This window comes from Chenopodium album, chromosome 24 (assembly GCF_948465745.1).
Source record: "Chenopodium album chromosome 24, dcCheAlbu1.1, whole genome shotgun sequence".
Classification (NCBI taxonomy): Eukaryota; Viridiplantae; Streptophyta; class Magnoliopsida; order Caryophyllales; family Amaranthaceae; genus Chenopodium; species Chenopodium album.
Window position 1 is genome coordinate 7,285,588 of NC_137857.1, and position 61,517 is coordinate 7,347,104.

Here is a 61,517-nt window from a genome sequence, read left to right on the forward strand (position 1 = left end):
AAGTTAAGTAACCATGAAAGTGCTAATTTTAGGCAAAACACGAAAATTAGATTCTTAAATACAAATATATAATACCATGACTATGAATTGCTTGTTTGAATTTCTAGGCGGCGTAGGTGCCACTACTACCGTCCGAAACTTGTACGTCACGCACTTTTTCACCAATTTGGTCCATGTTTTTTCTATTTTTGTATAGGGTTTTACTAAGTTCAAGTCAAAACCATTTTTGCTACATAGATTATTATTATAGATTTCTTTGGTACGGTCAAAATAAATTACTTTCTAATTCTAACGTTTTTCAATTAGGTAAAATAAAAATAATTAGTAAAATCTAGTACTCCGTATTATAATTATATTTAATTGTGATTAACAAATAATGTTTAACTTATGTAGAAGATGCTAACAAACCCTATAACTCAAAATTTTTAGGGTTTTTTTGTTTTATCTAAGTTTAGATAAAAAAAAAAGTTCAGATTTTATTTAGACAAATTAAGTTAAGAAAATTCAAAGAAAATTAGTTCAAACAAAATAAAATAAGTTCATATGAAATAAGTTAAGTTCAAATAAAATAAATTCAGACAAATCAGATAAAGTGATAAACTATACATAACCTTAACGTAATCCCTATATATTTGGCTTTATTTTTATTTTATTTTTAATTTATTATTTTTATTTTTTTTTAAGAACGACTTTAATTATTTAGTTAGATGAACTAAAACTAAATGTTTCATTTTTTTCAAAAAAAAAAAAAAAAAAAAGGTTTCATTGTGATCCTACCGCCACATAGTAGTATTCATTTCCACTTGCAGGGTTTTCACAATATATTTTTTTTTATCATAATATTCAATTCAATTCAACTCAAAATAAACAAGTCCTTTTTGTACTTCCTCTATTATACTTTTACATACGGTTGTCATAAACCAAATTTTGAAGGCCCTTATTTTTAGGGGTCTTTGTATTCACTTACCCGATTGAAATATCCCTGTTTATGAAAAAGCATGATTTAATATTTTTGAAGGAAGACAAGCACACCAATTCAACTAACGTATCAATAAGCTAAGGGTTGCTACAAAGAAGCTACTCTAAAATTTGTCGCAACTTTGGTATTCATATTAAATTATTGAAAAACATCAAATTGCTAATGCAAGCTAATAAACTATAATTTAATCGTAACTAAGTACACTAATCATATAGATTTTCTTGCTTAAATTGCATAATCAATTTCCTTGTAATCTTCGTTCATCATCTCTAACATTAAAATAATAAAATGATCAAAACTCAATCTTTTATTTGTTTGGATACCAAGAAGTCTTTCCCAAGAGGAAGAAATACTAAAGAGAGTGTTGAATTAACATAATAAGGTTGGTCAATTCACCAAATCATCAAAAACACAAGAACTTCAACTTAATCATGACACCAATTTTCTTAAACGCGTGAATTTTGTACTTTTGTAGTAGTAGCTCATCTTAATAATGTTATAATTGCATATTTATTAAATGAAAATCTTATTATAATACACTAATTTCGTCCTTTTATAGCTTTTAACAAATATTTTCGTCCACTTTGTAGTGAACCTTTTGACTTCACCAAGGGCTAAAGACATGCATAAACGTATGTAGCTGCTCTGATCGATCTGTTACCAACGGATAATAATGTTTAATGTTGATTTTGTGCAAGTCAAAGTGCCTAAATTTCAAAGTTAATTACTTTCAAACAAATTAAATTAATATCAAACAAAATGATACTCCCTCCGTCCCTAAATTACACTCCTACTTCTCTCTATTGTGTGAGGAATAAATGCTAGAAATAGGAATGTAATTTAGGGACGGAGGAAATATGAATTATCAAACAAAATAAATTTTTTATCATTAATAAATATTATGTTTTATGATGACATGCAGTACACTCATAAATAAACTGTTTTAAGTTGAAAATAAGTTATGGTTATACTTCGTATAATTGTAGTATTGTTGGAAATATGGACCTTAGTACATTGGATTGATTGTATTAAAACAATATCATTCATACAGAGTATTTGTATTTTGTATCATTTAGCCTTATATATATATATATATATATATATATATATATATATATATATATATATATATATATATATATATATATAAGTGAGTAAAAATGGTTTTAATCAGTCAAACAAACTTTTGCCGACTTTCTTTTAATAACCCCACTTTTAAATTATTATTGAATAATTCTAATTTTAGGGGTATTTCTTTTTATCAAGCTAAGGTGTAAACTTTCGACAAGAAAATGATAAACTTAAAAATAGGGTATTATAAACTTTTTATGAATTTTATACTACGGAGTATTATATTAAATTAGATGTTGATAATCAAAAATTTGATTTGTCTTATAAGAAAAATAGTTTAAAACCTCTAAAACACGCATTACTCCCTAAAAAGTATCCATATTTCCCTTCAAATCTAATAAGTGGTCTTGTACAATTCAACTGATTCTAGCACAAATGAATGTATGTAATTCAAAATTGTTTCATACTCTTATATAAATTAATTAAACTTGTCTTACTTTTGAATTAATTTCTTATACAATGAAATAAACTATTTTAATTGACATAAACTAAAAGTAAAATTTGTGGGAAACTACTATAATAACTTACAAAGCGCCATTTTTGCAAATAACTACCTTAAAGTTATAAGTTGGAAAAAAAAAAAAAAAACTCTTATTTTATATGAACTTTTTCGGTTAATAACACTGCCAAGATTCCGTCCAAATTTTAGCTTGCGGGGGCCCATATATATTGATTTTATACCTAATCTATACTTAGTACTTATAAACATAAACCACAAATTTTTCATTAAAGGTAACTAGGACTGAATGGACAATGGTTGTTGAGAACTTGTTATATACACCCGAGTATACCATACACCCATGAGTATTCTGTTCTTGTTTTGATGATTGTTTTTTTATTTAATCATCAAATGAAGAGCAAACACTAATTTTGGGTACTTGGGTGTACGGTACACTTGGGTGTATATAACAAATTCTAATAGTTGTTAGTTGGCCCCATTAGCTCAAATTTGAACGATTTTCATGTTAAGGTAGTTTTATCAATAAAAAAAATATTCATATGAGATAGTTATTTTTGTGTATAACAAAATCTTACAAGGTAGTTACTTGCAAAAGGAGTGTTTATTTTATAAGGTAGTTTTCCACATTTTTAACAAAGCTAAATCACAGAGTATTAAATACGTAGTATTATTTTTTCAAATGGTTTGAAAATGACCTAATTAACGCTTAGCTATTCGATATATATTTTAGTATATTATTTGTTAAAAAAAAAACAACCACAAAAGTTTTTGAGGGGAATTGTTTTTAAATAGTAAAAATTCGTAATATAATACAAAATATAAATTAATAAGGCCCTATTCACTTCATCTTATAAAAATATTATTCAGTTAAATAGTTTTAGTTCAGTAAAAAAAATTAATTTCATTTCAATAAAAATAAGTTCATTTTAGTAAAAATATTTTCAATTCATTAAAAAAAATTTGTTAAAGAAGAAATACGAGGCCTCGTTTAATTCACCTAATTTTGTTAAATTAAAATTATTGTTATTATTTATTAAAATTATTTACGCTGAACTGAAATTATTTATGTTGAGCTAAAATTATTTTTGAATTTCTTTTTTGTATTTCTATTGTAAAATTACTGATTTTTATTCAACTGAAATTATTTTACTGAATAAAACTTATTTATTATTGAATTGAAATTATTTTTACTAAACTATAATAATTTTAATGAATATTAATATTTTAAAATAAAAATAATTTCAATTCAATGTGTAAAAATAATTTAAGTTCAGCAACAATAATTTCCGTTCAATACTAATATCAGTTCATAAAAAACAAGATGAATTAAACAAGACCTAAATAAATAAAAACACTCATGAATTAGTAAATTTGATAATTTCAATTTAATTACTATCAAGGAGACATAATAATATTTGCTCAAAAAAAAGGAGGCATAATAATTCATTTAGTTTACAATTTGTAATATATCTAGTTTATACTTTCTTAAATGCGTTTTCATGTATGATGAATACTTCCTCCCTTTTTGGACTACCTTTCTAGTTTTCTTCCACAATAATCAACAAAAACACTTAATTTACGAGTGTTGGTTGTATGTTATGGAGCATCTATGCATGTTTAGAAGACTTTCAATTGTGATGAGCGCTACTAGAAAAGTTTTTGCCTACAAAATACTCATCAATTAGCTTAGTTATATTCTTTTCCAAAAATGAGCATGCATGTATTAATTTATTTGCAATTAGAAAAAAAATTAATTTGCAATTTTATTGATTTTGATTATTTCTAGGGTTTTGAAATTCAGTCGGACCACAAATAATTCCTCTTGGTGGTCCAGTGCAAATATAAAGCGAGGAATAAAAGTGATGAATTTTATTTTGTTCATAAAATTGGAGACCAAGAGAAAACATAAAAGTCCAAAGATTTAGTTGTAACTATCAATTAATACATTTGCATGCATGCATGGAGAAATTTCTACGTCTTAAAATAGAATAGATTATTCTTTGGAATTTAATTAATATTAGTTAGGATTGTGTAATATTTTTGACCTATTTTTCTAGGTTTCTTTGTGGTTGGTGCTTTCTCTAGCACGCAATTTGATTGTGGAAAAGTAAAATTTAGGTACTATTTGATGTTGAAATTTGTCTCTTACTCAAAGAAAGTACCCAAAATAGTTAGGACTACTATTGATGTTGGACAATTAATAATCAATAATGCATGGTTTAGTCATTATAGGGTAGAATATGACAGCATAAAAACTTGGAATGTAAACACAATTCATGCTCAAGTACAGATCACTAGCATGAAATATAATTTCTCAATGATTAAAAATATTGAAGCAAAAATTCAAAAGACGAGATAGGAAAACATAAATATACATATGCACATGTACACACGTCTATATATATCTATCATCTTCACTCGGCTATAAGGGTTGGACGGGTTTAATTAACATGTTACGTAAAATGTTATTTAAACTAGCAACAATAACTTTGTGAAGATAAAATGACTAAATCTACGTACATATAGATCTTCTTGAACTGAAATTTCATTACCTTAATTGCGTTTTGATGTGAATGAAAGATAATATACGGGTATTAATTAATTTATGTCAAAATCCGCCCAAATAATATAATAATACTTTGAGGAAACAAACCAATATAAAAATTGATTACCTAATTTTATTTATATGCATGTCAAAAATAAAAATGATTTCACCGATATGATATTACTTTTATTGATATGTATATTATGATTACATTGCTTTCTACTAATTGATTTTGCTTGTTAAATTTGAATTTGCTGATTATGGAGTAGTGCTAATTAATTTTCACATATAATAATTAGTTTATATTTATATTAATCTTACATTGCTTTTCCTTTCAAATATAATTTGTTCGTTTTTATGAAAATGTTGTTTAATTTATTGTGGGAGTAGGCTTGAAAATTTGTCTAATTTCTATGCTTACATATGTTACTACAATAATGGAAGGAAGTTTCAAAGAAAAAGATTATTTACTCGACTATAAGTATTGTCAAGATTATATAATAAGTGGACAAAAGGCGATAATATGATGAATTATGTATTGACATTTTGAATTAAATCGTAAGTACAGTGTTATTTACTTTGACGAGTCAATTAATTTTATTTTATTTTTCCCTTAAAAATAGGCCCCGAGCGTATCGATGGGAGTTGTTATTCCATTTAAATAATCGCATATAATAAAATGTAAAATAATTCTAGCTTTAATATCAAGAAAAAAATAATGTAGACAGAAGACATGTAATGCTAGGAAGATTAAAAGGTCCATGGAATTCACTGAAATTTTAGACAAAGAATAATTAGGTGACAGTCAAGCATGCATGATTTGGAATGTGAAGCCACACCAACATTGCCCTAGTAAAGAATTTCTTACAACTACATCCTATCGTGTTATTTCATTTTCGTTCTAAAGTAATATATTCAGCAAGCATTGAAAGTTACGGTTTATCTAATATGTTCCCTGGACACATATTATGTAACAAAACAATATGAAGTATTTAACTAGTGAGTACGTAGTTCAGGCGCTGTCCCGGAATACTATATTTATAGATATGCAAGTGCTAATTTTTAAGTGCATTTAATAGCGTGTATGTAATATATGTATATTCAATACATTTATAGGAGTATAATATTATTTAGTGTGTAACATTAAAACATAATCGCCTATTTTCCTAGATGATTAAACACTAACATTTCTTGAAAGAGGTCAAGGGTTCGAACCTTCTCATCCGTATATATATATTTTTTTAATATAGTTGAGACAACATTAAATATTGTTGATAGTAATTGAGTGGATGACGTGGCATAATAGGGAATTGAGTGAGTATATTTTTTCTTTTAATATAGTTGAGGCAACATTAAATATTGTTGGTAGCGATTGAGTGGATGACGTGACATAATAGGGAGTTGAGTGGGTGAGTGACGTGGCATAGTGAGGGTGTTTACGTGTTGTAGAGACGTTTTTAGGAACGTCTTTTATATATATATTAGTATAGATTTTCAGTGGCTTTACTACCAAATTAAATGAAAACCAATACAAAGAAGTATATTCCTTTTATTGTATACTATTAACTTGCACAATAGAAATTAAACATCGGACTTGGATAACAACTTTACTACAAAAAGGCTAAAGAACTGGATAGAATTTGTGCTTTTAGATTTTGTAACTTGAGCAAGAAATTTCCTTAGTCCAGGCCGCCAGCCATGGGTTGCTCTTATTATGTGACGCTATAATGCAACTATGCAAGTGATAAATTTTCGTTAAATCCTTAGCATAACTTTGGTTGGATATTCCTTTTGTTTTTCTAATGCAATGCATTTGATGGCATTTAAATTATAAATTATTTGATGCCAAGCAAGACTTTAGAATTTTTGAACTTTAAAGTAACTCATGTTATATGGGATTGCTTCCATTATATGTTTATCAGAATAGTGAAAAAAAGAGCATATTTGACAAGTACAAGGTCGGAGATGACAGATCTATCTTCGAGATTGGGCTTATTCATTAAGTTATGAGATTATTATTTTCTTAGTTTTTCTAATTTTTGACTAAACCCTATTCTCTCCACCTTATAAAAATAATATTAAGTAAAAATAATTTCAGTTCAGTAAAAATAAGTTCAGTTCAGCAAAAACAATTTAAATTCAGTAAAACTAAATTCAGTAAAGTAAATATAATTTAAGTTCAGTAAAAATCAGTAAGTTCAAAAAAAATTAATTTTAGTTCAGCAAAATTAATTTCATTTCAGTAAAAATAATTTCAGTTCAGCAAAAATAATTTCAGTTCAGCAAAAATAAGGTGAAGAGAACGGGGCCTAATTCAAGAGTATGTATTTTGAGAAATTTTACTCTCGATGTTTACCAAACTTGTGCAATGGAAATTCCAGAAGGACAAGACTCTTAGTCTTTTGGCGCAGCTTTGCTCTCCCTTTGCTGCTATCAACAACAACTATGACTATAATGCATATACTTATTACTACTATGTTTATATTTTCCTGCTCTTAGTTTCAGTTTTATGTTTGGGGACAAACTTTGATAGTTCAGAATGGTCTGTTATACCTTCTGCCTATCTTCCTTCAGGTCTGCTGTTAGTTTTCAGCAAGAACCTAGCTTTTGTACTGATGATTTTAATCATCAACTCTATCCTAACTTAATATAAGATGCTGCCCCTTTTGTGTTAAAAAATAGATCGATGGTTGCAATCATTAATGACCCGAGCATGAAATTGTTCGAGCAAAACTTGTTTAGTAAATAAGCCTTAAATGTTTGCTCATTTGCTTTGCTAATGAATAAGCTTTGATCGAATTTAATCATGAATTTTTCACTAACTTATTGATTTATTTGCACAATTGAACCCTTATCACTATTATATTGACCAAAATTGCTCTGATCCAATTATTTGGCGACCCAATATGAACCCAAACTCACTTTGTAACTTATCTAAATTATTTTCAATCTACCCAATTTTAACCCAAACTAGATATGATCCACTTCGATTTCAACCTGACTCGATATAAATCTAAGCTAGTTATAACCCAACTACACCCGTTTCCAACCCAAGTCGATTCAGTCGAAGCCGAATATCTCTCGTCTAGATCATATTTACGCCCATAATTGATTTGAATCTGTACAAAAGTAACAAAGCCAAATCGATGATCTAATTTCTAGAACTATTAGCCACTAAATGATCAATTTTCAACCAGCAAACATTCAACCTAACTCGAAAACAAACCTTTAACCCAAATTTACACCACTGAATAAGGCCCTGTTCACTTCACCATAAAAAAAATAATATGCAGTAAAATTAATTTCAGTTCAGTAAAATAAGTTCAGTTTAGTAAAAATAAGTTAAGTCCAGTAAAATTAATTTCAGTTCAGTTAAATTCAGTAATTATAAAGAAGAAATATAATAAGAAATCAGTGAAAATAATTTCAGTCCAGTTAAATTAATATCAGTTCAGCAAAAATAAATTAAGTTCAATAAAAATAATTTCAATTCAGCAAAAATAAGGTGAAGTGAGCGGGGCCTAAGTGAACAATTAATATGATATGAATTGGCACATAAAAATTTCCCACACACAAGTTTGACCATTAATAAATGGAGATACTTGTATATATTGAGTAGTAGATATCATAAATAAAAATTATATTATGAAAAAAATATCATTGCTAATTTAACGACATTTTACAACTATAACATTTGTGTTGTATAGATTAGTAAAAAAAATATATATAGTTAAAATTATTATGAAACGGATGAATTATTTTGTTATCCCGAGACAAAAAATAACTTTCTCACACTTGTAATCCAGAAAGAGCATTTTGTATGTTGATAGTATTATTCATATTAAGCTAAGTATGAACTAAACCCTTTGTAATGTGAGTGCCATTCTTTTCACGAATTCCAGGTGTTTTAAGTTGTTATAGTTTGAATGGTCGTAGGACGAGTGTCTAGCAAAATTGAAAACCTTCAACTTTTATCTACCTATTAGTCTGTTTTTGAAGGTGTAAGTCAAACTTTCAGACCTAAAATATGTAATTTTGAAAACTATTGGACATGTTTGTTGTAAGTCAACCCACACCACACTACTAATATCAGCAACATTTACACCATTACTTTTGACTTTTGACGGCACTAGTAACATACACTTGTTAGGCTTTTAACATAACGTAACAAAATATAAAATGAAATTACGTTAAATTATAATACACTTATTAATTCATACTTACATATATAAATCAGATATATCACTCTCATGAAAATCAAATTTGTGGTGCCTTGCAATTGTATAGATGACCGATGTGGAGTAAGCTCGAGTATATAGTGCCTTTATGTCAATTTATTCTCTTTTTAACATGTTGGTGTTGATTCAACGAGTTGAGTGATACAAGTTTATGTCAATATTTAAAACATAATTCAAAGTTGATGTCGATGAGTGTAATTTTGCCGCCTGTATGTATTTATGTGGTTGTTTGATTGGTTTACCTGTAAAAAGCTACAACTTTTCAAGAAATTGTAATTCCTATTTCTATGTAATCATACATCTATTAAACAATCAAGGATTTGATAAAATTACAGATTGATTAAAAAAAATCATGGGAGGGCAGCTCATAATTTCTAATGCTATTCAGTGCGTGCAACTTTCATGGGAGGGCAGCTCATAAAAGTAAGGCATGTTTATTTCATCTTATATTAACTTATCTAATTAATCTTATTTTTAGGGGAGGGGGGATTTATAAATGTTTGACAATTAACTTATTTACAGGGTAGAAAATTGACACACAATTTCAAATCATTTCAAATACATAACGACAAAATAAGTTTAGACGTATTTAGGCCCTGTTTGATTCACCTTAATTTTGCTGAACTGAAATTATTTTTACTGAATTGAACTTATTTTTACTGAACTGAAATTATTTTTACTGAAATTAAATTATTTTTACTGAACTGAAAGTATTTTTACTGATTTTCTATTATAATTCTTCTTTAAGAAAACTGAATTTTACTGAACTGAACTTATTTTTACTGAACTGAAATTAATTTTACTGAACTGAAATTATTTTTACTTAATACTACCTCCGCTTCTTATTACTCGCAACAAATTCCTTTTTTGGAAGGTTCACATTACTCGCAACAACTTACTTTCTTTCCTTTTATGGTAGGTTTTTTCTTATAAATTTACAATTTTACCCTTACTTATTTTATAACTCACAACATTACTACTCCTAATCTAATTTTGTTTAATTTAACTCTACTTACTTAACTTAACCATTCCCACCAAATTTAACCCCATTCTTTTAAATTAACCCACAACCCAACTACCTTCAATGAATCAGCATTCAATTGAGGTTGAAGGTGGTTGAAGGCATTGAATGGGGGTTCTTGAATTTTTCAGAAAAATCCCCCCCCATGAAACCTAATTGTTCATATTCTCTCTCTCTCTCTCTCTCTCTTTCTCTCTCTTATCAGTCGTCCTCCTTCTCTCTCTTCACTCTCTGGTTTTACTCCTTCTCTCTCTTCAGTCCCTCGTCCTTGCTTCATTAATCCTCTTTTTTCACCTTCAAAAATGGCGTCCTCGTTTGATGAGACCCCAGATCTACGCTGCTACGAGTCCCTTTCTTCCAACAGCAAAGGTTCATCCCCTGCTCTAACTGTCACTCGTTACATTCCTTGGAGAGGATCTGGGGTGTTGAAGCCTGTACGCCGTGCTTCTATAATTGCTAAACGAAGGATTCGAGGAGCAAAGCTTGTTGAGTACATTTCTAGTGATGACGAGGAGGAGACACCTAAGCCTTCTGTATCAAAAGCCCCTTCTCCTAGTGTTCCGGTGATAGATCTGGTTGATTCACCCCCTAAAAGGAGCCGTCCGGTGGTTGCGGCACTTCCTACCCCTACTGATGTGGCTCCTGATGCTCGATCTGAGACTGGAGAGTCTAGATCCGTGGAGCTCACTGTTGAGGAGGTCCTTAGGCCACCTCCATCCCATTCTATGATGGGTGGGTCTGGGGGTGGGCCTAGTTCCGGGGTCAAGAGGGTCAGATCTGGGCTTCCAGAAGGGCAGGAGCCAAATGATGTGTACATGGCCTACCTCCAGATCTACTATCCTGAGTACTACATCCCCCCAAACTAATGGGGCAGCGTAAATTCTGAAACCCTAATTTTTGTGTATTTTGTTTATATCATGATGTTGTTGAGATTGAGTCCCATGATGTTGCTATGCTTGTGTTGATATCAGTATGTTTGCGTTTATGTAATTATGATTGAGATGTTATGATGATTTGGACTGAGTCCCTGGGTTTGTGTTGCATGTATGACTTGTTTCCTTGTGTTGAATTACATCAGTGGGATGCATTATGTTGCTATGCTGTTTGGTTGCTTGGTTGCTGTGAGAATTGGCATTATGAATGACTTGTTACCTTGCCTTTTAGTTGCTGTATTTGTTTGATTCTGTTGCTGAGTATATTACCCTGTTATTGTGCTCTGGTTTCCTGCCTTTGTTTAATTAGTTATTGCACTGTCTTTGTGGGTTGATTTTGCTGTCCCTTACATTGAGTATTTGAGTCCCACAAAAAAAGGCCCTCTAATGCAATGAGTCCCCCTACATACAGTGCAATACAATTTTTTTAATCCATATGATGAAGGAACTCAACTGAGAGCTAGTTGATACATGTGGAAGCTCTAGTGACTTCTCTTTGAGGTTGCTGTTGAGGTACCCAGTATCTACTATGCTTTGATGACAAAAAATCCTATCTGATGGACATTAAAGAAAAGTAATCTTGTTTTTCATCATTACAAATGGTCTTTGTTACTTATAAAAGTTTACTTTGATCAAGTTTTCCTTAGTACAAGACTGCCATTGAATATGGACTTGCTATTTACCAAAATACACATAACCATAACTTAAACTAAAACAAAAAAAAAAAATAAAGTTTAGGGATGAATGGTTATGTGTGGCAGTCTTTGTGTCCCAACAGCTTGAGTATTGAGTCCCCTGTTGCTTAGTCTGCATCCACTTCCATGTTAGCCTCTTGTTGATGGTTGCTTGTGTTGGGGTTTGGTGAGTCCGACTCACCGCGGAAACAACCCCGACCCAAGGAACCACTCGCAATTAATAAAACCATAAAGCATAAATAAATAATCACAAGAAAGGAAGAACGAATCATACCCTTGAAGCTAGTTTCGCCCTTACAAAACGGACTCTTACTTGAAAGCCTCGAGCACCGCAAGCGCCGTGCCTCCAACGGTATCCACCCACAAAGGACGAACACGACTTTAAGGTCCGCTACCTTGGAGTTAGCAAGGTCCGACCAAAACCTGAGTGTTAATAGAGTTTAAGAGTTTTCCCAAAAATATGGAATGCTCTTTCTAACTCCCACTCAAGCACTTTACTCCAAATCCCAAGGTTGGTATTTATAGAGGAAAGTATGAGTGGGAATTTCTATCCCATCAATGTGGGATCATGAAATTCCACAAATTAATTTAAAGCTAAATTAAATTAAAATTGCAAACAAATAATAAATCTACAAGTGGCATTACCATGTGAGAGGGGTTGGTGAGGACCACATGGAGAGTAGGGGACCATACTTGCTCCCCACTCAATACTCTCCTTGTGCCACATGTCCTCACCCACTTGCTTCCATATTCCCATGCTTCCCCTAATGAACGACCCTATAGCCCGAGCCTAGCCACGAGCCCAGCCCGCACCCAGCCCCGCACCAACCTGTGGGCTGCTGCTGTGCGCGCAAGCCACGCACTTGGTGCGAGCTTGCTGCTGCTATGGTGCGGCTGCTCGTGTTGCTGTGCTAGCGAGCCTAGCCGCGGCAGCTAGCTGCTGCACGCACCACGTGCTACGGCTGCTAGCTGCTGCTGGTCGTGGCTGCTAGCATGGTGCGCTAGCACGCACCAGCCAGCCATGCTAGGCTCGGCTTGGTGCTTGCTAGCCACCTATGCCAAGACACTTTTGCCCCTAACATTCGGATGCTCGGGGCACTCCGATGCTAGGGGTATTTTGGGAATATGGTCGATTTATTATTATTTTTGCGCGTCTCGTCTTTTATTATTTTTGACTCGACTTCCGACGATCGGTTTCGACGCTCCAAGCTCGAATTACCGACGTCTAAATATTTAACACTCGGGCGACGAATTAATTTCTTCCGAATTAATTCGTCGAGTCGGTTCGTATATTTTGCTTGGGTGTGACCCGAAGGGTTCAGTCAAGATTAAGCTGTAATATTAATTATATTAATATTAATGATCGGAAGCGGCCTCCACCCAGGCATTCCGATCACTTGACCTTGCTGAATATATTAACTTTCTAATAATTCTGAACCCGTTATCAGAATAATACACTTGTTCGAAGGACACCATTCCTTTCAATCTCCCACTTGTCCTTCCGGACAAGTGTATATTTAGTGTATAGCCCCTTTCCCATGTCTCTTCATGTCTCTTCATGAACTACAGAGTAAGATTACTCGTCATCTCTGTTACGTCCAGAAGTGTTTCTCGAAATCTGAGTTTGACTGTCAATAAGCAGATGATTTCTAAAATCCATCTGAGCACGGCCATGCATTTTCACAGTCTCGCTCTTCGAGAGGCCTTGTAAACAACAAGACATGTTCCCTATTGTTAGTAGGGGGACATTTCCAGTCTTGTAATGTAGCTTCTCTTACTAAGAGGACTCACTCGCCTGATATCTGTCTTTATAATCCCCAGTTACGGCAGACGTTTGGCGGATACCAAAGCGGACCAGTACTCAAACAAGAGATCTCCCACTACTCATGGTCAAAGGAAAAGAGTTCCGATAGTAATAATGAGAAAATACTTATGACAATTTTTAAATCACTTAAAGTATCCTCATATGTCGATCCAGTATGGTTCTAAACCAATACTTGTGCAAATGATTTATATCCTCATAGCACAAGAAACGGTGCTATAAATCATACTACACACTAATCTCTGATGGTCATCAATCGTCCACAAAATATGACCTTGATTAGGGATAATTTTCGATTAAAATATTTAATGTTCACTTAATAGGTGTTTCTTTATCCAAGCCATTGACTTGATACCCTATTTTGAATATTTATCAAAATCGAATGGACTCATTATTTAATTCTAAACCACAATTAAATAGAGACGGAGTGATTTAAATTGCATGAAAATTTTAATTACTCCAAAACTGAATGGTTCATCATGATGCTTTACATCAACATTGTCCAAAATTTGATTAAAACACTATAATATGGAATTCAAAGCCAGTTCACGACATGCTTGATTCCCATTGCCTCAATGTGTTTGTTGTGCTTCACTTGAGACAAAAGTTTAGTAAGTGGATCGGCTACATTGTCATCCGTTCCAACTTTGCAAATTCTGATTTCACCCTCTGACTTCCATTCTCAAATCATATGAAATTGCCTCTGGACATGTTTGACCTTCTGATGTTCTCGTGGCTCTCTAGCCTGAGCAATAGCTCCATTGTTGTCACAATAGAGGTCTATTGGACCCTTGATGGAGGGTACAACACCAAGTTCATCAATGAACTTGCGAATCCAAACTGCCTCCTTGGCTGCCTCAGATGCTGCCAAGTACTCGGCTTCAGTTGTAGAATCAGCGGTTGTGCTTTGCTTTGCACTCTCCCAACTAAACGCTCCTCCATTGAGACAGAATATGTATCCTGATTGTGACTTGAAGTCGTCTCTGTCTGTCTGTCTGGAAGCTTGCGTCGGTATATCCCTCAACAACCAATTCATCTTTACCACCATAGACCAGGAATTTATCCTTGTTCCTTTTCAGGTACTTCAGAATATTCTTGGCCGCAGTCCAATGCGCCTCTCCTGGGTCTGATTGGTATCGGCTCGTAGCACTCAAGGCATACGATACATTCGGCCTAGTACATATCATGGCATACATGATCGATCCAATAAGCGAAGCATATGGAATACGACTCATCCTTTCTCGCTCATCAGGTGTCTTTGGACACTGCTTCTTGCTTAAGGTTATGCCATGTGACATGGGTAGGTGCCCTCTCTTGGCTCCTTCCATTTGGAATCGAGCTAGTACCTTATCGATGTAAGTACTCTGACTCATTCCTATCATCCTTTTTGATCTATCCCTATAGATCTTAATGCCTAATATGTACTGAGCCTCTCCCAAGTCTTTCATTGAAAAACATTTCCCGAGCCAAGCCTTTACAGACTCTAGCAATGGAATGTTATTTCCAATGAGCAAAATGTCATCGACATATAAGACTAGGAAGGCGATGTCACTCCCACTGACCTTCTTGTAGACACAAGACTCATCTGGATTCTTGATAAAACCAAACTTACTGATGGCTTCATCAAATCGCAGATTCCAACTTCTGTTTGCTTGCTTTAATCCATAAATGGACTTCTTAAGCTTGCATACCTTCTTAGGATTGTTCTGGTCGACAAAACCTTCAGGCTGTGTCATATACACAGTTTCTTCCAAAATCCCATTGAGGAAGGCGGTTTTGACGTCCATCTGCCATATTTCATAATTGTAATATGCAGCAATCGCTAGAAGAATTCGAACGCACTTAAGCATAGCAACTGGAGAAAAGGTTTCATCATAAACAACGCCGTGAATTTGCCTGTAACCTTTTGCTACCAGCCTTGCTTTGTAAATAAATACATTTCCATCTTTGTCGGTTTTCATCTTCAAAATCCATTTACATCCGATAGGTGTGTAACCTACGGGTAAATCAACCACGTCCCATACTTGATTTTCAAACATGGAGTCCATTTCGGATTTCATGGCCTCTTGCCATTTTGCAGAGTTAGGGCTCGTCATAGCTTGCTTGTAGGTTGCCGGCTCATCTCCATCCACTACTAGGATGTCCTGATCTTCGGTTAATACAACACCGAGATATCTGTCAGGTTGAGATCTTGGCCGAGTTGACCTACGTAGGGTAATGGACTGAGCATTTGCATTGTCGGTTTGACTTTGCATATTTTGACTTTGACCAATGTCAACAGCTGCTTTGTAAGCACTTTGATTGTCAACTTGTCCTTGTTGCTCGTCCTCTCGAACTTCGTCGAGTTCGATTTTCCTCCCACTTGGCATTTTGGAGAGATACTCCTTCTCCAAAAAGACACCATCACGAGCAACAAACACTTTGTTCTCGGATTTGTTGTAGAAGTAATACCCTTTGGTTTCTTTTGGATAACCCACAAAGTAAACCTTGTCAGATTTCGGATGAAGTTTGTCAGAAATGAGTTTCTTGACATATGCTTCGCATCCCCAAATCTTGAGAAAAGACAACCTTGGCGGTTTATTTGTCCATAATTCATATGGAGTCTTTTCCACTGCTTTTGACGGAGCACGATTCAGTGTGAGTGCCGCAGTTAAAAGTGCATGTCCCCAGAAAGAGATTGGAAGTTCACTAAGACCCATAGTCGATCGGACCATGTCTAATAGGGTTCAATTCCTCCTTTCAGATACTACATTCCATTGAGGAGTTCCCGGAGGTGTCAACTCTGAAAGTATTCCATGATCTTTCATATGGTCATCAAACTCTTGGCTCAAATATTCGCCACCTCGATCCGATCGAAGCGCTTTGATTTTCTTGCCGAGTTGGTTTTCAACTTCGTTCTGAAATTCTTTGAATTTATCAAACGATTCAGATTTGTGCGACATTAGATAGACATAACCATATCTACTATAGTCGTCCATGAAGGTTATGAAATACCGATAACCACTCCTTGTGGGTGTACTCATTGGCCCACATACATCGGTGTGTATTAGTCCCAACAAGTCACCGGCCCTTTCTCCTAACTTGGAGAATGGTTGCTTTATCATCTTGCCTAATAAACATCTTTCGTAATTCTCAAAGGATTCTAAATCAAATGAGTCAAGAATACCTTCTTGTAGAAGTTTCTTGATGCGTTTGATGTTAATGTGGCCAAGGCGACAATGCCACAAGTAAGTTTGACTAGACGGTGTAGTCTTAGCTTTCTTTGCATTGGTATCAAACATTTTGTCTAAAAACACGTGAAAGTGTCATTCCATAAATATGTTCAAGACATTAAAAACAAAAGGTCTTGGTTTGATGAAAACGACGTCCAACGTCGGAAATACATCAAAAGTATGGTACATAAAACTAAATAAGTTCTACTTCTTTGGACAAAACATGAGATTACAAGTTTTTCTTGGATAGATCACTTCCATCCTACTTGTGAACTCGATTCCACTTGAAAAAGCACCGCTCACTTGGTTCCTGAAAAAGGAGTGTGTTGTGAGTCAATTTTCCGGTATCTAATACCCTTTTAAAATTGCTTATATTCAAGTGTATAAGATGATACCTGAGGTTGAGGTTACTTTTCCTTTCGCCTCATCATCCATATACATGCCGCATTCTCTTTTGTAGTGTCCGGTATTACCACAATAGAAGCAGCGCATCTTCCTCTTGTCTTTGAACTCCTTCTTCCTTGGTCTAAGGGAAAAGTTAGCCTTCTTGCAAGAATAGGTCTTTTGGAGCTCTTGGATGACTTCCCTTAAGGACAGTGTATCCCTATTGGCGGCGAGACGCATTTTAAGCCCTACATACCCCGAGTGAAGAAAGCTAAGAAGCATGTGAGCCGCTTGCTCGTCTTCCACTGGTTTGCCAATTAGCTCCAGATGGTTGAATAACCTTGTCATGTTAATTACATGAGCTTAAAGTGGCATTCAGGGCCTAAGTCTCGCATTGTAGACTTTTCCCCACACCTCTTGTCTTTCTTTCGAGAGACAACCTTCTTGCGGTGGCTTGATCCTCATTTTGGAGAGTGACCTAGTCACATCCTCCACATGACCATCATAATTGCCCCTAGCACTTTTGGTGACCCTCAAATTGACTACATCCTCAAGAGCTTTGAGCATCATGTCCGGAAAATAGCCGGAGAAAACCTCCTTCCATTGATCCGGGATGGAGTTTGCCATGAGTTTCGAAACTCTCTTGCAATCCATACTCCATTCTTCATGAGCTTCATCACTCATGATCCCTTTCGAGTAGAAACTCGTGATCGGAGTGTCCAAGATATGCTCTAGGTAGCAATATCTGAGTGTCTTTCGGAGTTCATCTTCCCATTCCTTGAAGTTCACAAAATTGAGCAAAAATGGTAACTTTTCGGGAAGTTCCGGGTACATAAGGTCGTTGTCATTAGTTGAAGACATGATTCTACAATTGAAAGAATTTTAATGAAAAACCATTCAAAATTACTTAAATAAGATTGAATTTTATTCATGCAAATTTTCAATACTTATTTAACGTCTTATTTACACGTAAAATTGTCCCTATTTTGTGAAAATAAGGCGATTACAAGATCTGAAGAAACAAAGAGTGGTTAAGCATGCTTTGGCTTGTCTTAAACACTCAATCTTCTAGGGTAAGCATTGCCTTGCTAATGGCTCTAAGCCACTCTTGGTTAGACAATCGTCGCATCTAATGCATCTTTGACGATGTATCTCTTTTGCCACGGTATGTGAGGACTCCTCACTCATACCGATGAGTTAAACCAAAACCAACGTGCACACCCGGTGTGCCTTACGCGCCTTGGAGAAGTAATGGCACCTCGCTTTGGCGTAGCCTACCATCATCCTCGTCCGGTCAATAAGTGTCGTTTTGGAAAGGCAAGTTTGACTCAATATTATTAGGGACCTAGGATTTCTATGTTGGTTGATTTAAGTGAACTTAACTAATCATCGCAACATCAAGAAAACCTAAACATGCATCTAACGAATAATTCACATATATATATATAAGCATAAAATATAAAGTGAAATTATAGATGCATATTGGCAACTAGCATGACCCCTTGAATTCTTCATATCTTCAAAAGGTCTTCATTTGCAATTCAAGGCTTTGTCTTCCAAGATACGCCGTCTTCAAGACTTAACCAAACTATGCAAATATTAGTGTCTACGACTAGAAATAATCTAAATATAAAAGTACAAAAATACTTAACGGTGCGTAGACCGTATTTAGATTTACAAAAATACATAACGGCACGTAGTCCGTATTTTCAATCCTAGTCGGGTCCCACTAGTTGCCATTTCATAAAACCTGTGAGAGAGAATATACATTCCATTCATCCATTCACTATTTGTGAATGGCCCATGCAATTTACAAAATCAAACAAGTAAAATGCATTTAAACAACGCGCGCACTAGTAACTAATCTAGGTGGTTAATCCGATTAACACGCCTAATTAAAACTAGTCAAAGTTGTTTAACCGATTATGTAATTGGCGTCATTAATAATTGAAGCTCCCACTAAATTCCGCATTTCCCTTAATTAATCTAATTAATTAAGTCGGTAGCACCCAAACTTGTCAAAATGAAATTTTGCCAATGCCGCTCAAAACCGAGGCCTAGCCTCCCAAAATTTTAATTAAAATAAACAAAATTAATTAAAATAAATAAAACGGCAAAATAAGCAACATTAAGCCTATTACGGCTAGTCACTTCACCGCACCAAGCATACGCACACACCCAAAAATCCGCACACACGGCCCACGGCACGCGGCCACATGCTGCTGCCACGGCACGCCCGCGCGTGGCTGCTGCAGCCCGTGTGCTGCTGCCGCGTGTGTGGCCGCACGCAAGGCGGGGCAGCCACATGCGGGCTGCTGTGCAGCCCGCCTCGCTAAGGTGGTTCTTTGCCTCGTTTTGCGTGCCATGGCCTCGGGATTTCATCCCTTTTCGTGAGACAAAATTAATTAATTCTAAATTAATTTTAGAACTAATTTAATGAGCAAAATAAAAATTTTAAACAAGTCTAACTTAATAAAATTTTCAAAGTGCAAATAACCAAAATAATTCCAAGAACCATTCTTAATTAAATTGGTTTAGCTTGGTGCAAAATAAATTGAGGCAGTTTCTCACTTTTAATTTAATCAATTTAAATTAAACTTGAGAATTTGACAAAGTAAGGGGAAGTTGGAAAAATATGAACTTTAATGTTCAAATGAAAATTCCAACATCTAAATTTTGTGAATCCTTGAAAATTATATCTTCCAACATGAAGATAACCAAATTTCTATCACAAAAATTGAAACTTTATGTTTCCAATCAACTCAAAATGATTAAAACAACAAAGTTTAACATAAAATAACATGGAATTTAGTGGTTTTTAAAGTTTCAATCACTTATCACAAATAAAGATTGAATCTTTAACACTTAGGAAGCCTCAAAAATAAAATTTTCACACTAAAAAGCAATTAGTTTGCAATTATGTGAAAATAAATCAACCTTTAAGCAACAAATACTACCAAGTAAGTGTGCTTTAAGGGGACTTAAAAATGCAGAAAATAATGCAAATAATCAACCACATAATCAACCAGTTATGCCATTAATTTCAAGGTTAGAAAAGACTTAAAATTTTTCGTCAAAAACGAAAAATCCCTCGAAAAAGGCATTTCTGGTCAGAATTTGGCTAAAATCACTTTCCCCCTGGATTGAAACCTTTCCAGAACACGTTTTCCACCCAAAATTCACTAGTCTTGGGCAAAAATCTGGGTTCTAGGCCAAACTCGACATTAAAAACGGGATTAAAATAAATAAAACCGAGCTACTAATCTATTTAGCAACTTAAACCAGAAAAATAAGCCAAAAAAACCTTGAAAAACATGATTATAAAAATAAACGAGCGGGGCTCCGATACCGTTGTTGGGGTTTGGTGAGTCCGACTCACCGCGGAAACAACCCCGACCCAAGGAACCACTCGCAATTAATAAAACCATAAAGCATAAATAAATAATCACAAGAAAGGAAGAACGAATCATACCCTTGAAGCTAGCTTCGCCCTTACAAAACGGGCTCTTACTTGAAAGCCTCGAGCACCGCAAGCGCCGTGCCTCCAACGGTATCCACCCACAAAGGACGAACACGACTTTAAGGTCCGCTACCTTGGAGTTAGCAAGGTCCGACCAAAACCCGAGTGTTAATAGAGTTTAAGAGTTTTCCCAAAAATATGGAATGCTCTTTCTAACTCCCACTCAAGCACTTTACTCCAAATCCCAAGGTTGGTATTTATAGAGGAAAGTATGAGTGGGAATTTCTATCCCATCAATGTGGGATCATGAAATTCCACAAATTAATTTAAAGCTAAATTAAATTAAAATTGCAAACAAATAATAAATCTACAAGTGGCATTACCATGTGAGAGGGGTTGGTGAGGACCACATGGAAAGTAGGGGACCATACTTGCTCCCCACTCAATACTCTCCTTGTGCCACATGTCCTCACCCACTTGCTCCCATATTCCCATGCTTCCCCTAATGAACGGCCCTATGGCCCGAGCCCAGCCCGCACCCAGCCCCGCACCAAGCTGCGGGCTGCTGCTATGCGCGCAAGCCACACACTTGGTGCGGGCTTGCTGCTGCTATGGTGCGGCTGCTCGTGTTGCTGTGCTAGCGAGCCTAGCCGCGGCAGCTAGCTGCTGCACGCACCACGTGCTACGGCTGCTAGCTGCTGCTGGCCGTGGCTGCTAGCATGGTGCGCTAGCACGCACCAGCCAACCATGCTAGGCTCGGCTTGGTGCTTGCTATCCACCTATGCCAGGACACTTTTGCCCCTAGCATTCGGATGCTCGGGGCACTCCGATGCTAGGGGTATTTTGGGAATATGGTCGATTTATTATTATTTTTGCGCGTCTTGTCTTTTATTATTTTTGACTCGACTTCCGACGATCGGTTTCGACGCTCCAAGCTCGAATTACCGACGTCTAAATATTTAACACTCGGGCGACGAATTAATTTCTTCCGAATTAATTCGTCGAGTCGGTTCATATATTTTGCTTGGGTGTGACCCGAAGGGTTCAGTCAAGATAAGCTGTAATATTAATTATATTAATATTACTGATCGGAAGCGGCCTCCACCCAGGCATTCCGATCACTTGACCTTGCTGAATATATTAGCTTTCTAATAATTCTGAACCCGCTATCAGAATAATACACTAGTTCGAAGGACACCATTCCTTTCAGCTTGTTGTTTGAACTTCAATTGTATTCAAGTAGTTCACTACACTGTTTAGAAGATCCCTGTCCACCTCTAACAAGTCTGTTAGTAGACCAAGACTGTCCAAATGCCTTTTTTTCATATGAGGAGGGACAAAGTTGTTCCCACCCATCTTCTCCAGAATTTTAAGCATGCAACTTTGTAGTGTTATCCAAGTATACTTGTTGACAGTGGGGTCAAATGAATTCCATGCCTCTTCCACCTTTGCAATTAGCTCATCTAGGTTCTTAGGGAATGATTGATATTGAATGGATTGAATCACCCTAAATAAACCTAGGTCTAAAACATTTAAATCTGGACTCTGAGCTGGTTGATACACAAATTGGATGTTAAACCCATATGGTTGACATGCTGCTTGAAACTCAGGATCATTAGGCACTTGATGGGGTCTTGCATTGTTCCATTGAATTGTAACATTCTTAGGTAGCTGTGGAGGCCACTTTTCATATAGTGCTGGCAGTACATGATTGAGTAACATTTCCCTTATAGCATCTCTGTTCACAGATTGTTTTCTTTGTTCTAACATCAATCACATTTCCTTCAAGCAAGTGTTTTTTTAATTACCTGGAACCACCTGGTTGTAGTAGATCTGTGAATATTGTGTTTTTTTGCTAAGTTGGACAAAAATCCCTTTGTCAAAGAGTCCCCTTCCATGTTCAGCATAATTTCATCAACTAGATGCCTTTTTTCAACCACAGTCATTTCTCTGCTTGCTCGTGTAACAACTGGTGCTTCTTGTTGATGTGGATCATGTTCTTCACCATCCTCTTCCTGTGCATCATCATCATCTGCATCATATGCATTGTCTTCACTAGAGCTGTTGCCTTGTTGCTGTTGAAAATCTACTCCTGAGTAGAAGTAGTCATGGAGTCCCTCATTGTAGTACTCTGTTTGCTGCTGTTCTTTGCATAAAGATGATGCATGTGAAAGAAATCATCATCAAAGAAATCATCCCTGAGTCCTTTTTTTTCAGATTAGGTGAAGGTGATTATATGGCGGTTGTGGCTTTTTTTTTGCGGTCTTCAATGGAGCCTGATTTCTGTACATATGATGCTGCTGATGGAACTAACACAGCTTTTGGAAATTAGGATTATTTAGATTATGTAGGAAGATGTAATTTGTAGGGCTGCCTGTATTTTGCTAACAAATTGTTGGTCTTTTGACAATACTTTGATACTGAAATTCCCCCCCCCCCCCCAACCCACTTATCCCATTCTAAAACAGTTTGCTAAAAAAAAGGGGTAAGTTGGATGGGAGACCTCTTTATAGTGAGGTTTTTTTGTTTGAAATCAATGCAAAATTTGAATTTGGGGAAAAGTTGAATTTTCGGGGAAAGGTGAAGGAGGGAAAAAAAAAGGAGCCAAAAATTTGGAGCCTTGTGGAAAAATTCAGAAAAATAGAGTGGGAAATCCCCACTCAAAAAGATTCCCTCCCTCACTTTCTCTCTCCTTCACATGGACCACTTTCCTTTCCCTCCCTTTTAACTCCCCTAATACTTTACCCCTCCCCTTAATTAATCCCCCTTCAATCTTTTGCCTCGGCCTCCGCAATCTTGTACGTTGCGAGTAATAAGAAGCGGAGGTAGTATTATTTTCTTAAGGTGAAAAGAACAGAGCCTTAGCTTAGATAGTTCAAATAAATTAATATAAATTCATACAAAATTATGTTAGTTCAGATAAATTCATACAAAATTATACTTGTATAAATAAAGATAACATAACTTCAAACAAATCAAATATTTCCTCCATTTCTTTTTAGTTGCATCACTTTTCTAAAACGAAAGTTTCAAATTAGTTGGATCACTTTTCTTTTTACTCCCTCTGCTCCCTTTTATTTTATATGTTTCTATTTAAGGTGTTTTCTTTTATTCTTTACATTTAATATCTCTCTAATTTTGGACAAAAAATTATCCTTCCTTTACAATCTAAATACTCAATTCACCTTAATTTGCATATGCAATTTTTGTAAAATTTTAATGGTTTTTCTATATTCATTATTACTTTCTCTGTCATCTCTCCTCCACCTTCTTTACCACACATGTACAATATTCTTTGTTTAAATTGAATTGTACTTTCAATCATTGAATTATTCTAATATACTCATTGGCGGATCCAGAAAAACTATTCAACGGGGTCAAAATATATTTGATAAATTTTAATGGAGTCATTTAATTAAAAAATAAGCAATTTTTATAGAAAAAAATTAATTATATAAGAAATTTTATTTTTCATGTTCAAGTGGGGTGAAGGGACCCCAATTTGTTACACTTGCATAGTTGCATCCGCCACTGAATATATTTCTACTTTACACAATTTTTTAATAACCGTGCATAATTCTATATGTCTAAAACAAATTAAAAGGGAATAGAGGGATTAGTTGATAAAGTCTCTCTATCTCTCATATGGGTCCATTTTTAAATTTCTCTGTCTTTTTCATATTCAAATTTGCAATTTGATGTAAATAAAAAAAACAAAGGAAGTAAATCAATAGTCTAACTATTATTAACCACATCTCATATGTTTTCCAATATCACTTTTAAAGTTAGTTAGAAAAACCCCACAAACAACCGTCACATACCAAAAATGTAACATCAAAATTTGGAGAATGATTGTCATTGACATTTGGTAATCTTTCATATGAGATGTGCTTTTCATATGATTGATAACTCGAGTACTAGCTTTCTTCTTCTGTCAGACCGGTGGCTCGTGGCCGGCTAGTAGGCCCTCTAGTTAGGAGGCCACACTTTGTACGAAAGAGCTCCTTGTAAATCAAATATTCCCTCCGTCCAAAATTATCAGTTGCTTATACTTGCTTCGCTTTTTTACTCCGTATGTTATACGGAGTAATAATTTTTTGCACCTTACTCCTTACATCCTTCACTTTGACCATCTTTGATTTTTATTACATAAAAATAAAAATACGTCTACTGTAGTAATTATTGGGGTGTCAACTCAAGACTACATGAAAATACTCCGTAGTAATGAAGAGTTGCGTTCCTTGTTGATGTCCATAGTCCACCAATCTTCTTTAGGACAATATGAGTTCTTTTAAAATGGTGCCAAAAAACAATTCATGCAAGTTAGACCTAAAACGGACAATATCATACTGATGTGAAGTAAAGGTGAGTGCGCAACCTTACAGTGGTATGAATCAAAGCCAAAGCTTCGAGAGTTGGACCTGTGAGCTTATCTATGCTATTACAAGTTGATAGAGAGGGAATAAAGACAACACAATTGTATATCATGATAATGTGAAGTAAAGTTGAATGTTAAGCGTGCACTCCAAGTCCTCAAGTTGGATAACCAAACCCGAAAAATGGCATTAAAGCCAAAGGTTCGAGAGCTGGACCTGTGAGCTGGTCTAGTTGATAGACAGGGAATAAAGATAACACAATTGTATATCATACTAACGTGAAGTAAAGGTGAGTATTGAGTGTGCAACTCAACAAGTTGCCTGAAATGAACAGACCCAACAAATGACATTAAAGCCAAAGGTTCGGAAGCTGGACCTGTGAGCTGGTGTATGCTCTTACAAGTTGATAGATAGGGAATAACAGTGTTTCGGAATATATCATGTCATATCCCAATTTCACAACTAAATACGATGGTCTGCCACATTGAACTCAGTAAACTTCAGAATGTGTGTTAGTGTGTGTATATTGATGCCGGGAACAGGGATAATAACTCATACTATCTGCCTTTAAAATAAACACTAAGTATATTTCCACAATAAACGCACATCCACGACTTTATAAGGAATTAAATGATAAAATCTGAAAGTACAGCTTATTGTTGGTATTCTCACAAATTACAGCTTCTCAGAAACCATTTTTTCTTATATATATAACAGATTTTATTCAGCAGAATTATCCTGTCAAACCCCTCATCAACATATATGTCAATATGTGATAAGATAGTAAAAATGAATCACATGGTGGCCTCAGTCAGAACTGGTGAGAAGTGAGATTAGGGACTCATACTTGGGAAACTTTGCAACAAGATCACTTCGCTTTGCTGACTCTGAGTCTTCATACTGGAATGCAGGTGCACAAGTGACCCCCAATAGAGTGTAATACTTGTCGCCATCTCTGGGTGTGACTTCAATATGTGAACCATCTGCAGATATGGTAATATCTTTGGTTGGAAATGAACCAAACCACATGAGAGGAGGCACTGTGTGCTGTGGTTTCTCATCCTCAAGAAGGTTAGGCCCAACACGAGTAAACTTGACCTGTCCATTCATTTCATCCAATTCCATCACCTGAAAACAGAGAATGCTCAGTTAGAGCACAAAGGATGCAATGAAAGAATTCAGAAATTTGTGCTTTGAATATATTTATCTGAGCAGGTGATACAGAAATAAATATGGAGACGGATACAAACAGATCACCAGAAGCAAGTTATACTCCCTTTTAATATAACTAACCAAGGGTTGCATATTACTGACTGATATTAGATTCTTCATGTATTATGTCCCAGCTGCTGTAGCGATGGTGGTTAAGGAAAGGGAACAAACCAACTAAGGATATCACTGAGAGATGCCTAACAAAAGTAAACCAGGTAACTTTTATGGGGAGTCATATGGGAGTTTCTAAAGTCCAGATGAATCAGCCAACCGGCATAAAGGTAGAAATTCATTCTATCATCCTTTATTTAGCAACAAAGCTTTACATTGCAGATTGGCTGCATATGAAAAAATCTAACAGAAAGGTTGTTGGTAGCCTGAGGACTTAGCACAGACTACAGATAGATAGCCTGGTGTTTCTATTAATAGTAAGAGGACTATGAAACAACATCAGCTTAACTTATAATCTTAATTTCAATTAATTTCTTGTAGAGTTTTAAATGGCTGGAAACCTTATCCAGTTTGTTGACATACTTGTCATGTTGTCAACATAATAACGTGGCAAAAACTCAAAATACTAAAAAGCCACAGTCAACTTACCAGAAAGTACAATAACTAATACGAGTAATTTGTTAAGATTTACGAACCATCTTCTATATCCATTAAGATGTCAGGCTATGCATTTGTAATTAGCTAATGCCTCTCTAATCTACAATATACAACTTAACGAAGAAACTGGGAAGCAGACATAACCAGAATGTGAGAAGCTATACAGATTATACTAGGGAAAGGTCATGAAAAGATGCATCCAAAGCATTTTTTTCATAGTTCAGCAACAAAGAAACAAAATGCTTTGAAGGGATAATCAGTGACACAACAGCAAATTCTGACAATTGTGTAGTACAGATGCACAGAAACATGTGCAGCAGAGTGTCAGGAAATTAACAGATAAAAGACAAAACTACTTCATCACACAAATTTATCTAAGACAATTTCACTGGTGAGGAAGACTCCCACCCATCCTCACCATAAGTTTTGACGAAGGTGTTAGGCTAGCACACTTTATACGTTACTCCTGCATGCAATCACAAGCAAATTGGTTTTCTTGTTACATGTTTTAGCAACAATTAAAACTTCATCAAATTGATACTTCTTTGATTCTCACCAATCCTTTTCCTTTTGTAAAGTACGTAAGTACCCCTTGGTGAGGATATCTATTTTAAGTAGTCCTCATTGTGAACATTACAGTTTACAGTTTTCTTGACTCTGTCAATAATTATAGGATACTGTAGTGACTTGCTCATTCTACAACTGCTCATCTTTTAAGAGCCTCTTTTCCTCAAATGATTTTGTCTTTGAAAAATTGAAATATAGGGTGGCAATTTATTGATTTTATCTTTTGGAAATCAGATAAAGTCTTCCACTCATGAGGAGGCAAAAGATTATTGTTCGACTTCGAAACAAGGTGTAGCACATTCCCACTTCTCGTTAATCTGGTTCACCTACCAAGGTGTTGATATCTAAAACTACCCTCTAGTGTTCCATAACACATGAACCACTTCCCACTCTCTCTATGTGGATTTGTCATAGCTAGGGAAGTTCTCTACATTCCATTTATTTTGTTTAGCCTACTGACCCCCTTATCATAGCCTCATAGGAGTAAGGTGGAAAGGATTGATTTCCAACCTTCAGATTATCTTTATCCCAAGATCAATTTGCTCTTGACTACCACTACAGCATATTTCCGATCTTGTGACTTGGTAGGCCTTTTAAGATTGTTATAGTTCCAAACAATTTTATGACCCCGAGAGACGCCCCTGACATCCACTTCAGTTTTAGAAAAATTTCAACTATTTCTAACCTGAAAAGGATAGAGGACGAGGTGTCTCTCATGGACCTCAAGAGACCCTGAGAAATCATTTAGGTGGTTCGAACCATCCACTTTGACTCTTAAATATCATTTCATCTAATTACACACACGCCTTTCGTCATCAACTCAAAAGCAACCATGGGCAATTGTGTGATTGACTAGTGGGCGTATATAGTTTCACATAAACCTAATGCATCTCCCATCAACACTTGAATTTCCAACACCAGGCCTCAAAATCTCACCCCCCCCCCCTCCCCCAACAAAAATAAATAAATAAAATAAAACAAAATAAAAAAAAAAAAAGTCCAGTTTTGTGTATTAGCCTTCAATTGTAGCTTACAGAGAATATTTTTGAGCACAACAAGGTTAGACATCAAGGTTAAGGCTCCCAAAGCACCCCTCATAATGATTTCATGCCATGCTTTGCCTTGCCTATTCAAAATTGCCCTAAGGCGAGGCAAGACACTACCCTCTATTTCCATAATAAGCTTTTAAGAATGAGGTGTACTCGCGCCCATATCTCATGCCTAGGTCTTGTGGTGGCACACCTTGGCTGGCAGCGCCCATGCCTTGTTGGCATGACTGGACATGAACAACAGCATCCCTTTTTTCGTTGGAAAAACCAACACAAATACAGATCTCAAATTGACTTTTTAAAATATCTACCAATCATGAGGATAGTTTAAACTGAGAACCCCAATTACTCCCACAGGAGACGATGCAATATAAGTATTTTTTGTTAATTGGTGATGTTTTCAGCCTAGCTCTTGTTCGGGTTTTTAGCTTGGAGCTCAAAAAACTACAGTTATGATCGCAAGAATAATACCTTTATATATACATGGTAGTCCAACCCATAGACATACATGATAGGTACAACTAACAAAGTCTTCCTTACACCAAGATGTCATTTAGTTAAAAGCCAAGTACTCGTACCCCAATTAGACAATCATCCAAGGTCATAGCCAGTACACACTTAAGCAACTAACATTAACTCCTTTCCTCGTGACATTGTCAAAAGTCCATAAGGGGTATATCCGTATATACAAAGATCAACAATTCTCCATCTATAGGATTCACACGATGACAAAGTAGGGATTTATTTACTCGTGTCCTCACTGATAGTAGATCACATGTGGTATGAAACATGTGCTATGGTAGAGAAGAAACACTTTTGGCAAAGAGCTTATTTCAACCACAAAAACACAGCATACAAGTTTAGGTTTAAAGTCAGTTACACCCATGCACCTAACCTAAGTATCTATATGCTTACTCATTAGAGTCCTATGATCAACAAAATCAAGCAGCATATAGCATAAAAAGATCCCAAGTTACAGATTAAACCTTACTGTGATCGGCTCACCAATGTAATGGTGAAAGGTTTCAGCACAAGGAATACGATGAATTTTCGCCACACTCCCAGAAGGCAGCAGGAAGTAAATGGCAGTGCTAACGGCTCGATCCACCTTGTCTGAACATCAACAAAACTCCTAGAAAATCATAAACCAATATTTTGGCACCCATGACTTCACTTATCACCAAACAACAATCAAAATACAAGAACCTAGCACCCCATTTCATAATTTAAGCCATACATCATAGTGTTAGGTACTTTTATGCAATTAACCCAATATGCAATTGAAATCAATTGGCATTTAAAACATCCAAACATTACATTACTTTTTCCATCCCACTTTAATAGACCACATGATTACAATTGTCCTCCATAATTTACACTCCATATGATAAATGAACCAAATAATACAATTTCAAAGCTACTTAAGTATTGGGGTTTGGGAAATGAAACAAAAAACTTAAACTTGAATAATTCAGCAAATTAAATGCATATCAAAAATCAACAACTGTTTAACCAAAAAGGGGTGAAATTATAATATAAAATACAAAGAAAAAGATAGAAATTATACAAGGGTTAGAACTTACATTGAGGAGGAAGGAGAGATTTAGAGAGAGAAACAGAGTGATCTCTGAATGTCTCAAAGTAAAACCCACCATCTGGGTGTGGTGTTAAATTCAATTTCTCCACAATTTCTGATGTCTTCAACATCTTCTTCAAACAAGTTCAAATATACGATTTGCAAGAATGGGTTTATGTGTAGAAGATTGTAGAGACTAGGGAGTGATAAGTTGATGATACAAGGAGTAGATAAGTTATCCTTATATTATGAACTTATTTGAAAAATTAAAGCTGTCGGTCTTCCAAAAACATTGTGTTTTATTCAACTTATTTTGACGGTTAAAACTATCAATAATTATTGTGTTTTAGAACAGAAATGTGTGATTGAATTTATTGATACATAATTATAGAGCGGAATTTAACAAAAAAACACCGTTGATAATTAGTAATGAAGTTCTGATTATCTTGCCATTAGGATAATTTCGCATTTTGTACTTGAGGTCTAAAATGTACTGTAGTTGTTTTATTTTGGGTAACTCACTCTAAATAATCCGATGTTATATGTTACCCAATACAAAGTACTCCTAATAAAATAAATACAGTAGTTAGGGAGTATCAAAAAACTGTAGATAAATTTGCTCTTTAAACAAAATATTTATGCTGTAAAAATCCAATTAGTATTATATACACCTGGAGACCTGGAGTACAATAGATCATGGTACTCCTTACAAATATGTTTGAGTTATTTTGCGAACCACTTTGTGTTATTTTGCTTAAATAATGTGTTATTTTGTTACAACAATATGTTATTTACTTATTTACTTCAACCTCCATTCATGCTATTTTTAATTTGCAAAATAACAAGTACTTATTTAAAAATAACATGGGTATAAATTGAAATAATAATAAGTTTTACATCAAAATAACATTAGCACCTTTGAGTTTAAAGAGAATCGAACACTTCAGGAGGTACTAAATTTCTTGACATGAATACATTTGAACCCTTAAATGGCTTCAAATCAATTAATTTCTAAGAAACCTAGAAAATTGGAAGAAGAAAAGAGGAGATAGAAAGTGTCTTTGATTTAGAATTAGAGTAGTGAGAGGAAGAGAGAGAGTGAGAGGTTGATTTCGGGAAACCAGAAAATTGGATGAAGAATGGAAGAGAAAGTGTGTGATTTTGAGTTGGAGTAGCTGAGAGAGGAAGAGAGAGTATGGGAGGAAGATGACTGAGAAAAAAGGCAAAATAACATACATTTATTTAAAAATAACATATATATATATAAACTGAAATAATAAGAAGTTAATATCAAAATAACATGAATTTATAAAATCTGGAGTACCATGTGCACGGTACTCCAAGAGTAAGATAGAAATTGCGGTAAAAATCACTCATAAATCATAATGCAAAATATGGAAAAAAATGTTTGGTTGATCATTAGGATCAACAATTCTCACCGGACATGACTCGATCATGAACAACAAGTTATTTTCCAAGAAAAAAAAAATCAAAGAATAAGGTATAGTATTACTGTATTACATTTACATGGTAAGCCGTAAGCATAGCACAAGTTCGATTCAATTGATAACACTGTACAAATATTTGTGTGTCTAAACTATTTACAACTTTCAACGCACTATGTACTGTTAAACTCGGAAGTTTTCTATGGTCATTCAGAAATTCCTATAGCCTGTGTATTCGATCATGGAATGGTGAAACGGGTAGCTACCTTACGGCACTCATCTTTTGTAAAGCTCAGCAACCCAAGGCGCAAGTTCCATGTTATCTGGTGTCCTTGGATTGACAGAATAGTAATCTGACCAGTAAAATTGCTTTCTCTCAGTGAATCTTCCATCAGAATACAAGTTAAATGGTAACCAACCATGACCCCCGTTCATGTTTCTTTTCTGCTCTCTAGGATAAGCCAATGGTGCCTGCACATACCTGCATAACAGGAAATTCAAGGACTAACTGATGCTAATAAGCTAACAGCGTAAAAATGGCTTTACTTTTGTATTATGCAAGCCATGCAACATGAGAGTTACTCGATAGCCAAAGACCAAGTTAAGATGAGGACCATACCTGATCCCATCAAGAGTAGCATCCCAGCCAAAATGGGTGTGGCCAAACACATGACATGCAGCTTTGCTCCCCTCAGCACCGTGTATAGATCTGATTCGAGCCTCAAGAAAGCTGGAACCGATGATTTTAGGAAGGTTTGGATAGAAAAGCATTCTTTTCTCTGGACATAGGTCTAGCCTGTGAGAATTTAAAACATAAGAAAAATTGCCAGCATAAAATGGCACTCCATATCATAAACATTCTCACCCTTCCAAGAGAAAAATCAAGTAAAATCCTTGGAGGATGTAGATAGGAATATGTAACAGATATGCCTGATATTGTACAAATGCTTAATAGTCAAATGCCGAATAAAAATGAGAAACTCTATCTTAAAACTAACCTAGGAACAAAGTGAGAAAACGTTATTACTTTTTCACATTTTCTCTGGATCTCTTTTATTGCATAGGCATGTTTCTCATTCATTGCATCAAAATGGCGAGCAAGAGAATCATCCCTATCAGAGAGCTCAGCAGACCATCTGCACGCATGAAAATCTTTACAAACCTAGAAAAGATGTCCGCAAAACAAGTAGCATGATTAGACTTTTCACACAAGCCCAAATCTGGAAATTTAATTTGTGAATGAAATTTACATCACCAACCAAGAGGAGGAGAAAGAAAGTACTGATGCATATAAAAATATTTATCAATGCACAAAGACAACCAAAGGGAAACATGTGTCAAAACCACAACAATAAAGGCCAATCTCTTTCTAATATATGCAGCTAGATGAAGTTCTTCCAATATGGGGTACGTAAAAATGATTTCCCAATAAAATAGGAGCAAATGAGCACTGAGGATACTACTAGCTCAACAGCTGGTTGGTCTCATTAGGATGGTATATCATCATACAGGAATGCACAAGACTAATCCTAGCTAGCCTTAAAAATAGAGAACTAAACTTGCATCAAAATCCAACAGTAACCTACATTGTACATTAGCAAAACTATGAATATCAGAGCAAACATATTCAGCAATGTTCACAAGGTTAAGAATGATTTACCATCTTCAAGGAAGGAACTCTCAATCCAGTTATATCCTGCTCTGTATCGAAACTCTAAAATGCATAAAGCTCTAATCAGAAAGCAGTAAAATATTATTAAGCAATTCAATTCAACCATAACAATATGGAAAAAGGTTAATCCAAGAAACACAAACCAGAAAGTGATCCAAAAGAAATAGCTTCAACTTACCTCATGATGCCACGAGAAGAGGGGTATGATTCCCAAGTTGCCTATGATCGAAGGCCTTGATTCCACTCCAAGTTCACCACATGCGCGAAGCAGTGCATCAAGCTTGTCAAGAGAATCATGCTGGACGAATATTACTAGCATAAGCAATTATAGTTTTGGAAATACTTTATACTGCCCAAATCAATAAGCTAGACATGCAGGGTCACAAGAAGTCCGGAACTATATAAACCCAAGATACCCTGCAGCTGCTAATAAAACAATTTTTACTATGCTTTATCAGGTACAATGCAAATAATATTGAAGAAGAACAGAAAATTTCAAGCCATACAAGCAGGGTCATTATGGCTCATAAGGTACAAGGGTTAAACATAGCAGTGGGTGCTTCGAGAAAAAAAAAAAAAAAAAAAAAGTTGCCGTGACACAACTGAAGAATAGTGTTCTGAATTTTATGCTTGTGGAAGATCAAATTCATAGAAAATCATAAGATTTTTAATGAGTTAATCAGGGTTGTTTGGGCAAAACAACTGTAGGACAGCATAATACAGCATAATCTGATTATCTAAGAGACACAAGGTGCACCGCACATCAATCTCGGAATCTCCTATACTTACTAATCCTCCTCTTTCTTAATTCAGCGTCATGGGCACCAATACCAAAGGTCGGCTATATAAATCTCCTGGTCATTCCACCCATACAATTCCCTTTTCAAATTTATAAGAACCTAGATTATACGGTTCATTGTGCCCCTTCCCCTCCTTCTGAAGTTCATTACTTAGAAAAAAAAAATCATAAATAATTGGCTGTTCAACTCAACATTACAAGCATTCAAACAGATCACCAACACTTTGTGAAGCTCCCCGCAGTTCATCAAGAACCTGCTCATATTTAACCTTTACATATCATTCCAACTCAAATATGTTTATCAGCATGTTTAAAGTGAAATCACCACCTTCACCGCTTCACATGCTGCATATATCGTTCACCACATAATAAATTTTACAATATAAACAAAGGCTTATAACTAAACCAAGCCTATCATTTTCAGAAAATGCACGCATTCCTTCTTGATTTTAATATTCTCCCAACAGTACCTTGTACCTACCAGACTACTATATTTTTAGCATTTCCCCAATCGTTATCGCTTCCATTCTTTCTTTCAACATTTCCTTAATAAAAACCTTTTCAATTCAATGTACATTATGCACCAATTTGCTATTTGATAAGATTGGAGACCAATGAACATCAGTATTACCCAAATGCCTCTAAAGGGGACTTTTCCCCCGGGTTGGAAATTGTTTTTTCTTTTTTTTTTTTTTTTTTTGGTTGCAATACAAACAAATCTACATTCTATAGACCCTTAAGGCTAAATGCAACGACTGAGTTCTATCTTACAATTAAAAAAGTGAGAGTATGCATTTTGACGAGTCATGTTCATTAAGTTCATTTCAAAATCCAAAACTATAGTGACCTTTTACTCGATCAGAAATGGTCAACTCATTAGGTAAGAGTATATCTCCCTCTAAACAAAGTCTCCAAATTCCAAACAAGGGGGTTTCTTCATAACTTGACTCTATTCACAATTATCATAGATGTTTATAGGTTTTGTGGCTGCTTAAACAATATCGATATGCAAATGCAAGTAAACATGATCAAGAGTATAGCATATAGTAGTATTTCCCAATATTAAAAACCAGGGTAATATGAGTTTAAATTTTTTTTATATACTAAAAAAAAAAAAAAAAAAAAGGTGTGGGAGAGCACTAAGCCACTTATTACATAACTAATAGTAATCCCTGAAGCATGAAAGAAAGAAACATAAACATGCATGTCAGGAGTCTTTTTTTTAAGTCTCCAATGGTATTGATATGGAAAAACAGGAAAGAAAAATGAAAAGTAACAAGAAAAGTAAACAAGAATTCTGATTCTTACAAAGTCTTTTTTATCTTTGCGACACCAAAGATCATGATTTCCAGGCACATAGAAAACATGCTTGAATTTATTTACCAATATAGACATAGTCAAGGTGAACCTATCGTATGTCTCAGCCACATCCCCCGCAACAAGAAGAACATCATCCTGGTGGCTTGAGGAAGATATGCACTTTACCCACGCCATGTTCTCTGCATAATCAGTATGCAAATCTGAGACCACAAAGACCCGAATATCCTCCATTTCTCTGTGCATTGAAGCACATATCCTAGAATTTCTAGTATCGACCCTATTAATTCTGCACCTGGAATTTTTCCATGTAAGCTCTCTTGATGAACAGCTTGCAAACTGACTAGAATGCAACACGCCTTTCAAAGACAATGAAGATCCTCCTACCATTTGGCAACTCCAAAGTGTCGACATATCCAACTTCTAAGCTCCTAGGAAAAGAAAAACAACACAAATATAAATATCTGAAATCTTATACATTATGTTTATTCAACACAAACAAAAGGTTTCCCAACTGTAAGTCTCTAATCAATGAAACTCGGGGTGCATCAAAACAGCATATGATAAGCAATGACAAGACGCGAGTATAATGGTACTTGGAATTTTCTTATATCATGCTACATTTCTAACACCATTCAGGGAGTGAAAGACTAATCAAAATTAAAACTGAGAATGACATTTACTTATAACTAAGCATTGGACCAATGAAAATTGGATTTAAGGAAGTTCACTCGGAAAAATTCAATGTTATCTTCACCTAACATAACGTATTAACCTTGAATTTATCTATCTTTATTACTCCTTTATCCTATCAAATATTATTGGCGTAAATGCCTAATTCATGATCAAATCCCTAATAAATACCAAAGTAATCTACCACCCTATACTTCCTCTTTTAACAAGTCAACCTTCTATTTCAGGCATCCCAAGTCCCAAAATAAGCCAGTCTTCATGTTCAACAAGTTATATTATGGATTCCACCATATTATTCTTAAGAAATGAATTCGTATGAAAGTCTTATGCTCATATGCTGATGCTGCCTATGAAGGGTATCATTACTTCTAACAAAATGAAAAATGCAAAAAAAAACAAGAATTAAGCATAACAAAAGGGATCAAGAATTGATGAACAAACAAGGCAGAAATTCAAATTAATTAAATGGGTATCTTGTAACAAGAATTAAGCATCAAAAAACATAACAAAATTGCACAAACAATACAGAAATGAAACATGGTAAATACTATGAAGGTATAAAAGATTGACCATGAAATTACATTAGAAGAACCAAGAAAGAAAGAATGTAAGAGATGAGAAAATACCCAGAAAGGTAAAGGGATTGAGCGAATTGTGGCGGTGCAAACTTCAATGGCGTCGGCAAAGTGCTAATTTGTGGAATACAGGTGATGATTGAAGTTGAACCCCAAATGAAAGTTTAGAGCGTTGATAACATAAGATTTCTCAAAGGTTATTGTTAGTTAATGACTAATGAGAGGTAAGGAGTTAAGCACATTTTAGGTATGTGTAATTTGAATTTGGACGCCTAGTCTTTGACGGGTATGAGATGGAAATTAGTTAGAATCATCGTTATTTTGAAAACTATTAACAAACAAATTTTAAACTAAGGGCTTGTTTGGCATCATTTTTGGTTTTCAGTTTCCTTTTTTTTTGAAAACTAAAAACCAAAAACAGGAAACAAGAAAAAGGTGTTTTTACTTTTTTGTTGTCAGTTTTCAAAATTATCATGATTTTAATAAGTCTAAATATTTTTTGATCCATTATGTTACATATGTAATATACTTTTAAAAAACAAAAAACCAAAAAACAGAAAACCACAACGATGCCAAACGTATTTATGGTTTTATGTTTATTAACTTTAGTTTTCAAAAACAAAAAATGAAGACAAACAATCCCTTTTAAAAGGCTTGTTTTTGTTAAAAATGATTTTCTTTTAATTCTGCTTCCTTTTTTTTTTTTTTTGTGAAGAACAGCCGGGAATATTAATAAAGGAGATCAATTTCCTTAATTTCTTTTTGTAAATAAGGACTACATAATATGTCACATTTTCATTGTACTTTTTAGTTTTCTATTTTATCTACTCTATCGTTTCCCTCACTTTTACTTTCATTTTCCTTTTTCTCCATAAGTTATCCTATCATCAAACAAACAAAAGAAAACCCTTTTCTTAATCACGTTTTCCATTGAAAATTGTTTTTCTTTAGAATGATTTCCCTACCTTATAAAAAGTACAAAATTATTCTTATGAATAGTGTAATGCCAATTATACCTTTCAAAATGTGTCAAAATGTGTATTTACATACATACCCTCATTAACATGTACAAGTTATTTTAATGAATAGCGTTTAGACAATTATATCCCTAAAATATTTATGGTTACTTTTATGCTTTCAGTAATGTTAGTTGTCTTGGACATTTATACTACCTAAACATAGTTGGTTACATATTTTCTCTTATTGTTAATTTAACTAAATTTATGATTTAAAGGCCAAACCGAAAGAGTTTTTAAATATGGCTAGTTATGACGCGCACATCGTGTGCGTTAGCTGCCCTAGTTATATGAAAAATGTCTTCTATCAAAACAAATGGAACCTAAGTATTTGTATCTGTAAGTGTAGAAGGTATATAGGGAACTTAGAGGGAAATTAATGAGTCCCATGAAATTAAAAAGTACAGAGTATATTGTATGTAGTGTACTCCGTAATATGATACTTCTTCCGTCCCATAATACAAAGCCTATTTCTAACATTTATTTATTCGCATAATAAAGAGAAAGTAACTTTTAATTTTGGGACGGATGGAGTAATAAACTTATGAGAGTAGTAGCTTAGTTGTAGAGAGTCCAAGTGGCAGGTGAAAAAGAAGTGTACGTGGCACACTCCCCGAACTTCTCCCGCATCCTCCTAACTTTGGGAATTCCTCGTCGTCGTCGACACTCCAAACCCACCTTCTTCTTCTTCCTCCTACCACTCTCTGTAAATCACCACCGCAACCATGTATCGCACGGCGGCGAATCGCCTTCTCTCCCACTCTCTCCGATCACTTACTACCACATTCAAACCCACCAACATTCATCCTTCTTCTTCAATTTTTACTTCTTCTTGTTTTTCTACTTCCTCTTCTAATCCCTCCTTTTCTTCCTCTAACCCTAACCCTAACCCTAATCTTAATCCTCCTAATTTTAACTCTACTCAATCAGAAACCCCTAATTTTACCTACCAAACGACGTCGTCTTCGTCATCGGAAGAAGAAGCTAGGTCTACTAGACGCCCTGTTGTGGAGTACGAAGAGGAGCAAGCTCGTGTTCTTCAAGCTTCTCTCCGTCACGTGGTATGCACGTGCCCTTAACCCCCTTTTGATTTAGCTTTTTCGCATTTTAGGGATCATCACATATTTTGGGTTTAAGTAATTGCATTAATTTGATTCATGGGTTTTTGAAAAAATTGAAAACTAACAGTAGTTCGAATGTATATAAAAGAAAAAAGGGGGATTTTTTTTTAAAATGCAGTGAATCAGTGATAATGATTATTAATTTTATCATGATAATAATAATGCAGTTTCCATTTTTTGATTTTTTGGGGAAGAAAAATGTGGGTCTTAGTGTTCCTGTAATGTACTGGTATTACATTTTGATAGGATTTAAGCTGGAATTATATATAGTATAGTTGAAATGTTGAATTTTGTATTGGTTTTAGAGTGGAGTTGATGACTGATATATTAGCTAGTGGAATGTTGAGGGGTTAATGTTATGATTGTGTATACCAGGAGAGTTTGGGATGGACTGAGACGGCGATGTTGGCAGGCGCAAGGGAAGTTGGCCTTTCTCCCTCCATTGTTGGATCTTTTCCTAGGAAAGAAGCTGCACTTGTTGAGGTATCGCTTTTAATTTGATCTAATTTTAGCTGGTTGTAAATGTTCTTGTGCATCTGATGAAAATTGGAAACATAACAAATGGTCTCTCTTTTGTAGAACATAAGAATTGCTTCATGCTTGTCTTATGTTCTACAAAAGAGAGACCATGCATGAAGCTAGAGTACATGATTTTGGAATAACATAGGCATTTGGTTTATATACATGTTGTTGCTTGCCTTATGCTTAGGATAAAGAAAATGATTTGGCATGTATGAAGCTAAAGCGCTCCACATTGCAAAGAATGATGATGCCTAAAAACAATGTTGGAATGCTTTGCCTTTATTGTTGCTTGCCTGACAGGTTGAGCTACCACCTTGTCGCAAGATCCAACCAATTTTCAAAGATTGGATAGGATTCCTGGGGTGTTGAGAGTTTCATTGCTAAAATGTATCAATCAGGTTTTTTTTTTTCCAACTTGTTGGGGGTAGTGGAAAGGATGCAAAGCTCTTACCAGTGTTACTTCCTTTTAGTATGACAAAGATTTTCTTGTATCGGTGGCTCAATACTAGTGAAACCTAATGAAAATTCCGTGTTTTCACTTAGCTATGTAGTTTATGTGCTTTTGTTTATCATATATCATACATGCCTTTAAACAGAAAAAATTTCCTCCCCTTTGCCTTTGCAGTATTTCATGGATGAGTGTTTGGAAAGACTTATTGATATAATTGAGTCTGACACGGAGCTGAAAAACTTGATTCCCAGTCAACGCATATCAAAACTTGTGAGGATTCGTCTGGAAATGCAGGCTCCATATATATCAAAATGGGCCCAGGCTCTTAGTATTCAGGTATATTTTTTTTCCTATCACTTGCTGACTTGAATGTGCCATTTTTTTGTTATCAATTTTTATTCCAAGTCAATGAATTAGGATAGGCTTGCTATACCTAAGAGTAATGAATGACACTTACAATCTGAACCACAATAAAGGGGGGAGAAAAGGCAAGGCTCTTATTATCTATTGTGATCCGACCAAAAACAGGGAAAAGGTTCTATTAAAATTGTCTGGTAGGAATATAACAAATATTACTTGGGCCCAAACACCCATGACTCATTTCTAAAGAACGCATGTTACCTAATATTCCAATGTGAAAACATGGCCGAAGTTAGCTTTTATAATTGGCGGGCTGTAATATTTTGTACGTGCTTCAAGTCAATTACTTCGTATTATTTTAGGTATTTGCAACTTTCTTGAGTTTGTGATAGTTGACATAAGTTGTGTCTTGATTGATAGGCGCTGCCAACAAATGTCCCTACAAGCTTTAAGCAACGTGCTGCTTTGATTGATGAGATTTGGCATGCTGCTGGTGATGATGCCTCTGATTTTGATTGGTATGTGAAGCGTACTGTGCTTGGTGGAATATACTCCACAACTGAGGTTTACATGTTGACCGATAAAACTCCAGGTTTGTTTAACTCTTCTGTGTGTGTAATTTGTTATGTCTGGATGGTCTTCATAATTTTCTGTAACTTTATTTTTTAGTTTTAAAGACTATCTCTATGCTAATGACTTGCTTTTGATATTCCTTGGAAGGTTTGACATATCTTTATTTATAGTAGTTGCATAACTTTCAATTTGCTGTTTAGTAGAGCAGTACCTTGGAATCCATTGCATGGCCTTATCTCTTTGTAGGATTAGATCTTCAGGAGAGTAATTTCTTAAATGTTACGCTTGGCATTACAAGAGAAATCTTACAGGACTAGAGTAACTGGTAGTGAGGACAATTATTAGCCACCATAAAGTGGTTGAAATATGGCACCTTATCTCTGCTCAGCATTTGGCTTTGTATTTCTTTTCAACTATTACATCACTGTCAAATGCCTGTTGATTGACTTAGATGCAACAATACTGATTGCTTCACTGACCTGATCACCTGATTAAAAAATCTTCACTATGGATAGGAGGATGTTTCTTCTTGTTAGTTTGCCATGGATCATCCACTGTTTTCTCTTTTTCTTTCCTATTTTTCCCCTCTATTTTAAAAGTCGTTATTCATAGATACCAAGAATCTATGCCTTTTGGTTCTTGCATGGCTGTCAATTCTTGTATTCGGATTTAGATATATGCCTGCAATGAGGAAGTGCTGGCTGTAGAGAATAGTTTCTTTTGTGTAGAGTGTAGTAGGGGAGGAGCAGTAATGGAGAAGGGAGGAAGTACAGTTGGATGTTGTGAATTCTTGCTTGAGATTGAGAAAATATAATGTGGACTGTGGATTATATACTATAGGGTGTCTGCGCTTGCTAGAGGTCATTCCTAAATTAGACGAGTATAGAGTATGCCTTAATTTCAACTCCGATACCTTGTGACCCTAAGCACGCAATTTGTTCCAGATTTTCGTGACACATGGGCCTTCCTGGATGCGAGAGTTAGAGATGCCTTTGATTTAAAGAAGACTCTTCAAGAGGTTTGCTGTCTTTTGTTTTTCCTTTTTTTTTTTCTTTTCTGGATTGAGCAGGAAACCTTACCACTAGCGTAATAATCCACAGGCTCAGTACTTAGCAGAAGCTGTAGGTGCAGGCTTGGGTGGCTCATTTCAGGAACTAGTGAAAGGAATTTTCAAAAGATGATCCTCCTTCAACTTGAAGAATGTACTCAATAACATGCAGTTGCATAATTAGATGGATATGCTCAAATTTGATGAGGCTCTATGAAGCAACCTGCCCAACTTTTGTGTAGGATTTATGACCTTACCTTGTGTTTCAGGCTACTTGTGCCCTTTGGTAGGTTAATAGTTTCATCAGAATTGCTACATTGTTGGTGGTTCTGCTTCTTCTGCATGTTGGTGACCAGAAGTATACTAGAGGATGAAATTAAGAGAAAGGCTGCATTTTCGTTTCCATGTTATATCACATATTGAATTGTTTTTTGTAAATGGATGGATGAGCTAATAATGCCCCTCTGTGTTTGGAGTTGAAAAACTTTGTTTATCACTCTGCCAGTTTGTGCGGTTTGATATATGACATTTTGTTTTATTTATATTGGAAGCAGCATATTTACTTGTTCTTGGGATACTTTTGTGTAAATTGGTTGAGCTCATATGTGACGAGGAAACTTTGTAAAATAAACATATTTCTGGGAAGGTAGCCATTTTGATTGTCAAAACTGCAGTCGAATGGGGTACACTGGTACAGAAGTGTCCCTCATGCTGAGGGCGACTCTTTGTTATTGATGGTTATATCGTCTACAGTAAAGCACTGCATTGAATAAACTAAGATGTAAATACTGGACTGAAATGGAAGTAAACCGAATATGAAATAATGGAAAGCAGGGGAAGTCTTGTTGCTTCCCCAACTAAATACTACGAAGTAGTTTTTTGGATGAAGCTAGCCTTAGCATTTGCAAAATGAACATAATCAACTTATCAACCCATCATATGCACTATTAAATAAAATCTAAGTACTACGTACATGACTAAGGTCGTACATTGTACGTAATCAGCCAGTAGACACCGTAGACATAATTTTGAAATATGTCACAATTCAATGTTTTCCTACAAAATACCAACATAAATCTTTCTACTGTGCCGTAGTTTTCTTTCCGAAACATCCTAACTTACAGATTAATAAATTAAAAAAAAATAAAAAATTCCTAGCCAAAGTATAAGAATTTTATCATGAAATGCTGTAGCTGTCAGCTCTCATATCAAGCACCCAAAAACCAACAATATAACTTTTCTTCCTGTTACAAGGCTTGAATGGGATCTTGATAATTCCATGATAAGCTTGGAATACTGAGTTTTTTCAGTGATTCAGAATAGTCTTTGATTTTTTGACATTATGAGATGCTGACAATCGGCACTCCATTGTACCTAATTACTGGCTTAACCAACTCATCATGACCAAATTTCCCCTTAAGCCTGTATCTCCTGTATCCTCTTTATCGCGTCCTCCATTGTAGGCCGTGTATTAGGATCAGTCTCAGTACAGTTGGCCCCCAATTGAAGGAGTTGTATCATAGCATCTAGTGAATTTGTAGAAGATGCTATTTCTGGATCTAAGAACCCTGCTTCTTTCTTCTCCTCAATGGCTGTTCGAACCCACTCTATGACATTGGTGCCTCCTTTGCCGGTATTAAGATATTGAGAAGGGAATTTCCCTGTAAGCATTTCAAGGATGACGATCCCAAGACAATATACATCTCCTTTAGAAGAGACTTGCTGTCTCTCAACTGATTCAGGCGACTTGTAAGCAAACAACCCTTGTGCTGCTTGTGTTGGTGTCACCATTCGGATGAAGCCATAGTCAGCCAGAAGTGGTTCATAGTTGCTGCCTAGAAAAATGTTGCTAGACTTCAGGTTCCCGTGTGGAAGCTCATAGTCAGAGAGCTCTGCATACAGATATTGCACTCCACTGGCTATGCCTTTTATGACCCTCAGTCGCGTAGGCCAGTTCAGGTCTGCATGACTAAGCCCTCGATCCCCTGAAAAACCATGCATTCAAAAATCAAATATTCAGACTCATTTATTGTCCTGTATGCATGTAGTATTCATTCAGTTGAATAAAACGGGTGTATGTCTTAGCTTCAAGTTTACAAATCATTATTTATCTCTGAATGCAGGGTGTACTTGAATAACAAGAGTTATCTAACTGATGTAATTACTGTGCAGGAGGATTGCATCCCTATTGATATGTTAGAAAATATGAGGAATATGACATCAATGAAAAATTTCTACGATACCAGATACAGGAGTAGCATAATTAAATTTGCAGGAATAAGACATCATACCATGCAAGACATACAAAAAACTGCCTTTTGGGACATACTCAGAGACCACAAGCTTCTCCTCTTTTCGAAAATGGTAAGCTAGGGGTGTCAAGATATTTTTATGACGAAGCTTCCCAATCCTCCTAATTGCAGCATCAAAGTCATCCTTCCCCAACTTATTCATATCCCTTATCCTCTTAACTACGACAGACACCCCATTAGACATGACAGCCTTGTAGGCCGACCCTAGAGCTCCATTCCCCAACACCTCAGCAGACGCCTTCATCAGATCAGCCAAGCCAAACGTACCCTTTTCATTATTAATCACAGTTAGATCACCAATCGCTGCATTTTTTCCTTGAGACCCTTTTCGATCACCCCCATTGCCCTTCTTTGAGAAATCACTAACACTCGATTTTCTTGAGCCACCACCAGATATGACACTACCCCCACCAGAAGTAACGCTACCCCCAAAACCACCACTATTCATGCTTCGAGCACTCCCAGCACCAACACTCCTGGATGTTCCTTGCACACGTACCTCCACCACATCTTCCGTTGGCTCCTTATTATACACATTAAAAGCTTCATCATTGTTGTTCTGGGACTTCTTTATGGTTGTTACAATGAGAACTATAGTCATAATCACCACAATTCCCACCATTATCCCTATAGTAACCTTCACATTATTGCCTTGTTTTCTTACAACGCTGCATTTCTTGCTTACCAGCTTCCCACAAACACCCGAATTGTCCTTAAACACATCCGCCCCAAACCTTACCATACTCTCCGGAACTTGTCCTTCCAACATATTCCCAGACATATCCAACTCAGTCAATGTGTCTTGTGAAATTTCAGGTATCGAACCAGTAAACTTATTCCTTTCTAAATGAAGAGCCATTAACCCCTTCAATGTACCTAATGATTTCGGTATTTTACCAGAAAACTCATTATCTGACAACCATAATCTCCTGAATGTTGTACCATCAAAAAAATCATCAGGAATTTCCCCTGAAAATTTGTTAGAACTAATATAAAGTGACCTCAAACCTTTCAACGTATTGAAAGGCGGTATAGGACCAGAAAACGAGTTGTTCGAAAGACTTAGAGTCTTCAAGTTTGGAATTTGAGCAATAGAACTCACATCAACTGAACCTGAAAGATTCATTTTTGTTAAATGCAAACGAATGATCACAGGTTGTTGTTTCTCACAAAAAACACCTTCCCATTTGTCCTTGCAGGGGTCTGTGTTGGGTTTCCAACTGTCCAAAGCTTCGGTGTTCGACATCGAACTCTTGAACGCCAAGAGGGCTTCTGCCTCCGTGATCGACAACAAACACGGAGGCGAAAATGAGAGGCAGAGGAGGAGGAGAAGAAATCGAACAGCAGACATTTAAGGTTTGCTGTTGTTTCTTTCTTTCTTTTTTCCTTTGCCTCTTTTTAGAGAATGAGAAGAAAATAAAGAGAAATGAAATTATGGGAAATTTTCTCTGCTATGAAAGAAGGAAACCTCTTTTTTTTTTTTTTTGGGTGGTTGGGAGATTTTGATTATTGGTTGATCTTGGTTATGTTTATTGAAAATAGTGTAATTTTGATTTTTGCAATGTATCATAGTTTTTCCTATGATTCATGAATCTTGTTTGAAAAATATTGAGGTTGCTGCCATTAGAGCGCGATTTGCTAAGAATAGGTTCAAAAAACAGAGAAAGAGAGAAGTTTATTTGAAAATTGAGAGGGTGAAATTCAGATAGAATCCTACCATACACATAATGAGCAAATGAGCGGGAATTGAGGGATTTATTTGGTTTGATTTTAGATACACACTTTAATAGGACTATCCTTTTTTTGTACTACAAATTAATTGTTAGCAAATTTTAGGAGGAAATATAGGAATAGATATCGAGATTTTATCAGCCAATGTGTCTTCTCTATTTAATCCCAAGTCGGGGGGAGTAATACATGAAATCATATCAATATTGTTGCGAACATAAATTATGTAGCCTATGTATCCCCTAATGTTTTATAAATTTTCGTTGCTGATCAAGAGATGTTTGCCTGAATTGTAGGGGAAAAAGGGGGGAAGCTTGACTGATTGTTACTATGAGAAAATATATTTAGCATCTAACATAGTTTGTTAGAAACTTCAATCATTTGCAAAACTTACTATAAGTAAAATAGATACATTAATGTGACAATAATCAATTAGTAACAATAAGAATTACTATTTCTTTTCTTGTTAGTTTGTACATATATTCTTTCATGAACATACAGTAAGTTCTGATCTCTGCCTTTGCTCGAAGCTGATAACATGGATCAATGTGATGAGAATGCCTACAACCAAAAATATATGTTAGATTTGTGGGAAAAATTAATTTTTACAAATGTATTTTCTTAAGTTGAAGAGAACATAACTTAATAGCACGTAGAAAATGAGTGCTAATTGGAGTATGATGTATTTACCGAAAAGATGTTATAATGACCGGGATCAGCAACGTGCTTGCTGAGATTCTCAAGAGGCCCTTCACCAGTATAAACAGCTTGAAAACACAACCCAACAAAGGCCAACATAGCAAGCCTCCCGTTCTTGATCTCCTTAGTCCTTAGAACCATGACGGGCTCAGGAGACCCTCTCCCCCACATCATGGGATCAAACCATAGTCCCCCTGGGTAACCAACGTGGGGTGTTGGGTTCTTCTTGTGGGGAACCTTAGGCTGCATGTCAACACATCCAGGGTTCACATAGTCTGCCCATCTCCTGCCCTCAACCCACCCCATTAAGGCTAGTTGCACCACAAATAGGGTGATTGGGTCTGCAAAGTACTCGCGTGATCCAGCATCGTACCAATTAAAGTCTTCCATTAGGCCAATGGATTCGAGCCATTCCGGGATTAGGATGCCTGATACTGCTAGCATTGCCCATCTGCTGTGCATTAGCTCTGCTTGTGCAAACCATCTTAGTGTCTCTGGGTCTGACCCTGCATTTAGTAATTTGATTTATTTTAGTTAACTTGTGAAATTATTGTTATCATCAATCACACAGCAACAATACACAATTAACACATACCTAATCCAAGTGGGTCGAAGCCAAAATCACCAGGAAGACTACAAAAAATAGGAGGTAAATTTGTATATATAGTTAGCATTTTAATGATAAAAATTAAATTTAATTACAAATATGCATCTCATTTTTAAAGTGCATGAATTCATATTTGTTAAAGGACATGTAATTATGTATTATTGGATTGATGATTTAGATTTTGGTTATGAAATATACAATCCTAAGGGCTAATAAGCATTTCCATATTAATATATGAACACGTGATAAAATCATTGGTTGATTTAGGCTTAAAGTTTCCTCTTTTATCCCCTATTACACAAATAAATCATTGTTCTATGAACTTACCTTATGATATTAAATTAGTGTCGCGAGATGATATTTAATTTCGCATTATTATTGTAGAGTTGTTTATGTTAATATTGTAGGAACTGGCTAAAACGACTTATAAATGGGATCGAGAGTAATCGATTAACCAACCTGCCATCTAACCATTGAGGTGGTGTGCTACCAGGGAACCACAAGGGCCTATCAGGAGGAAGTGGTTCACAAACACTTGAAACTCCTCCTTTTGCTGCATTCACCTTACTACTACTTCCAACCATACATTTCTTCACTTGAGTCGGATATAATTTCCCTGGAATTTCTCTGTTCTTACAAAATTTCCAACAACCATTAATAAATTAATCAGAATTTGATGATAGTTAAAAGAAAAATACAAGATAAAAACATTACTCAAAGTAGAATATATTATATTATAAAGTTTAAAAAATGGAATGTTTCATAATTATATAATACAGTACCTAATTGGAAGGTTTGAAGACAGTGCAGTTGAAGCAACAGCCAAAGCCATTTTTTAATGGTGCAAAGTTAATTCACACACAATTGAATAAGAAAGAACACTAGCTTAGTTTATTGGAGGGAAGCTTGTCAGTTGTCACAAATAGCTTATCTGCAAACTTGGCTTTTGTGATGATAAACTGCTATTCAGATTTTGACTTGTGGTTGGGCTATATCTCCTATAGCTTTGTTAAGCCCATTATTTCCTATTAAATTGTTTTGTTTGTCCAACGTTTCGAGTTCGAGCCTTGGATCGGCTCGATTGGGTCATTACTCGATTTGAATGTAATATAAAAAGGGGGACATAAAGTAATAATGTAGACGAGATTCGATCCTATGTTTTTAGTAGCATTTTAAGATATCATCACATTTACAAACTAACCTAACTAGCACATATTGATGTACGGATTATAAGAAAAACTCCATACTGATGAGAGTAAAACTAAAATAAAGTTCACATGAAATTTACCTAGTACAATAATGTGTGGTTAACGTATTGTGAACAAGTAAACCACTGCGCGTCTACACCTCTACTTCCTATTCGCAAGTACTTTCTTTCTATTGGTAAAAGTTTTAATACACACATAATTATCGTAAAATTATTGAATTAGAGACTCAATACAAGATTATCATAAATTAAATTATGATTATCATAGATTCATAGAATTCCACTTCTTTAAGTGAATTGAGGTAAGTAATGATGGAACAACATATACCATGCTAATCATAAAGTACAACATACAATCATTAATAAATCTCAAATCTTACAGAATTAGGCAAATACCAACCTTATTCAACCAAACATTCAATTAAATTTCAATAGAAAGAAACGAACCTCCTAACGTTACAAGTGTATTCTACTTGACTACTTCCAATCACTGTTCCTTTCCAATTACTCCAACAATTTCCTCAACTTCCCACCTGATTTTGATCTCTGACATCTCTCCTTCCCAAATTTAACCTCTTCAATGGCAATTTCATCTTCCCCTTCAATTTCCCACTAAAACACCTAAAAAAACCCCTAAAAATCGCATCTTTTTTACTGGGGTTTCTCAAAAAACCATGTTTCATCAACAAAGAGTGGAATTAAGAAGATGGGTAGTTTCATTTTTGTCCAATCACAAAACCCTTTTCACAGTTTTGTGGATCGTGGGATTTGCATCGGTTTTTATATGGCAGCGCAACATTGTTGATGGTTTGTTGACATTCCGGCGAGCTCCGGGACGCCCAATGCCGAGGTTAAGGCCGTTTTCTTTCAATATTTCGGATTTCGGGGCGGTCGGCGATGGCGGAACTGATAATACTGCGGCGTTTGAGAGGGCTATTGCTACCATTGCTAAGCTTGGGAAGAAAGGTGGAGGTCAGCTTAATGTGCCACCTGGGGTTTGGCTTACTTGCCCTTTTAATTTAACCAGTCATATGACTTTGTACCTTGCTGAAGATGCTGTTATTCTTGGAGTTGATGTGAGTTTTGTCTAATTTTGATTTTAGTTTTGTGATTGATTATGATTTTGATATTGTTGTTATAGTAGATGGTAGGAAGATGTTGTTTTTTGACATAGAAATGAGTAATGATATGAAATTTGTTTTATACTTTGTATGTAGTAAGTTGTGAACTTGTGATTGTTGCTTTGAGTGTTTGATTAGTTGGTTTGAGGTCTGTTAGTGACAGAGAGAAGGTTAGGTTCATCTTTCTTTTCGTGTAGGCGAATTTGGTTCTTCAATTAGTAGGAGAGAAGAATATGGTTTGATGTTATGATGAATTTTTGTTGGCTAATTCCTCTTGTAGATTGTGCTATATGGCCTATATTAACTGTTTGAATGGCTAAATGCCGGAACTATGAGGTGATATGCTGCCAGGGTGCTAGAATGTGAATCTGATCCGTCTTGTTTGAAAGGGGAAAGGGAGATCATTGAGAGGAACTTTGAAAATTGCTTTGATTTGTTAGAGGAGTGAATTACTTCCTTATGTCCTCCAATGTGATGATGTTGGGCATTTATAACAGAAACTAGGAGGGGAAGGGAGGTTATGCCGCTTAGATATTGAAAGTAGTTGGGCGGACCAACGGAGTGAACTGATTGAGCAACTATCCAAAGCCATAGAGATTTGGGATTAAATGAATATCTATATGAGCCTGCTGAAGATAGTGAGAGTTACAATGCATACTTTAGCATGAAGTGAAATCGGAAGATACATATACAATATGCTACTCTTGAAGTGTGGATCACTTTTTTCTAGCATGTTTTATGTTCATAGTAATGTATTTTAAGCTGCACTGCATGAGCAACCATCACTCAGTGAAGTAAATGCCAAAGTGATAATTGCATTTTAAAAAGATGTTAATGAAACTACCTCTTGCGACATTTTACGTTGTAAATGTTTACATGGTTATGGGAAAGGGAGAAAACGGAGGTCATTAAGATGTTTTCTTGAGTCCTCATCTCATAAACCATCATTTGTGCTGTAGTTATGCAGTATGCACAGTGTTCTATTGAGGCTCATTGCCGTGGGGCACACTAATTTATGCTCAAGAGAAGTGAAAATCCACAAGCCCAGTTGCGTAAAAGTTCAACTTATTTGGACATATTCCATTAGGCTTTTACATTCAATAGAAATTTATGTTTCAGATAATGTCTATGCTTATAACATTCACTTCTATGGACCTAGATTTAAATAGCAATCTATGTACTGTGAAAGGATAAATGTCTATTACTGTTAGTGACTGCTATTAGTGACTCTTATAAATTAAATAAAGATACAATCTTGTCAAATTGCTAGTAGTTGTAATTGTTGTGACAAAGGGAAATGACCATTCTTTCTTTTTTGAAATTTGAACTCCTAATTATTGTAATTTTTATGATTAAGTCCTTGCTTGAAGGAGTCATACTGGGTTTTCTGTTGCTCTATGCTGAATGGTATATATCAGGTATTGTCTAGCTATGGTTCCTGAGAAAGAAGGATACTTAATTTTCTGCTACTAGAACAGAACACTGATTTCTTAATTTGTGATATATTTTTATTCTATTTCGGAAAGCAATAGAGATGTATTGGAGATTGAAAGAGGGCTGAGCCGCTGAGATCTCTGACATGCAATTTAGTGAAAGCCTGAGATGAATTAGAGATTCATAATTGGACTTTTTTTAAAGTGACACACTTCCTCTTTTTGGATATTTCCTACCATAATCTTTTTTCTTTAGTCACCATTACTACATTTTAAATCATTCCTATCTCCTCATGGTCCTCACTCCTACATTATTTATTATTTCTCTCCTCTCACATCCTTTGTTCTTTATATTAACTATAAAACCATCGTCACTTTCTCATAGTATATAATCCTCCAGCACCACTACCATAATAAGTCAAGGGGCTTATTCTCCTTAAAATTCATGTGGAATCTGGCGTTTCGCTTAAAAAAACAGAGAGTGTATTAAAGAAAATTCAAGATTAAATGATTGAGTTGGGAGAAGAGATGGATCTAGTGATGTTTGATTTTTAATACTTCCTCCGTTTCTCAATACATGAAACAAGTTGACTTTTAATGAGTGTATAATAAAGTCAACTTGTTGGATGTATTAAGAAACAAAAGAAGTATAAAATTTCACATTTACCTTCTTGCAAGGATAGAATGTCACGAGTCAATCTAGTATTGGAGAGAGTGGGCTTTGGTGAAAGAAGAATAATGTGTCAGGAATTTTCCTGAAAGTGTCATGGTGGACTATAGACCATATCTTTTTTAAGTTAATCTTTCTTTGAATGTCACTGAGTTCTGTTGTTTTGGTTGTTTATTGCCTATAAAGCTATTTCTTACTATGAAATTCCCATTTGAGTGTATAGGATGAGAAGAAATGGCCATTGATGCCACCATTGCCATCATATGGATATGGGAGAGAGCATCCTGGGCCCCGATATGGTAGCTTAGTTCATGGTCAAAATCTCAGAGATGTTGTCATAACTGGTAAGTTTGCTTAGTATTTTAGCAATTCTAATTTTGCTGAGTAATTGAACTTGAAAGGAAGAGTTTTCTTTCCTTATGAGTAACGATAATAATGAGGGAAATGTTGCTATTATTTCTCCCATTACTTGTCTATATCAGATTGGGAGTCCATCTGTGGTGGCATCAATGGACTGTGGATTGAGAACATGGCATAGAGCCTTGTGTAAAAAGTTGGTGGTTTAAGAAGCTAACAGAAAAATGTGTAATGTAAAAAATGATACAGTAGTTATAATGAAATTAGCCTGTCACAAAAAAAAAAAAAAATAAATAAATAAAAAATAGAATCAGAGTATGGCTTTTAAAGGTTCTTAAGATAAAGAAGAATTGTTAGGTATGGCTTTGAGATCCACAGACTTCTTCATGGTTGACCTGCTTATGGTACTATTCTCGTAATCCTAATATCATTTTGTTAATCTCTTTTAGAGTTTTAGAAATAAATATAAATACCCCCACTGTCCTTAAAAAAAAATAGTTCTACTGTCTTTTCATTATTTCTGGACTGTTCTTATATCTTCTGCCTTTTCAGTAACCTTTGGATTCCTTAATTCTTATTCATTATTCTCTTTTTATATCCAATACCCTGTGGACATGAGGACTTGTTTTCTTCATTTAGTCTAGAGACACTAGATGTGATTTAATTTCTTGATCTCTGAGCTCTATGTAATGGTGAACTATGAGGCAAAATCATTCTGGGTAGTGAATGGAGTTTCAGCAAACAATTATTTGTTACAGTCAAACTTAAAACAGCTCAAAACAATCTGTTACTATATATTTGCTAATGGAGACTGAAGTGACAATGAAATAAGTTACTGTTGACTTGAAGAGGATGGCCCTTTGCAATTTCTTGGCCTTCTCTAAAATTACTGGTTTGGCCCTTTGCAATTTCTTGGCCTTCTCTACCGTCCTTAGGTGTATATTTAAGGAGTACCATTATAAACTCCTTAGGTTAGTAACTAAGCCACTATTTTGTATAGTATTTTCTTAGAGATCAATAGAACTCGCCTCTCACATGTCTGTGGACGTACCTAACTCATTGTTAATAAGCCTCGTAAAATTTGTGATCTTATGTGTTGATTTCTATTATCTTTCGCACGTCTGTTGTGACAGTAGATTTTATGTTTCCTGTGATTCAACAATTTGTATCTAGTGATTTGAAATCCATTTATGATTCATGATACATTTTATGCTTGCTGTGTTTCATAAATATGGTTTATTGGATCATAATGTATTGTGTATACTTTCTTCCCACTTTGATAGATGACGTGAATTTTCAGCATGTTAGGTTTCACTTTAGTTAATTTACTGCATATGTTATAATATCAATGCCATTATTGATGTACTACTTTTGCTTAGATAAATCTATTTCAAATTGATGTGCTATAGCTGACAATATTGCAACCATTACCAGCAAAATTTAACTTCACTCCTGCTGACAGGGAACAATGGTACAATTGATGGCCAGGGACAGACATGGTGGAAGAAGTACAAGCGGAAGGCCCTTAATAATACTAGAGGTCCTCTTGTACAGATCATGTGGTCAAGTGATATTGTTATTTCTGACATTACTTTACGTAATTCTCCTTTCTGGACATTACATCCTTATGACTGCAAGAATGTGACAATCCGGAATGTTACTATTTTGAACCCTGTGTTTGAAGCTCCAAACACCGATGGTATAGACCCAGGTAAGTTCATTTTACAAATTGTTCCGAGCAATATGATATGTTATATTGTCATATTTGTTAGAGAAATGTAGCAATATACATTCATATGTTGTACACCTAGTCAGACCCCTCCTCTGTCCGACTGTCCCTCCCCTCAAAAAAGAGAGATTGTTTCACATTTCCATTAGGAAGTTACCAACTTGTCAACTTGTATCAAACACTTACACACCTTAGATCCTTAACTAGCTGGTCTTTGGTCAATTTGAGATACCATTATCAGGGAAAGTAATTAAACATCAATGATTGATAGAAAGACCTATGTGGCTTAAAAGGCCCGAAGACATGAAAGATGTTGCTCTAAATGCTACTTCAATTCTGCAACTGACGCATTGGGCCAATTTATTGCTTGAAAATTCCACTGGAATGAATGAGTCTGCATGGCATATCATCACCCAGCCAAGATTAGTTTAAAATTAAGGCGCCTGCTTGGCTTTCTTTTGTTCGGAAAGTTATTGATCATTGAGCTGCAAAATTGTCCCATTGTTTGATAAAGTTCTGCATTTCATCAATTTACTTTAAAATCTTAGTAAACAACATTAAACACCATCTTTTGTCAGGCAATAGGCAACAAAGATATACTACAAGTAGATAAAGCTAGCTTCATGGATAATCTAAGAAGGATATGGCATGATATAATCTTATAAAGGTGCATCCATATTTTCTTCATCAACTAACTGGTACACTGGTAGTCATCTTGTCTGTCATTGAAATTCGTGAAGTCTGTCTACTGGTATTAGTGGCATAAAGTATTGCTGGATAATTTATTGGATATGATGCTATGCATCCCAAATAGCAGAATGCAATAATCAAATTGATCTTGCCAAAAACCATGTTTGAATCATTGACCTTACTTCTATGCTACAGATTCATGTGAAGATATGGTGATTGAGGACTGTTACATCAGCGTGGGGGATGATGGAATAGCAATAAAGAGTGGTTGGGATCAATATGGTATTGCTTATGGCCGGCCCTCTAAAAACATTCTCATCCGAAATCTTGTTGTCCGGTCTATGGTCAGGTGAGTGAACTTCAATTATGAACTGTACAATTCCTTGGAGTTTTTTTCTTCAGTCTGGTCATAGAGTGAATGACTGAATGTTGTGATGTGAAACCTCACTGTTGGACTAACTTTGAACATTGTGGCCTTGCGGGTACGAAAATGAGCTCATGGAATCACCTCAATTTTAGTTTTGACTGAGAGTGTTTAGCTCTTTCTATTACTCACCCCAATACCTCTTCCAAACTATCACTCACACATCCCACCCAAAGAAAATTATATTACTAAGTTGGGGAATAACTTTTTCCTTAGTTTCCTGATTCAGCACTTTGAGCACGATGGTGCTAAGATTCATCTGGCCACATATAATTTACAAAGGGAAAAGGATACATCAAGAATAATGGAATATTAACTATCAAACACAAGTTATAAGTTTAGATCCATACGCAATTTCGTAATCTCAATTGATTCCAAGAGTTGGCCAAATATATTAGTCCGTATATTGAAATTAGGTTCATAATCCTATCTTGTAGCAGTGGGAATTTCTGAAGATCATGTGATATGACTGGGTTGTAAGATGTCATGATAGTAGGTCAATATGCTGAGTTTTTCTTTGCCAATCTTTTATGCACATATTTGAAGTTCAAGGACATGGAACTTGTTCATTTTACCTCTGAACTATTGTGTACAGTATTAACTAATTAAGTTGCTATAACTCGTGAACTCTCCGTACAATTTGTGCAGTGCTGGTGTATCGATAGGGAGTGAGATGTCTGGTGGTGTCTCGAATGTTACAGTCGAGAATGTCCTTGTCTGGAGTTCTAGACGAGCTGTCCGAATCAAAACAGCACCAGGTAGGGGAGGATATGTACGACATATAACCTACAGAAATTTAACATTTGATGAGGTGCGAGTTGGGATAGTTATAAAAACTGATTACAATGAACACCCAGATGAGGGATACGATCCCAAAGCTCTCCCAATCATTGAAGACATAAGCTTTACTTCAATCCATGGCCAGGGAGTTCGTGTGCCAGTGAGAATCCACGGGAGCGAGGATATCCCCATTAGAAACATCACATTCCGTGACATGTCTGTAGGAACATCATATAAGAAAAAGCGCATATTTCAGTGTGCCTTTGTACAAGGCCGTGTGATTGGGTCCATATACCCAGCTCCTTGTGAGAATCTTGACTTGTACGACGAAATGGGAAAACTCGTAAGACCCTCTTCTTCGCAAAACATGACAGACATAGATTATAATATTTGAGGCTTTCTTGAGATTGCAGGGTCTTTCGTTCTTTGTTCAGTATGTCCCAGTAGCTGCATTTATGCCATGTATCGAAATTTTTGCAGTAATGCAGGGGATTATTGTAGCTTAGTTTTGTTGGTCAGATATTCTTTTCCACTTTCTGTAGGTCTTCCTTTAATGTTTTGTCTATTGATTCATTGTTGCTAGAAATTTTATTTCACTGATGTGTAAATAGAGCAGATACACAGATTATATACACAAATTCGACAGCGAATGGAACCAGTATCTTAAGAGTTCCGGAAACCAAGTTAGCAGAGAAAAATGTGTATTCATTTTTTTTATTTTTTTTTTACACTGATTTTCTTTTGAATATTTACTTTAGAAATGAGATATTCGTCTATAAATAATCGATTTATTACCATATATTTCTACTTATTTCTGCAGATGCAAGAATTTATTATTTTCCCCACCTTTTTAAGTGTTCAATTTCTAGTTGGGCTACTTGATGAAATATTCATGTCAAATTTGACTGCAAATGAACTCAATATGAGAGACTAACCCAACCAAACAAGAGAGAGCCTAGTTGCTCATCAGTAGGGTTGAACAAGTATATAACTATAATGAATTTACGATTATTATAAATTACACTAGTGTAAAACTGTAAATTAGAAAAAGGTACTAAAATAAGTAAATAACCGATGATTAAAAACATGACTATTATAGCTTGAGAAAAATATATAATCCCTTTATACTACCTCCATTTCATATTATTTGTAACGATTAGACATTTTCTACTTACACTTTATGTCAAATTATTGCAAATAATATAAAATGGAGGTAGTTTTTAAAATTGTAGCTAAAGATTGAACTCGAGCTAGAGTAGAGCTATGAATTTGTGTTTTGAGTCAAGCCTCCATTTTCAACTATGACAAGGCTCGTGGTCGAGTTTGAATTAATTGTGAGTCAAACTAAATTATAATAAGACCGTATGTATTATATGGAGTATAAAATTCACATGGCACCTTTAAATTTATTTTCTATTTTTGTAAATGTCTTTTGTCCATTGTGCACTACCTACCATTCTAACCTACTCTCTTTATTATGTTAATAAGCACCAAAACCTAATTTATTTATTGTTTATTAAAAGAAAATTTAAGTTTTTGTAATTTGTAGGCATGTTTCTTGTTGGACAGAACTTCCAAACTTGAGAGTTGAGATATTTGACCACCCTATGTGAAATGCTTTGAATATAAGATAGGTTTTGTACTGTGATTTGCTAAAAATAAGCATTTACTTTGTAATTTTTTTTAAAAGGTAATGGTTGATTGTATAGGAAAATTGAGGGAATCTTTCACTTTCAAACATGTGCAAATATTTGATGTTTGAATTTGTGAGTTGTGACCAATTCTTGACATAAACGCTTTGATAAAATTTCTGGTCTAATTGCAAATTTTGCAATCCAATGAGTAGTTTCAACATATCAAATTTCAATTGTATTTTGACAATGAATTGAGTTATATTGATGATCAATAATGTACTTCATATATGATCTTGTCAAAATTATTGTACTTCATATATGTTTTGGATACTATGGTAAAACATGTAATTAAAAGACGGATAAATTTGAGAAAATCACATGAAAAGATAAAAACTAGCTACGAATCTACGATCCTGAAGGAGACAAACAACCGTCTGATTTAACACTTTAATTAATCTGTCTAAATGCTAAGGAGTAATTAACATATTGATATCAATTATCAAATTTACAAAAGTAAATTCCTTAGTAGTTTATTTTCTCCCACCCTTTTTTCATCATTCGTTGTACTTTAAAGCATATTTTGAAGATATCTCTACACTACCAAAAAAAATAAAAATAAAAAAAAAATAAAAAAAAAATAATAATAATAATTCAATCTCTATTTCAGGCATTCAGCTATGGAAAAGTAATGAAAATGTTACTTAACTTGTAGAGGTACTAAAAAAATTTCATCTTTGTTTTAATAGAAGTCATATTTACTACTTCGTACAAAGTAAAAGTTTTTACAAATGCTTGGCGAAGTATAAACAAGTAAAAAATATTAAGAAGGAAGTATAAGAAAAGCTAGTTGTTATTGTACATGAAATTCCGGCCCCTAAATCTAAATAAGTCGCGAAGGTTGATGGCTTCGCTAAACCTTGCTGCGCAGCTTAAACACTATCATTATTCCAAAACATTTCTTTAAAAATGAAACAAAACCCATAGTAGTTACCGACTTTCGTCTCTGTTCGACCAGTCGGGCCCTGCTTGCTTACTTTTCCGGGCCGGAATCCAGAATTTTGACTCTAAATGGTTTTTTTTTTTTTTTTTTTTTTTTCTTATGAAGATTGATTTAAAGAATATATTATTTAGGCGAGATTTAATCTGAATAAGACGTTTAATACTTTAACCAAATTAAATGGCATCTACACTTTAAATACTCTATAATAGGCGTTGATTATTTTTAAAATAACGTTAATTGTTAAAATTCTTGAAGATTCCTAGCAGGAGGCATGGATTTTGTTAATAATATTTCTACTTGAAGTCTTGAAGAATGAAGATGCTTCACATGATATCATTAGTTGACTTCCTTGATCGACATCAATAATTCTTAGCTTGGCCTTATTTGACATGCGTTACACGAACTAATTAATATTTGACCTAGTCTCGTCACATGGGGCGAGAAGAGTAGAAGACGATGTTACTCTATCAATTATTATTTCAAGGATGAAAGTTGGTCCAACGGCCTAAGGTGGCGCATAATTGTAATTCCGGGACTCGATTGATGTCTATATATGTCAATTACTTTAATTGGTTAAAGTTGTATGATGATAATCAAAATTTGATATTGAATCTCGTTTATATCACTTCCTTTAGAGTAGTCTTGAAAAAAAAAATTAAGCATAATAGTTATCGAGTTTTCTTGGAGTTGTTAATGATAGCTTACAAATTATCATGTGTTCAAATGTTTCCTTATTCCATTTGTTAGAAAATTCAAACAAGCCAACTAACTAACTAAGGCCCTGTTCTTTTCACCTTAAGAAAATAATATTAAGTAAAAATAATTTCAGTTCAGTAAAAATAAGTTCAGTTCAGTAAAATTAATTTCAGTTCAGTAAAAATAATTTCAGTTCAGTAAAATTCAGTTTTCTTAAAGAAGAATTATAATAGAAAATCAGTAAAAATAATTTCAGTTCAGTAAAAATAATTTAATATCAGTAAAAATAATTTCAGTTCTGTAAAATTAAGTTCAGTTCAGTAAAAATAAGTTCAGTTCAGCAAAATTAAGGTGAATCAAACAGGGCCTAAGACTTAAAAATGTAAGAAACAAGACAAACAAAGAAACAATAACAGTCAAAGTAATTAGCATGTTACATTACATAGTTACATGTATGACTTCAATTCATAGTGATTTATTTGGTATGGCTTCTAGAATGAAAATGCTTATCATGGGTATATGATTAGCTTAAATTAAGAAAGAAAAAAAAAATCTAGGAAACATCTTCTCAATTTCTGGGCATGGAGAATAATCAATAACGAAAACAGAATTGCGTATAACAATTATGCAAAAACACACACATTCGCGTTCCTCTCTCTCCAAAAAAAAAAAAAAAAAAACATTTTGAAAAACAGCTACTTACTTCACATCATACTTGCAAACAAAAAAGGACAGTTGTTAATATATAGTGTAGCACCCACACTAATTACAGTCCCCCGCCAAGTGCCTTAAGTAGCCCCGGCCCTAGGTCAATATGGTAGCCTTATGGAACCTCTTATCCTCAAATGATGTTGAATCGACTCTTAGACCACTTGTGATGGGATGACTATTAATCGTCTATGAGTTGCGTAAATCCAAACTAGCATACATGCAACAAACAGTACATAAACCACTTCTAAACATGAGGAACTCAACACACAAGGACGCTTACCCACCAAAACATGCATAAATATGGGCATGCAAAACATGAAGACATGGAGTAGCCTCATTTAGGAGTTGTTATGTCATTATTTTATTGATATCGTGGAAAGCATACAAAGGAGGGCATATTTTTAAATGAAATTGTTAACTAAGACGAGCTCACCATGTGTATGGTGAGACACACCCTGAATTTGAAACCTATTAACAAAATCTATAGCCCAAATTTTAAGACTCTTTTGCCTAAATTTGGAACTTATCGCCTAATATATGATACTGTCCAAAATCTAAGAGCCATTTCCCATATATAGGAGCATATATAATTATGTAATTGTAGCAAATATAAATATATTACTCGTTACATACAAGTACTTTTAGAAATAGGATATCCACTTGAACAAACCCCAAATTCTTGGTCAATTTTCAATTTTAAGAGATTAGACTTTGTAACACTTATGTCCCATCTTGTCCTCCATAATTAAATTTCTTTTTCTTATGTCTTCTCTTGATAGTTGATACCCATCATGTGAAATTTTAAATAATCCCTCAACCAATCCATTTTATTATCTTAATTTCCAACCAAAAGTATTATTAATTACTTGACCTTTTGTTACTTTTTAGGGATCTCATTCCCTTCTTTGTAAATGTCATATACGAAGTAATGTATTCAATATGCTATATAATTATAGGCTTACAGCATATTATATTTTGAAAATTAAACACAAATGACATATTCACGTATAGTCAAAGTTGATACACAATGACGTTCAAAAAATATATTCTCAACGTTCTAAAAACATAATTTGATGTGCATTTCGTGTATATGCCCGATCTTGTGCAACTATGAAGATTTTATGCTTGAAACAACTCAACAAGAATCATAAAAGGGAAAACATGGTTGATAAAAGGATTACTAGAAGAAGCAACCAAAAGTAAATGAAGATTGAAGAATGTTTGATTTTTATTTGAAGAAGCTTTCATCATAATAATTCATTAACAAACATATATAGCACGTGGTATATTAAAATCCTTCATTATTACGTTAGTGTAGAGGTGTCACATTCATAGCTTCATTCTCGTGAACACATCTTCTCTTTCCAAGTCATTTCACCAATTTTCTTTTTACCAATTTTTAATTTTTATACAAGTATTTAATTCACCCTCCGACAATTTCTCCTAATCCAACAAATTGTGGGACCAACCACCCCATGATTTTAATTAATTTATTATTTTCTTTTCAACAAGGAAAACACTGCAAAGAGTCCAACTTGTAGTGGTATACCAAATAGTATGATATATTTATCATCTTGTGTCACATCATACAATTAAATTCAATGCAACCAGAAGAAATGCATTACTCTAACTACTACTTTAAGTTAATCTCTTTACCATTACCTCTTCAATTTTTAAAACAATAAGCAGAAGCACTCTGACCGAACCTCAACCCTCACGATTTTTTTGGTTATGTTTTTATGAGTTAGACACTGCAAAAGTAAGAGGGGAGAAAGGGTAAGGGATCCCCACCTAGCCACCCTCAAAGTGCCTCTAGTGAAGATTGAAGTCCCAACCTCAAAGTTGGAAGGTACATTCCT

General features: G+C 35.0%; 6 protein-coding genes across 6 annotated transcripts; 2 read left to right on the top strand and 4 right to left on the bottom strand.

The window, feature by feature from the left end:
• Positions 1–25,843: 25,843 nt before the first annotated feature.
• Positions 25,844–30,471, bottom strand: LOC145611540 (uncharacterized). Its single transcript, XM_081666879.1, has 3 exons — positions 30,276–30,471; positions 29,684–29,805; positions 25,844–26,383 (listed from the first exon to the last, which is right to left on the bottom strand). Exons 1-3 carry the CDS (start codon positions 30,397–30,399, stop codon positions 26,063–26,065), a joined length of 567 nt encoding a protein of 188 aa, XP_081523005.1. The 5' UTR covers positions 30,400–30,471; the 3' UTR covers positions 25,844–26,062.
• Positions 30,472–31,690: 1,219 nt separating this feature from the next.
• On the bottom strand, positions 31,691–36,964 carry LOC145612138 (uncharacterized). The gene is made up of 7 exons (XM_081667510.1): positions 36,821–36,964; positions 35,493–35,932; positions 33,564–33,683; positions 33,374–33,427; positions 32,712–32,875; positions 32,333–32,509; positions 31,691–32,194 (listed from the first exon to the last, which is right to left on the bottom strand). Exons 2-7 carry the CDS (start codon positions 35,913–35,915, stop codon positions 31,990–31,992), a joined length of 1,143 nt encoding a protein of 380 aa, XP_081523636.1. The 5' UTR covers positions 35,916–35,932; positions 36,821–36,964; the 3' UTR covers positions 31,691–31,989.
• A 1,462-nt stretch (positions 36,965–38,426) lies between these two features.
• LOC145611619 (uncharacterized) lies at positions 38,427–42,437 on the top strand. Its single transcript, XM_081666959.1, has 6 exons — positions 38,427–38,846; positions 39,282–39,389; positions 40,054–40,215; positions 40,660–40,831; positions 41,757–41,830; positions 41,913–42,437. The coding sequence occupies exons 1-6, from the start codon at positions 38,511–38,513 to the stop codon at positions 41,991–41,993; spliced, it is 933 nt and encodes a 310-aa protein (XP_081523085.1). The 5' UTR covers positions 38,427–38,510; the 3' UTR covers positions 41,994–42,437.
• An 839-nt stretch (positions 42,438–43,276) lies between these two features.
• LOC145611111 (pollen receptor-like kinase 3) lies at positions 43,277–45,523 on the bottom strand. Its single transcript, XM_081666348.1, has 2 exons — positions 44,152–45,523; positions 43,277–43,845 (listed from the first exon to the last, which is right to left on the bottom strand). Exons 1-2 carry the CDS (start codon positions 45,521–45,523, stop codon positions 43,277–43,279), a joined length of 1,941 nt encoding a protein of 646 aa, XP_081522474.1.
• Positions 45,524–46,243: 720 nt separating this feature from the next.
• Positions 46,244–48,172, bottom strand: LOC145611278 (photosystem I chlorophyll a/b-binding protein 6, chloroplastic-like). The gene is made up of 5 exons (XM_081666592.1): positions 47,989–48,172; positions 47,666–47,833; positions 47,195–47,232; positions 46,591–47,105; positions 46,244–46,461 (listed from the first exon to the last, which is right to left on the bottom strand). Exons 1-5 carry the CDS (start codon positions 48,036–48,038, stop codon positions 46,444–46,446), a joined length of 789 nt encoding a protein of 262 aa, XP_081522718.1. The 5' UTR covers positions 48,039–48,172; the 3' UTR covers positions 46,244–46,443.
• Positions 48,173–48,804: 632 nt separating this feature from the next.
• Positions 48,805–56,262, top strand: LOC145611112 (putative polygalacturonase). Its single transcript, XM_081666349.1, has 5 exons — positions 48,805–49,489; positions 51,861–51,981; positions 53,457–53,705; positions 54,609–54,762; positions 55,486–56,262. Exons 1-5 carry the CDS (start codon positions 49,088–49,090, stop codon positions 56,009–56,011), a joined length of 1,452 nt encoding a protein of 483 aa, XP_081522475.1. The 5' UTR covers positions 48,805–49,087; the 3' UTR covers positions 56,012–56,262.
• The last annotated feature ends 5,255 nt before the right edge of the window (positions 56,263–61,517 follow it).

Coding starts and splice junctions, on each gene's coding strand:
- LOC145612138 (XM_081667510.1), bottom strand. CDS start 35,915: ATGTCGACACTTTGGAGTTGCCAAATGGTAGGAGGATCTTCATTGTCT. Junction 33,428..33,563: donor TCTTCTCGTGGCATCATGAG/GTAAGTTGAAGC, acceptor TATGCATTTTAG/AGTTTCGATACAGAGCAGGA. Junction 32,195..32,332: donor GCTACTCTTGATGGGATCAG/GTATGGTCCTCA, acceptor CCTGTTATGCAG/GTATGTGCAGGCACCATTGG.
- LOC145611112 (XM_081666349.1), top strand. CDS start 49,088: ATGTTTCATCAACAAAGAGTGGAATTAAGAAGATGGGTAGTTTCATTT. Junction 51,982..53,456: donor CAGAGATGTTGTCATAACTG/GTAAGTTTGCTT, acceptor TCCTGCTGACAG/GGAACAATGGTACAATTGAT. Junction 53,706..54,608: donor CACCGATGGTATAGACCCAG/GTAAGTTCATTT, acceptor TCTATGCTACAG/ATTCATGTGAAGATATGGTG.
- LOC145611540 (XM_081666879.1), bottom strand. CDS start 30,399: ATGTTGAAGACATCAGAAATTGTGGAGAAATTGAATTTAACACCACAC. Junction 29,806..30,275: donor ATCTCTCCTTCCTCCTCAAT/GTAAGTTCTAAC, acceptor GTTGATGTTCAG/ACAAGGTGGATCGAGCCGTT. Junction 26,384..29,683: donor ACATTGGTGAGCCGATCACA/GTAAGGTTTAAT, acceptor CTCTGTTTTCAG/GTGATGGAATTGGATGAAAT.
- LOC145611111 (XM_081666348.1), bottom strand. CDS start 45,523: ATGTCTGCTGTTCGATTTCTTCTCCTCCTCCTCTGCCTCTCATTTTCG. Junction 43,846..44,151: donor TTTTTTGTATGTCTTGCATG/GTATGATGTCTT, acceptor ATGGTTTTTCAG/GGGATCGAGGGCTTAGTCAT.
- LOC145611619 (XM_081666959.1), top strand. CDS start 38,511: ATGTATCGCACGGCGGCGAATCGCCTTCTCTCCCACTCTCTCCGATCA. Junction 39,390..40,053: donor AAGAAGCTGCACTTGTTGAG/GTATCGCTTTTA, acceptor TTGCCTTTGCAG/TATTTCATGGATGAGTGTTT. Junction 41,831..41,912: donor TAAAGAAGACTCTTCAAGAG/GTTTGCTGTCTT, acceptor AATAATCCACAG/GCTCAGTACTTAGCAGAAGC.
- LOC145611278 (XM_081666592.1), bottom strand. CDS start 48,038: ATGGCTTTGGCTGTTGCTTCAACTGCACTGTCTTCAAACCTTCCAATT. Junction 47,834..47,988: donor TCTTCAAACCTTCCAATTAG/GTACTGTATTAT, acceptor TTGTAAGAACAG/AGAAATTCCAGGGAAATTAT. Junction 47,106..47,194: donor CTTCGACCCACTTGGATTAG/GTATGTGTTAAT, acceptor TACTAAATGCAG/GGTCAGACCCAGAGACACTA.